Source organism: Buteo buteo, chromosome 4 (genome assembly GCF_964188355.1).
Source record: "Buteo buteo chromosome 4, bButBut1.hap1.1, whole genome shotgun sequence".
Classification (NCBI taxonomy): Eukaryota; Metazoa; Chordata; class Aves; order Accipitriformes; family Accipitridae; genus Buteo; species Buteo buteo.
The window spans coordinates 68111900-68183988 of NC_134174.1; positions in this window are offsets into that span (position 1 = coordinate 68111900).

Here is a 72089-nt window from a genome sequence, read left to right on the forward strand (position 1 = left end):
GACTCAGCACTCCATAAACAGAGCTCATCATCTGACTGGATTGAACCTCACATGAAATACACGGGCGCACACACACACACACTCCTAATGGGGTTCAAGGCTGCTCTCTCGCCTTTTTTAGGGGAAAGAATGGAAACTGCCTTGCAGGAAGCACTTGAAGTTCACCATGGCAGGTGCCCACGGGAACTTCTCCAGCCTCTCCAGTAAAGCTGTTCCCCTTCCCACCAACGCCCAGTAAAGCATCACCCAAACCCATTCTCAGCACCACAGATGAGCGCTTCCACTGCTAAACAACCAAGTAAAAGGGAAAAGGGGAGGACAGGAGAATTGAGCCATAATAGTTCTTAAGTGCGTGATAGGAAGACAAGGTCTCAACCCGACGATGTCTTAAACGAGGCGGGGTGAAACGCAGGGTGAGGAGGGCAGGTTTGTGGAGCACGTCGGCACCCGGCTGGCACGGGGGCCATGGGCAGGCAGTCACATACCTCCCAGATAAGCAGGCTTGGAGGACCCGTATGTATTTAGGTACCCAATGTCACAACTGAAGCCTTTTGTGACCCTAACCCAAGAAACTCAGTTAACAGTATCAGTAGGAAAACATCTTACAGACAGCAGAGTCTGTGCATCTGCCACAGGTTAGAGTAAAGGTTGCTGTTACAACCCAGTTTCATCACTAAGGTTTTTTTCGCTTGACATGGTTGGGACAGATCCCCTAAGCATCCTACTCATTTATTTTTAAGTAACCTATGCTAAAATACTATTATCCTATTATTATGAGGCATCTCCATCACCTATTTTTTACAGTGGTTTATCCATTGCTGGGCAGGGGAATATAGCATTGCTGTCCTGGAACATGAGGGTCGTTCACTGCAGTGTCCTGTTCCTCCCGGTGTCCAGACATACCCCTTCAGAAGACTATAATTTTCCTGTTCTAGTGTCAGCATGGATGTTTGCATTATCTGCTGATCTGTGTCTCCCTGTGCAACGAAGTCCTTTCACTCACAATGAAATGAAACCACCCTTGGGAGCCATTTAAAAGGCCAGAATTACTTCAGAAATCAGTTTGGGATAAGGAAAAAAAATACTACATCCTATTAAAAGTGCACAAGCAACTTCAACAACCAGAATACAAGTGCCCACCCACGCTGGAATTTGGCCGGGACAGAGGTGGCACACCCACTGCTGCACCGAGTGCTGTAGGATCTCTGCAAGCACTGAGCGGGCCATGTCCCCACACCAGGGACCCCAACCGCTGCCAGTGCACATGGGTGCAGGAGACAGGAATCAACAGCAGCCTTCTCCTTGGTGCTTGGTTCAGAAAGGCACACCACAGCTCCAAACTAACCAAGTTTGTGGTCTCTAATGTCGATGTTGGCTCCCGGTGTGGTGAACGACGGCATCTCTCCAGGTAGGAGCATCTCTTTGTCTCACATCAGAAGCACTGGGCATATGCTGATTGCGTGGCAGAGGAAAGAGGTTGCCTTTATTCACCCCGTCTACACTCAGAAGTTTTTATTTTACAAACAAAATCACTGGAAAAGTTATAGAAGGAGACTGAAAACTTTGAATTTCCACTTAGTTGCATGAAGTTTAGTCTTGGACATGGGGAAAAAGCTTAGCCTATGATAAAGTTAATGAGCCCTGTCTGCATGCCACAGTGTCCATGGAAAGTTTTTCTGCACTAGTTAGAAATTTAAATAATTTTCTGGCAATACATTTTTGATACATAACTCCATGTTACAACAACTGCCAATGGTAAAGTTGTTTCAGTCTGTTTATCTTTATTTAATTATTTTTATGCACCCATCACTGTAGCATCTGGATTCATTACAAAGATTAAAAGTAACAATGCATTAAATTAAACTGTCTATAGTGGAAAATACAAACTGTTACCATCCCCACAACACCCAGCCAGTCCAACAACAACAACAGCAGCAGCAACAATAAACCCCAAAATCTTTCAGCACGCAGAAGTCCAATGGCCAGAGATGTGGACAAAGCCAAGAAGATGCATTTTACCGCATGCGTGAGATGAGTGCATTTGGAATCTGGTACCAAACGAAAGGTGTTTGAAGTATGAAGGACCCTACGAGGCCTCTCTTGCAGAGCAGCCTGCCTCCAAGCCTGCATTTTTGTTTGAGCTAAGAAGCTGCAGAGATGATGAATGCATGAAGCAATACAGCTGGGATGGTGTTTAGAAAACCAGGTCTATAAATATTTTGCACCATTCAGTAGTCCGGAGTGGTGGGCAACCTAACAACAGTTAAAAGAGGTAAATTTTATTCCTCTTTGCATATGACTCTATCGATTTCACATCCTACACTTTAAGAAAGTGCTGAGATCATTATGTATCTTTTAATAGATTTTGACTCCGGAGACAAACATGTTGAGAGCTGTCATCATCAAGATGCCTGCTGTCATTGTGCCATCTTCTTAACCTAACGTAAGAAAATTCATATTTAGTGAACAAGGAAATTACTTTGGGTATGTATCATTCAAATCCTTAAGGATTATTGGCTAATTAGGAGCACAGTAATGTAAATTTGCCTTGTGTCAGGTTTTCAGGAACAGTAAAATAACATAATTAAGCAGTGAACAAAGTAGATCATTTAAGCTACTCTTCACTGACAAATGTATATGATGTCTAAATATACCATGGGCTTCTAAACTAGTAACTAATGAGAACTGACTGCATTCGCTGGAAAGTCTAAAACAATGGTTTAAAAGAGTAATCAAGTATGTTAGTCTAGAGTAAATAGCTATAAGTCATACTTAGTGCTGCTAAGGAGAAGGAGGGTGATGTTTTCAAAGTCTCTCTGGGTGCAAGCCTGCGTCCCTGGCTGGTGGGCACAGGTGAGGTTCGAGCAGCTGCACGGGCAGAGGCAGCTGGGACACCTTCCTCCTCCGTTTCACCAGAAACTAGGGAATACGTGGAGCTGCAGCAAAGCCGCATGGAAATTCAGCACAAACCCATGCAAGGTCTTTGCATATGCAATTGCATGTGTGGTTTGGGTTTTTATAACACGCTACCAGAGCGTTGCGTTACTCGGCACGCGACCCCCGTTTCACATCTCGTTCGAGCAGCCCTGTCTGAAGGCAGGATCCGTGAGGTGCTCCGTTACATCAGGAAAGCGGCACGGATCGGAGAACGAAGCCACACGAGCCGGCGGCAGAGAGCAGCCACCTGCGGAGGACGCTCGCTTCTCCGTCCAGCCCCCAGCGCTCCCACAACTCACAGAAAATTATTAACGCAAACTCCACGGCCAAATTCTCCCCATCCACTCCACGGGAACGTTATGGGTTTTTAACTGCAGATGTTTCAGTTTAACATCTGGACCTCAGCACCGCAGCAGAGGATGGGTGGGTGCCTCACGCCGGGGTAGGGACATTTTCAGCGCTCCACCCAGAGGCACATACCGAATTTTATTCTCGTTCGTCCTGGAGTGCCTGAACGAGCGGTTCCCCAAACCAGGCACGGGCAGAGGATCTCCGCTAAAAGCCCTCGAATGAGAAAGTCTGCTTTCTGCTCAACATCACCTGATTTATTTCTGTTGCTCCTGGGCGTGACGGTGCGCCCAGCCAGGGCTGATGCCAGCATCACCGTGTCACTCGGAGCGGGAACGTTTGACATCGGGAGCGCTGGCGCGTCGCTTCTTGCTCGGCGTTTCGGGTGGTTGCTGCCTGCAAACAGCCATCGCAAACAGCTCATGGAAAAACCCCGCTCGGTGCTTGCCCTTAGTGGCAACAGTTGATGGGTGGAGGTTTCCATTTTACAAATAAAGGGTTTCCAGTCCCTCTGTTTTTCCCACTCACAGGTAATCTGTCTGCTCATTCACTCTTACCCTTTCCTTCTTTCTCATACCAACATTAATATTTCTGACTTCTGCAAATTACCATGATTATAATATCCAGCTGCATCCATAGCATGAAGCAATCATCTCCAACGTCTAGTTTATTGTGAACATTTTCACAATGCAAATACCGGGAATAGTCTTCAAGATGCAGAAAGCCATTATTGTCAGAGTCCCAGCTTGGTGTAAGGCACAAAAAAGGCACGAGGTGGGGACGAGGTGGCAGAGACACCCTACGCCCTTATCTACTCAACAGCACCAGGCTTGAAAATACATTAGAAGATGAGAGAGAGTTGATTCCCCTTCTAGCAGACATTAAGAAAACTGCAGAAGTGCTGGCATGGGTTACGGCACACTTTGCTAACAGCGTTGTCCTAATTCAAGTCTGATGGGCACCAACACTCAAAGGTCCAAGAAAAGTCTCATTCCTAAACGTTGCACCTCTGCTAAATTCAGAAAACTCTTACAATTAAAAGTGTTCAAACTTACCGTTCCTCTGACTGCAAAGGCATATAATTTACTTTTGGTTTCTATACCGGAGTTTGCAATTACATTGAGTAAGTCATTTACAACCGTCTTCTAATCAAAGAGATAATACATAGAATAAGTGTTTCAGAGCAATTAAATCTTTTTTCTACCATTAACTAAAAAACGTTATTTTGCAGCCTCTTTGTGCTGAAATGTAACAGCACAAATATAGTGCTTTGTTATCAGTTTAAAAATTGAAACCCCTGTGCATCTTTTTTCCTTCTGGATTCAAGTTAAGTAAAATTGCCTTTCATGAGAATGCTTGCAAATTATCAAAGACTTCTTTTTAAACAAGCTGAGAGAGTATGGTAGCAAATGTGTTCCTTTCAAAGTAATTGGAATTTCTATCTAAATTATTTTTGGACAAATTAAAAGTGCGAAATATAAGTCAATTTTTATTGGAAAGAATTCTATTATAGTTTGTAATAAAGGAAAACTAAAAAACATGCCACAAAATCCTTGGAAAAGTGGAAAGTATTTTAGGAGGAAGATCGAGAGCTCTCAGCCTTCTGTGATGCTTATTAAAAACTACTTTCAATGAGGTGATTAGGAAGAAAATTGTCAAGTAAACAGAGAAAAATATTACTTCTCAGACTAATCAGTACATCACAGAATTAGTTCTTTCTTCCTTTCACAGTAACATCCAACTGATGGACTGGTCACCATGGATAAAGGCTATTTTGATTTTATACGCACTAGCTTTTAAATATTAACTTTCATGCAAAAGGAAAATTATTTTGTAGCTAAAAGCTCCACCCTCCTTCCTGGCTCCTAATTCAAGCACAGAGAAGTGCAGTTGTCACCCCAAAATGAAGTCATTTTTAGCCCTCTGTGTCTAATCGCGGTGAGAGCCAGTAAAATAAATCAGCAAGGAGTAAAAGTAAAATTTGCAATAACCCGATACTACTGCCTCATCCTCCCACATCTCAGGACATAAAACTTACTGTCAGAAGAACTCACAGCATGAGAATTAATCAAGGAACTCTTAAAATACTCCAAGCACCTTCCTTCTGATGACTAATTTGCCTTTCCTATTGCAAACTACTAATTTTTTATCTCAATCGATATGTACAAATATACCTCCCCATCAATCACCCGGGGCAAGGACAAACTTCCACTATTTATGTAATACTGACTACAAGATGAAACAAAAATTGACTACAGCTAACCTGGGCTGGCCGCAACAGCACAGGAGGGAGGGAGGGAAGGGGAAAGGCGGGATGGGAGCGGACGCAATGGGAACCCTGGGGAGGAATGGGAGGCCAGTGGGAGCAGAAAGCTTCACCAGGCACCACATGTGAAACAGAGGTGCGGGAAAATTGAGGGGGGGGGCAGGGAAGAGCAATGGAGACAGCCAAAAAGAATCGCTTAGAAATGACCAAAAACCAGCTGAAGTCCCAGAGGGAGAAGTTCAGAATAGGCAGGGAAAGTGGAACAGTAGAAAAATGTCTGAAATGTAAGAAAAGTGCCCAGAATCGCTCTGTGGAGCGGGAAGAGGCCAGAAGAAGTATGGGTACTGCTCAGATTAAATCAGAGTGACCCCGGCTGAACCCAGGAGGCTTCGGGGATGTAAAAATCCAGGAGATTTTCTCTATCCAGTTGATTGTGTTAATAATCAAGGAGGATTGAGGAGGAAATCCATGGAGGTATTTGAAGATGGACCGAAACAGCACTCGTATGTGATATGCACACAAGCACATGCACATCCAACCCACACGTATCCTACACATCTGCAGACAGCTGCCAGACATTTCCAAAATTTGTGAGCATGCCTGCAAGCCCGGTGCCTCGGGCTGCCTCCAGATCTGCCCAGACCTGCTCTAGGGATGAACATGGCAGGATTTCAAACCTGCAAATCTTGGCTTATAAGCTGAATGTGCACACTCCTGCACAACACACACAAACCCCTGTTTTCTTATTATGGTTGTATCACATAAGGATGTGGAAACTGAACTCAAAAGATGTTTCGTGCTAAGTAGCTGGAAAGAAGACACATATTGGAAAGAAGCAGAAGTGGTCAGTGTGTCTCAGCCTCCACTCCCTTGACACAGTCCCCTAAGGAAACCTTCCCTGGAAAAATAGAGAGCCAACAAGCAGAAGTATTTAAAGAGGGCTTAAAGAAAGATGGGGACAGACTTTTCAGTAGGGCCTGTTGCAATAGGACAAGGGGTAATGGTTTTAAACTAAAAGAGGGTAGATTCAGACTAGATATAAGGAAGACTTTGTTACAATGAGGATGGTGAAACTCTGGCACAGGTTGTCCAGGAAGGTTGTAGATGCCCCATCCCTGGAAACATTCCAGGTCAGGTTGGATGGAGCTCTGAGCAACCTGGTCTCATTGAAGGTGTCCCTGCTGATGGCACGGGGTTGCACTAGATGACCTTCCAATGTCCCTTCCAACCCAAACCCTGCCGTGATTCTATGATTTCAAGACTTATGGTGCTCTTGCAGGAGCACCAGGTCTGGGCTCTCCCACTTTCAACCTAGAAAATTCCCTCTGCTTGGGCTGGGCTTTCTCTGGAGCACAAAGATCTGCCACCTCTTCCTTACCAAGAAATAAGATCACAGCAGCCATGGAGTCCAACATTTCAGGAGATTAAGCACAGCAGAGAAAGGAATCAGAGAAGAAAACAGCAGGACAAAGCACTGGTAACACATCACGTGAATTCCCAAGCACTGACTCAGAACAGAAGAATGTTGAAACTTGGGTCTGCTATTTTTCTTGGGCAGGATCTGTATTTTGCTGACAAACATAGACCAGTGGCTTAATCACCAATATAAAGCCACTTTTGGCATAAACTCCTCCACTAATCATTTCAAATCAACATACATACTGGCACTGTTAAGACAAAATAGCACAGTAGACATTAAAGGACTGCCCATAGCCCAAACTAAGGAGATACAGGTGGCAAGGATCTGCTTTGGCTAAGTGCTTTGGATGTGCTTAGTTCTGAAGACAAAGTTAGGCTGATGGACTTTAGTAGGTCTGCACCTGTGAGAAAGTCACATTATTAAGGTTATAGATGTGCTTAATTACCTCAATGAAATATGGTCCAATTTGTTAATTTAAGTGAGCAAAGTAGTAAATCACGTTAAATACTATGGCACTGTGGTACTGCTTCTGAGCAAACTTGATTTTATGTAAAATGAAAAATTTAATTTCAGAGTTGAGGACTCTTACTCTCTCCCTTCTGCGGCACTTACACACATTTTTCTCCCCTACAAAAAGCACATGCAGGACAATACAAAAGACTTTTACGGGTATAAATATTAGCCTCCATGAGACAAGGCAGAGACAGAGGTACATAGATCTACGCTTGTTTCAAAACTAGAAAATGTATTTCCCTAATCCTTTTGATGCTAATCAATCCAGTTCATTAAACCCTGGCTAAGAATTTAAAATCATCGATATGTTTTCACATATTATTAAAACAAAACAAAACAAGAGAAAATCCCAAACCCACACAACCAAGAAAACTCTCCCCACTGCATCTCTTTTCCTCTCTATCACAAAAAGGCCCGAGAGACTCTAAATTTGACTCTTGGTACTACTAGTCAGATCGGTTTTATTAATTAAGACAAGGGACTTATTGGAATTTACCTTGAAAGACCACACAAGGTACATTATTAGAATAATCTCCTTATAAAGAACAGAAACAAGAAGAGACGAGACGTGTAATTGCAATTCATGCTATGTCAGTGTCAGAATAGGTTATTACACCCACCCTGCTAACCTACCACATACCTCTAGCAAAACAAAGCACCCCTGTCTAGTCTTTGCAAGTTAAGGAATTTAATAAATAGAACAAAGAAAACAACAACATAATAACTACTTCCAAGTTGGAATTATTGGAATGATTCTGAATGCAGAACATTTCAGATCAGATCATACCTGCTAACAGCAAACCAGACGAGTAGCTTTATAAGAGAATGACCGATGCTATGGTCAAAAGGATTTTTTAATTAATTTATATTCACAGGGCATCTTAAATTCCCCCTTTCTTTCTATGAAGGGGGGCTACAACATTTAAAATAAGCTCAGCGGGAAGAGGTGAAAGCTGAAAGCGACACCCCATGTTTACAGGACCCTTTGCCAACATTCCCGTTTCCCTTTGTTTGCACCCCAGCCCCTTGCCCATCGCTGGCGTACATCATACCTGGTCAGAACACGCACTGCACCGAGAGCAGAAGGAGGACATATGGCAGGAAAGGAGTGCCTTTGGTCTAGAGGGTATTGCGCAGCAGTTTGGGACTTTTTTGTATTTGAAATCAGTCTGGCTAGAATTTGCAGATGGCTGTTTCTTGCCACAGCTCTCAAAGTGCTGTAAATTTTGTTGTTACATCTGCTGTATCGTCCTCGATATGCTCAAACAGCAACTAAGAGCCTCAATCAGAAAGCAAAAGGAAAAAAAGAGAGAAACAGCAAAGCTAAACTAGCCTAAGACTTGGAAAACCTGAGGAAGACCGATAAATTGAACCCTTGTCCACTAATTTCATATCCCAGTGAAAACCTGATCCCCTTTGAAATGCTCAGAAGGTGTAAAATTATTTTCAAAGGAAATCTTGCTACTTTCGAAAGTAGTACTCTACTCAGTCTCATCTGTAAGTGCCCCGCTCAAATTCTCATTCATATACACAATATCAGAGAGCATTGTGTCTTAAGATTATTAGGCTATGCTGAATATTAATTTAGCTCTGTGCTTACAAAATGACTAAGTCAATCAGTGAATTTATTGGAGACTTATTTAAGAAGGGGTATTTATGGATTAGGCACAGATTTTAGAAATGAAATGGGAGACAATCTAACAAATCTATCAGGAATAAGATCAACAACTTAAAGTTTAAACCAATCATCTTGAGTATATATTTGAACTTGGATATGCAGATGTGGTGCATAAGTCCCAACGGTTCAGCAATACACTCAAAGGATCAACAGCCCTATAGACAGCTAAATTACTTGGAAAGCCAGGGAATTTATCAAACATGAATTTCAAAGTGGATTCTAGCCTGCAGGAAAAAATGGAAGTGCCCATTAATGTACATACAAAATAAATGTTGTCTGCAAGCTCATTCAACTATTTATTTTTGACACAGAACTGGCTAAAGATTTTTAATTTACATAAAAAGGTACAAAGACTGTAACCCCTTTGATGGAAGAGATGGGAATAAATATCATGCAAAAGAGGTTTTGTTTGTTTTTTAAAGAAGCACTAACAACCTCACAGGTACAACACAAAGGAATCATTTACGCTCTTTCACATCTATTAGTGCATTATTTATAACTAACTCCAATTTGAGAATGTTAGCATTAAATATGTTTCTCACATGTAGAGGAAATTCTTACAAACTGATCATATATTATGGATGAAAATTGTAACAGCTACACTGAAACTAGTTAAAGCAGACATGTCTGAATTGAATGAACGCTGAAGTATACTGGAGCCCTTGCTAAGTTAGGTACTGCCTAAGTAAGTATTTATTTTACTGACCAAACCAAAAAAAAGAAGTTAAATTCATGTATTGTTGACAGATCATTTATCAAAAAAAAATTGGTTTTAATAATGAAATTTTTCACAGCCAAGATTAAAAAAAAATAAAAATCATTGAAGCATCCACAGGCCTTTCAGAACCAAGACTCTGCTTCTTCTATACAGAGGGAGGGGCTGAGCATCATTTAAATCAGAATAAATTACACATAAATTATATATTGTAAACTTATAATTACATATTTTTAAATAAAATATATATTTCCCCCCAAATGAAATAATCTTAAATCCTCCTAACAATTTTAAGATGTGGCCTATTGCCCAGCACAAACTTGGCAGAATTGGCATACAGAAGAACATATCCCTCTTTCAAAAGAAACTCATTAACTATGTCGTAATTCATGGGATTTATACCTTCGGTCTTGTGACTCAGGGAGTTTTTTTAAAGCCTCAGACTGCTTGAACCAAGTCACTTTGTCTGTCTCTCAGCTTTTAATAAGGTTTAAATTAAGTCCTTAACTCTTTTCAGAACCAAAAAACAGATTAAGAGTACTTACTATTCTTAATAATATCAGATTTCACTCTTCATTTTTAAAGACTTGTGACTGACAATACTGTGTTTCACAAAAACCGAATGACACATAAGCTTTTTTTATTCACACCAGAAATACTCCTTCCATTCAAAATAGGACCCATTGGCAGAAATCTGCTTGAAGACCCTGCCATTGCATTCACTAACCTGAAGCTCACACATGCGAACAAAGACTGACATAAGACTTCACAAAACAGTATTTCAGCATTACCAAGTTGTTGAAATACTTCATTATTTTGAATAATTTGGCCATAACACAAATGCTGTTGCAGATTAAAGCATGCCTACACGGCACAACGGGGCAAGGTATGGACAAACTCAAGGGCGAGGGGGCTGAGGGCAGCGAGCCCACGTCGGCACATCCCTTGTCATGGACAGATGAGACTTCTGACACTAACTACAGAGGAAGGCATAGATGAGAAACACTTCACTTTTTTTCAGTTCGAAATTTAAACACCAAGTAATTCCAATTCTGCAACACGTGTATCGCTAAACAGTAGCCCTGTTCTCCAACTGCGCTGAAACTGAATAAAAGTGGAAGCAAGGAGATGAATTATAGCAGCAGTCCTGCAAAACTACCTGCATGTGAAAACCCATATGGTGTGTGCAGGCCACTCTGCTAGACATTACAAACTGCAACCACCTCAATGCGAGGGGTATTATATCTGAATTTAAAAAAGAAGAAAAAAATCACACAGGGGACCCTCGTGATTTATTCACTTTCTTTATAAACAAGAGGATGTTTGCTTGCATGTTAAAGTTTTCAACATACTGGAAGACATTTGTATATAGGACCTGAGATGGAGGAAAAGTGCTTTACTGCTTTATAATACATCACACATAATAAATATTTGTTTAACAAAGCCTGCACGAACTTCATGCATTAATCAAAATTGAATGTGGCATGACTTGTATGATTAACTCAAAAGTCATATTCCAAATGATAAATAAACTAATATTAACCTTGTGTGTTCATTAATAATGCAAGTTCTCAATAGTTCACAAACACAACTGATACAGTTAATTGAAGGACCACATTTTTAAAATATTCATAATTAGAGTTTCAATATTCCATTCATTCAGGATCCAAACTGATAAAAAGCACATGCCGGGTGCTCTCCAAATTTAAGCCCATCACTTCTCTTCCCTAGCCTCTTGATGTGCTTGCAGAAACACTGAAGACAAATGTGATGTTTAACGTGGAAATAAACGTCATTACCTGTTCTTAAAGGAGGACTGCTTTACTTCAGAAGAAGTTCCATCTCAGCAAAGATTCCACCTTTGGTAACCAACTTCTGAGACAATCTGGTAGTCCATAGCCTTAAAACTAACACGATTTTTACCTAAGAAGCATCACAGAATCAAACTGCAAAGCAGTATGAATATCATCCTATATTACCTTTGCACGTGACCAATATAATACATGTCCTAAGACTTCAGAAATATATCCTCCTTTTAAAAACAAAACAAAACAAAACAAAACCCCACAAAACAAACAAAAAAAATCCTATAGCTCTTACAACACATAAATGCGTTGGGAAGAGAAGCAGCAGAGCATTTCTGCCCATCAAGGGGCCACGAGCCAGACTGGCCGGAGGGGCACCCGTGGGCAGCGTGGTCCATGAGCAGGGCAAGGGCTGGCTGGCAGTCGGGAAGGTGCTTTTGCTTTTTTTACCTCTATAAGCCAGCATTTATCCAGTTAGGAGAATGAACACCACCACTAACTCCTTTGGGACTAGGTAATAAACTGGTATCAGTACTGAAGTGGGCCAGGCTCAAGAGAAGTGATTTTAAACGTATTGTATCACCAAACTGGGGAGACGACCGGTGTTTCAGGGTGAGGGGACTCTCTGGGTTTTCACTGCCAATATTCACCTACACACCACACAAAAACTTGCCTGCCTGCTCCTCACTGAAGTATGACTTGGTAAATAATGTCAGTGAACAATTTTGACAAAAATGATTGCTTTTGAGCCATACTCTGTGGTTATTCTGTTCTCAGAAGCCAAGTATGTAGCTGGTTATGAAAACCTATATGCAACCTATCATGAACCAGTGCCTTTGTGCTTGTAAGCAAAGGGTAAGCTAATCACAACTACAAATTCAAACATTCAGCATTCACTCTCCACAAAAGAAACTGAATATTTGCTTTGAATTTGTTGTTTTTTCCAACAAATATTCCTGACAATAAACTCTTTCATTAGAACACTGGTTTAAAAAAAAAGAAAAGTTATTATAAAGTGAGCAAGCATGTTGCCAAAACAAATGTGTTCTAAAATCTGAGTAAATACTGATGGGAAGTGCTTGGGTGTCAGATGCTGCCCAAGTTTTTGTCTACACACAGTTGGTGTATGCACATATATACATATCCATGGCATTTTTTGCATCTGCTGTCTTTAATGCATTAGCTGTATGAAAGTTATCATACCCATCAGTATCCAGAATAGAGGCAGAAACACAAGTAAATGACATCCTTACTACACTATATTTTATGCCTTGTTTTTATTTCCTTTACTTGCCTTTCAGTGTAAACAGTAGATGTTGTTATAAGAGGTCAGTTTTATATGCTGGTGCACCACTGAACTGTTTAGGTTTAAAATGACACTACTGTTTAAGACCCAGTAATTTTCAGAACATATGATTTACTGCTCTGGCACTCTATAAGCCTCATTTCATACCTCCAAGAATGAACTAGTCAAAGTGTTAAATAAACATGAAGTATAAGGCTTGTTTTCTTTCCAAAAGTGCAAGCACTGTGTTACTCTAATGATTAAATATTGTTTAAATATACAACTGAGTGACTAGTTTCACAGTCGATTCTTTCCCTGTATTTCATTTTATGTATTAATTATTTTGTGTTCAGACAAAGACTTTAATTAAGAAGCATAAAGAATTTCTGAAGAATGAAGAAGTAATGGTTTCATCTGCATTAAACTGATTATAAACAGTTACATTCCTGAAGAAAAAAAGGCATCAGGGAAAAAAAAAAAAAAAGAAGAAAAAAAAATCCTAACTAAACCTGAATCCGTTAGAGGTGGAAGGACCTGATCCCGTCCCACACTCCAGCACACACCTCCAAAGGGCCCAGAGCAAAGCAACCCCATTCCTGACACCCAGCAGCCGTGCCCCGAGCCAAAGGCTCGAGCGCTGCCCCAAAATCTTCGCAATGCAGAAGCTGAGCTGCTACCGGGGGTGTGCGGCGGCTCCCTGCTCATCCCTGCCCTCCAGGGATTTCATAGCCAACAGCCTTCCGATGACTTTTAAAACTCAGTATATTTAGCAAAGTATCATCAGCCATGATGCTCCCAAGATAAAGAAGAAATACTGTTACCTCACCGCCGTTCTGTGAATCTTAAAAAAAAAAATCACCTATGGGAACAGAGTACTAAACTAAGACCCTTGCTCCAACAGATTTTTAAAAGCAATTTTAAGCAGGAGATTAGTAAAACTTTTTAATGCAAAGTAATACAGATCATTAAATCCTCAGAAAGGTCTGTGCCATAGCAACAACCTCTCACAAATATTAGCACAATTGGCAAGAGGAAAACCCCAAGAGGGAAAGGTGCCCACATGACATCTTCAGTGAAACACATCCTCTAGCAAAAGGGTTCAAGGCTTGTGCTTTCCATGTTTTTAAACATAGGATTTTGAGAATATTTTTTTTTTTTATGGCCGTGTCAAAAAAAATAAAGAAGAAAAAAAACACTAGGGGAGGAAGAAAAAGAGTGCTGAAAAGTCAAAAAGAAGTTATCTTTAATTTTAAGTGCAAGAAAACATGTTCAATCTGGGTTTTGTCATTGCAGGCCTCATATCAAACTTACTCAAGTTTGTTGGAAGTCGTTCCACTGACTATAAAGCACTTGGCATCAAAGCCTGTTTCTGGAAATTAAAATTATGCATGTAAAGTCATAGTATATTACAGACCGATGTTAACAGTGACTTAAATTCCCTCATCTACAACCCCGTTCCCAGATGCTTATAAATTTGCCAAACCTCATCTCAGACTGAAAAACCTCCTTTCTGGACGATGCCTTTGACAGGCTGAATTTATTGGAGGTTTTGCCTTTTGCATCGATCGGTGGAGTTTCCAATCAGGACGGTTCCCTCTTTGCCAGGAACCGGCACCGCCGGCCTCCCTCTGCCACCCCCCAGCACCAGCCGTCTCTGAACCGGGAGGACGCCGAAGCTGTTCACTGAAAAAGCTTCCAGAGTGGAAAGTAGGGCTTGAAATTTGGCAGAAAAATGGCCTTTCTGTCAGTGAGTTGAATTTGGGCAGATTTACGCAGGAACAGTCCCGAGGGGAAAGGAGGAGAATGAGGTTTTGGTTGTTTGATAAACTTTGGCGTGCATCCCACGGTAACTCCTGCCGAGCATCTTTGCAAACTTTGTGCCTGCTCAGCCCTCGCCTAACGAGAGGCGGGCTGTAGCAGAAAGCCTCGCCGTTTGCACGACAGACGAATTACTGGTGATTCGTCACCTGCGTCGCATCGCCCCGAGGTGTGCACGCAAATCCTGCGCGCTGGACCAAAGGTGGACGCGGCACCTGCACACGCGGGACCCCAATATCTACAGAGGTTCTTCTTCCTTAGTTTTCTGCCTCGGTGGTCTTAAATCAGACCCTTAACATCGTTTGAATGTAGGGGGGCTTCTGCAGTTTAATATAACTATACCTTTTACTAACAGTCACATCCTCCAGCCCTGACACGACTGAAGATAGAAGATCTGTAGGGAAATGTAGAATCAAGAGCCATAAGACACTGGGTTACAGTTCATGAGAATTTGCAATTTAAGTATATGATGACTGAAAAAGATGTAGATGCGTTGTGAAATGTATCTTTTATCCAATCCACCTGCAGGCTGGTTAATTAAAGCCACCAACATTCTGCCAAAAAAGAGTATAAAACACAACAATCAAGTGAGTGCTTCCTTATGTTAATGCAATTTGTAACCCACACCATTCTCCAACCGTTAAAAAGAAATGAATGAACAAATAAATAAATAAATAAGAAAAAGGGGAGCCTCTTATTTTTGCCATAGCATGGGCTCATGGCCTGAATCCTCCCTCTGATAAAGCCCTGGGCTGTCAGCCCGAGGTGGTGGGATCTGCAGGGGTGCAAAATACTTCTCCATGTAAAAGCACAGATAATTATACATGAGAAAAATGGAAAAAAATCATATCGGTAAGTTATTCACTGTTTTTCATTATGTTGAGATCTTTGTATAAAAACATCAGGAAAAAAGACAAAGAGTATTCCCATTAAACCTTCCTTTTTCAGGAAGCAGCATCTGAAAAATGTATAGGAGAAAACTGCATCATAGGATGCACAGAGTGCTAGAGATGTTATCCTGTGCTGGAAAAATATTGGTGGGAAGTTTTAAGTGCCCTACCTGATGCAATAAAAATACCAATACAGTATGTCCTAAACTTTGTATTCTTCATTTAACAAAAGACACTGCCACAGATAAATATCAGAACAGATTTGTTAATGCTGCACTATTGGCAGCTAAAAACAGATCACTGTAGACTGGAAGACTGAACAACTGCCAACTAGTAATAAATGGATGGCTCAGCCTAAGGATTTACTGCCAATGGGGGGAAAAAGGAGAGCTATGTGAACAGAAATAAACTGAAAGAATTGAAGAAAACACAAAATTTCTTGCAGGCTTCCTTCCAAATACAAATTGGTTGGCAACAGCCAGGGGAAAGAAGGAGAAGCCCCTAATAATCTGAAGAAAGCTGCTGGGCTCCTCCTCTGCCCAGACCCCCACACTGCAGCAATACTCATAGGCAAGGTTTCCCAAATAATAATAAAAATTTTAAAAAATTATTTTTCAAATAACATTTGTTTAAACTGTACACGTCCAAGCAGAGACACAGCTCTTCTGTCTTAATCAGCACAGGCAGAGATAAAACAAGTATCTCACACAGGCGTGCAAGAGGACGGGCCAACTCGGTGAGACACCGACACACGCTGCTGGGCACGGGCTTTGCACTCCTCCATGCCCATCGGGCCATGCGGTGCAAGGCTTTAATTGGATTTAAGGACTTTCTCAACTCTTCAAAATGCTCACGTTGTTTGTTGGCACTGAAAGAGATCCTTGGGATACACTGAGATCCTCCCGTTGCATGACAGCATCTTTAAAAAGGGAGTTGAGAATTTAGTATAGAAATACTGCTGGTCTTGCCTTGGCCGCTTTTGCCATTTCATGGCTTATTACTTTTTCTTAATATAAAGATATGAATATATATACACATCTAATATACATATGTGCATATAATTAAGCACATATGACGACAATACACATCAAGTGGTGACGGCCACGGAGCTGCCCTGCCTGAGGAGTGCCTCTCCTGTAATGAACACTAAAACACAGATGTATCATAGTAAGTTTTAAAAATATTAATCACTGAAGCAGCTTCTCAAGATGAACTTCTGAGGTTCTGAGCTGTTCCTCCACCGTTGCCAGGACCGTGCCTCACTGGAGCGACGGTTTGCTCACACGGCTCTGCAGGACAGATCCAGGGATTTGTCCCCAGCAGAGATGCCACTTGGTGCTGTTCGTATTGCGAGCTAGATTTGTGGCCATATGCCAATGTGTTTTTCAATATTATTTTAGAAAAAAATCTAAATGGTCTGGAGAAAGGACACCGCAGACCTGGACCCAATTCTCCACTCACATACACAGGGCCGTAATCAATAGAGCAACACCAGCATACAATTGATATAAGGTGTCTTATTTTCCTAGAGCATTAACCAGACCTACCAGGTATGAATTTCTGTGTGGCATGTTATTGATCTTCGCACACCAAATATTAATAATTTCAGGACAAGACAGATAGCTGTAGAGCAGTCTGTTGTGGTTAAAGGTACCAACCTGAGCTGAAGTCCCAGCGAAGAGGACCAGTCTTTACAGGGGGTCTGGAGCAGCACTAACAAGCCCTGCTAACTGTATTTAGAAAAAAAAGAAAAAAAAATCGTCAAAAGGAAGAAAAAGTTACCCAGCAAACTGAAAGATATGAACTTAATAATTACTTGGAACCAAATTAATATCAGGATAGCTGCCATTATTCTCTGAGGACAACCATTTCATCTATTGTGCAGGTGTACTCTCCAAGAGTGGATCACACTGATGAAAGACTGCAAGAATTTCAATGACACCTTGAGGGATCTTATGAATAAAATATCAAAAATGGACATCTCCTTTGTATAGGAAGATTTTAATGCAAAAACTGTAACAGGTTTGTAAGTTACACCAAGAAAATAAGGAAGGTTTATTCTATCTTTGCCTGAATATAGACAGATATTGTCAAGTCAAAGTTTTTTTGTAACCACAAGAGACTCCTTTCAAAAGCTCGTTACCTCTGTGCTGGACTCTTATCTAAGCAGATTACACACTCATAAACCAACAAAACTAAGAAGTGACCCTTTCTCCTCCAAGGCCTGAAAATCAGAAAACTTGCACGAGCAGGTTTGGGTGCAGCATCAATCAGATCTCCACTCTTTCGCTGGGCACTTTACAGAAACAGGCAACAGAGAGCAAAGCCCAGCAAAAGTAGATTTAATAACAAATAAGGGATAATAGCCTTTTTCTAAAAGAAGGAGAAAAGAGTGATCAAGGGGAACAAACTTAGAAAAATCCGCACCCAAATGAACATTAAAGCCATTAACCTGGCTGAAAGACCTTTTTCATGCCCTACGTTCCATCTGCGTATCGTGCCAAAGTGATGCGCATCCCTTTGGAAACGCCTGATTGTTCGGGCAGCGAGCACCTGCGGACACCCACCCTTTCCATTCAGGAAGGGAGGCTAAAACGGAGGGGTGATCTGGCGGCTGATGGGGAGCAGGACAGAGCAGGTAAAGCTGGAGAGTGAGGGGTGGCCAGGAAGGTGACTTCAGGGATATTTTGGGTTGGTGGGGAAAGTGCAGCTGGGCTGGAGAGGATGGCTCCGCAGCCGCCAGGGCAGGCCAGGAGCGGGGTAGGGAAGGATGCTAACTGCAGACGGAGGAGAACAGTACGTGAAGCCACGTGGAAGACAAAACTCACCCCTGTTGAGAAGAGTGGAGATGTTCACCCATAAACCTCAAGGAGCCCTGAGGTGCAATTCTCACGATACCTGTGAAATTATCATCTGCCACCACTTGCCATAAACTTTTAAGCACTGCCACTTTAGGTTTTAATCTCTGTCACTTTGAGGTCTGGGGGGAACGAGAAGATAGGAAGGGTTGGGTCAAGAGCAGAGGAATTCCCGCGAAGCATCCCATCCCAGCACGGCCAGTGCTACCAGAGCAGGACGTGCTGGGAGAGGCAGCGCTTCAAGGGAGCGCTCCAGAAGCAACCACAGTTCATACGGCTGCTGCCAGGGCTCTTCGACGTCGTCTCAGAAAACGCGCGGCAGGCGCCCGGGATGACGGCAGGGAAAGGGAGAGGATGTCTCTGGCAGGGATGGAGAGAGAAGCGGAAAGCCAGCGGCGTGACGTGCCCCCCCAGCCGCTCAGAAAGCAGATAGGAAAGGGGAAACGCTGTCATTACCGCCGATTGATTTTAATTTTTCTTTTCGTGGCTAAGATCACCTTTCCTCCATCCCTGCCACTACGCCACTAAAATCCCAGGTGCCGCGCAAGGGGCTGCGCCTCCCGCTACGCGTTCCTGCGGCGAGGAGACTCTCGCAGACATTCTGCGGCACGGCAGCACGCTGCTGGGACCGGCAGCGTTGCAAATGTATATGTTTGCCTGCTAATCTGCATCGCGGCAGTTTACGTTGTGTAAGCTGTTTAGGTTCAAGGGTGTTTCACTAGCACAGCTTATTGGGGACTGCATTTTCTCCAGGGTACAAGCCAAGCTCTACATCAAAGCCTGATTGAGCAGAAAATATGTGCTAATGTTCACAGCAGTACTCTATTATAGTATAAGTATGCTTGTAAATATTCACTACATGTTATTACGCCATTTGAACCAAGAATATTGCAGGGTTAAAGGTCGGCCCTAATGCTCTCTCAGGAGGCAGCAGTTTTGAATATAACCAAATGGGATAATGGTCAGGAATACCCAGAGGGGGCAATGTAGCACATCGTAAAGAATTGTGCTGCGAGTTTTAAGTTTTCAGGACAACAAAGATGCCAACGAGATGGCTCATAAGCAGTCATTATTAATGGAATGACAAGGGTAATGTTAAGCAGGATGTCTTTACTATAATAAATCTTGTCCCTGCGCCATTAGTAGTCCTTACAACTGCAAATAGCAGTTAGGTTATAACCTAACATGGCAGAATTTTATCCTCTCAATCTCTAATGTATTTTATAATGCTGTTAAAGTCAGGAATAGCAACTGTTTAAGCTCACTTAATCTGTGAGAAGTTTAAACACGAATTTTAAATGCGAAATCTGCTTTGATAGTAGTTTCTCTTAATTAAATAGATGAAGTAGCTCTTTCTAAGCATACACTGGGCTGTACTAGAGGGTCTGGGGAACACTGTTGAATTTAAAACATTAAATATTTTCCTTCAGATGTAACTCTTACATTCTAAAAAAGAGACAGTTTTTATTTTAATTTTGAAAGCTATTTCTACATTCATTTATGGAATTTTTCTGTTGTTACAATACTGTGATTTTCCAGTCTGGAAAAAAAATACTATTTTCTTTTTTCCTTGAAACAAACTCTTTGGGGCAAATGAGAGTTTCTTTTCTTTTCTTTTCTTGACCAAATTCAGTTCTCAACACAGCAAAGTAAATCAACAACTCTTTTCATAAAAATGGCATTATTCTAGATTGACATTTTATGATCATTCAGAGTTTGATCCAAGGACAATATATTAGTTTCAAAATCTTTCTTCAAGTCATAAGGAAAGTGGTAATACAATTTTAAAGAATAAATAAATAAATAAATAAAATGGTATTACAGAGGAGCAATTATTCATCTAAATGTATCAAATTTGGGTATGTTAAATGGATTCTGAATCTTAGCTAACTGTTTTATAAATATTTAAACAGCTTCACTGCTAGCTATCCATTTCACCTGCTTTGTTTTTCTTCTACTGATCTTCCAGAAATAGCTATGGAAATCACCAGTTCAATCAACTCTGTGTAATACTGTGGCAGACCCATCATTGCATCATGATGGATTGAACCCAGAGTATTAATCAGGAGTCAGCAGAGTATTAGCTGATATGATCAGGACCATCTCCAACCATTCTGGTGTTCAACATCCTACTTGACAGCCTTTCTTTTCTGAAAGGTGTCAGAAAGCCCACTGGACTTCTAAGTGAAATCTGAAAATTAGCAAAATGAAGGAATCATGATGATCCTGCATATCCTTTCAAAAAACCCCCCAATATTCAGAATGTATTTTACCTGGTTAAAAACATCTGCAAAAATAAATAAAACTAAATTGTCTGCTCCTTGCCTTGTTCAGATGGTTATTCTACCCATCCAGCCCACCAGATCCCGCTTCCCAAAACTGTCTTCGCTGTGAACGCTCAAGACCCATACCTCCACCTGGCAATGGTGATATCTTTCTGTGCAGATGAGCAATTGAATTTGGCTCTAATCCTTCAAAAACACTGACGCCAACTTTACCACAGATGAATATTCCCAAGAATTCTTCTAGGGACTGTTTGAGTTTGAAGTATTGGACTATTGTATATTTTGAATAGAGGAGGTTTATGTTCTACTATTTCAATTTAATTTACTTTTTTATTTTAGCGATTCTAAATTCAAGATAGCTATCATACTCCCCCAAATTAAAGCCAATAATAGTTCCCTTTAATTTTCACATAGGACATGTAAGTATCAAGTCTTACGGCATCTTATAGATCCATTTTCTCAATGGGAAAATGAGTTGCAGATCGTAGGTGACTTACCCTGCACCATTCAATGGTGATAATGAAACCGGACCGCCAGAACACAAACCCACTGCTTTATTCATTGGGGCACCCTGCCAAATCACACTTTGGGCTTTTGGGAATGAAACCACCTCTCCTTGCTGCAGTTAGGGTTTGGGGGGTATATCTGAAGACATGTCCCTAAACCAGGCTGATCCAAATTGGCCACCTGTGCTTTAAAGATACACCAATCCACTAAGACTAGATACCTAATGGAGATCATTTGCTTCTCTTTGACATTTTAGTGCGGTTCTCTTGTCTTCCCCTTCTATGAATAGCAGCAGCAAAACACATAAGAAAGTTACTGGAAGAGAACATAATTTTGAGGCTGTTTTGAACCCTCGGGTATTGGATACACCCGCATGCTCTGAAGTCCACTTTGCAGCCCACTGCATACAGCTGACCGCGGACTCCAGAGTTGGTGCTGGAGAACCGTAGCTAGCTGCCTGCTCTGAGCATGCAATTTTGCAATCTCTTCCAGAACAAGATAGTTTTATTGCTCTGTTTAGGACACTCCTTTGCAAATCCATTCATACTCAGAGTGGACCTAAATGAACCTCTTAAATAAACAGAGCAACTTAAGTGGGCAGATGTCCTGGTGTTACCAGAGGATGGGGACTTACAGTGCCTTTAGTCTACTCAAGCTCAGCTTTCGCTCTTTGAAAAGACTGTGCAGAGAATGTCACTCTATTGCCTCTCTGGAGTCAGAGACACACACTCAGAGAGACTTTCCTCAAACACAAGAACATTTTTTAACAAAATTTTAAATATAAGCCTCAGGTGTTGGGGTCAGTGTAACAGGTTTTTCTTGCCATCTAGAATCTGTAGCTGACAACTGGGTCTGCTCTACCTTAAACAAGCTGCATACTTCTTCTGTCCCATAGATACACTCCCATCACCTACCTTTAACACAAAAGAGTGGAGTATAAACATTGGCAACCTTTGCATATGTGAAGGGCATCACACAGGGAAGAGGAAATCATTGCCACCATTTTCCCTGAAGCGGAAGCCAAGGCTCAGCCATTCACATATGTCGTAAATTCAGTACCTGAGAAAAGCCCTGGTCCCACAGCACTTATTAAATGTTTTGGCATGCAAAGGATTTAAGTTGCCAAGTGCAATGCATGAAAGCAGTCACATGGGTAAAGAACTAACTTAAACTAGAGGGTTTGATAGCCCTAATGTCTGAGAGGATCTCCTTTCCTCAGTGATCACTGTGTCAGGATTTCTTAGTACCTTCCACTGTAAGAGGTCTTCGTTCTGATCTTTATTTTTAGAAACTCAAAGAGCAGTGAGCTGTTAACAGCCCAGCTCTTCACCCAGCTCTTGGCCACTTCATGGGGCAGCTCTTCACCCAGCTCTTGGGCAACTGGGATGGCAGACTGGGACCTCAACCCCAAGTGAGTGAGCAGGACCTAGCAGAGCCTCAGGAGCTGGTCCAGGCTCAGGTGTGTGAGCTGCTGCCCTCCCTCCTCAGCCAGGACCCAAACACTTAAGACACTGGTGCCAGGAGACCTCCCCCAGGTGATAACACACTCTTTCTTTCACAGCAAGAGAAGGCCAAGTCATTATTCTCAAAGCTTTGCGTTCAAACCCCAACAATATGTCAGGGCATTTACAAGATGTAATTTGTTGGGGTTTTTTTCTTTTTTAAAGAAGGATGCATACAAATACCAGCAGTTCAAAACCATTCTTGAGATGCCAAAGTCGAGCCCTTACAAGCAATTTTCACTTCGTGGACATACTACAAAAAACAGATCAGAAGTTTGATGAAAGCAGTGAATAAAGGAATCCAGCCACCTCAGAAGCGATTTCCAGAAGACCCCAGTCTTTCCCGGGGTTTCTCTTGGCTGTCACCCTGCCCAGCACCTCTCCAACATTGTTATTGCCCCCCTTCCACGCCGTGGAGCCGACAGCACATGTTGCACAGCAGGAGCGGGCAGACCAGCCGGGAGAGGCAGGCAGGAGCCGGAGAGGCACCGCAGATCCGTTTTTCCCACCCAAATGCAAAGCAGAGCGCTGAGTGCTCGAGAGGTCTGCTCTCTGGTGAGGTTCAACATTAAGATGTGACAAGCTCCTTATATACAAGAGGATAAATGATATGCAAAGTCCATACTCTTTGTTCTGACAAGTGTCCAGAGGGAAAATTCTTGAGATAAAGCTGTAGCTTTCTAAGGCACAAGGGTAGGGTGGGCAGAATGAAGATTTTATCAAAGAAGTTGAGCATTGAAACACTAAAAAACACCACATTGCCTTCTCTCTGCACCTTGCCATCCCCCTCAGTATCCTGCCCTTACCTCCCACCTAGCCATCTGGCATTACTGAGCATCACCCTAGCTCATTGGGAGGTTTTTTTTCTTCTTTTTTAAAATAGCTAAACATACATAGGAAGAGATCACCACATAAAAAGTCTTTTTTTTTCCCCTCTGAAGAAAGACTCAAGAGCTGGTATTATACCTGCCTGGCCCTGGTCTCACCTGGAAAGACCAGTCTGTGTTTCTGAGTGACCGGTGATGGGGCAGACACCTCTCTGAAATCCCCGTGATGAGACATGGAGCTCGCTGGACACTCACCTTTCCTCTCTATTTCAAGCGAGACACAGAGCGAGAGGGGAAAAAATAACAGACAATTTCAGGAAAGTGGCTAAATAGAGACTGGAGATGTCCATCTGGGTGTGCAGGCTTGGATAACCCTAATGCTCATCCAGAAAAGAAACTGGTGCAGCTTTTTACCCTGCTCTGTTTTAGCACCATGACCCCGTTATACATAGTCTTGCCCCACCGACGACAAGTCCGAAGAAGCCTTTCCACGTGTGCTGTGAAGGCTGCAAGTCCCCACTGCCAAACTCTGGTAGCACTTACGGCACACTAAAAGGAGGCAGTTATCTTATTGAAGCAAATTTGGGCATTTTTTAATTAAACCTGGAGATCTGTAAGACTTTCATTGCATTTAGTATGAAAGATTTTTGTAGCAGGCAACAGATAAATCCAGACATAAAAGAAACAAACTGTTGATTAAAAGCTCAGTGTGGTTCTTATGTAAATACAACGTAAGCATTAAAATTCACCCTTAACTATGTTTACCTCAAAACTGTAGAGCTCATCAATTATTAGACATTGTTTTAATGCACACAGTATGCCCCCATAATATGGCAATAAGTCCCAAAGACTTATGTAAAATATCTCTTTTTTAATCATGTCTAGTTTCATAGACAAAAGTAATCACTAAAAAGCCAGTGGCTACAAAAACTGCAAACAAAATGAACCTTTAAAAGCTAATGACTTAAGGGTGATTTTACAGACATATAAAGTATGTTAGGGGCTTACACTATTTGTCATTAACACATATTTTGAAAGCTTGGCTAATATAATGTGACACAAAATTAGTCAAACACAATTCATGCAATATTGTTTAATTTTACTCCTCATTTAACTTGGTTTTAAGCAAAATCATTATGTCACATGATAACATTCACTTGAACAAGAAATATTTTATAATGGTGTCTGCGTTTAGAAATGAGTTATTATGAGCTACATGCTGAACACATTCTTAACTATGAAAACTATAAAGCTAATAGCTTCATCATATTTTGACAACATCTACATAGTTTATGCATTATTTACAAGAAAGATATAAAATGAAACTACTGAATATCTTGCACCATACTTCACAGTCATAGTTAACTGGTTAAAAATATAACACATTTATCTTCCGGTGGCTTTAGATTTGCATAGGAATATTTGCATACCATGTTGCAATGTGCTCTTAATGTAAAATTTAACCTTTGTACTTTCTTTCTGATGTGCAAGGTATACTCATTAAGGTAAAAATAATGGTAAAAATAAGTCTGCTGGTGATATACATTCTATGAATTATTCCCTTGAGCGGTGAGGAAAGGTAAAATGTGGGTGGGAAACTGTTTAATTGAATTAACTCCTCATTTCCTATATTTTTATTTCAAATTTCACTGGCAGAGCAATTTGAGTGGTATTTGTCAACCATGCAGACTGCACAAACTTTTACCTTCAGCGCTGAGGCTCTCAGCGCCCTTTAATACTATGTGAAAAAACTCATTTCTGGGTGCAGACGGAGGTCTAAACACCCGACATCTTTTAATTGCACGGCCGTTCGCGGAGCATCGGGACTCAACAAGGAGCACGTGTGTCGGGCCGGCGGCGGGGGAAGGGGTTGCTGTGGTTGAACCTTCGGACAGAGTTCATAGCCCTCAAATTTGCTCCAGTTTTCTACAGCTCGGAAGCCCATAATGCCACTTTTTCGCCCCTCCAAACAGGGCTAAGTTCTAAATAACTCCAAAAAGAAACAACCTTATTTTTGGCCGCTCCTCATTTAGGTGATGCTTTTAAAGTAAAGACATCATCTTTCTGTACGCAGAGCGTATTAACATCACAGATCAGAAGGGCATATGATCCACCAGAGCTTTGTTTCATACTCTGAGAAAACACGGATGAATCTGCTGAACGCTACATAGGAGTTTTGCAGCTTAACGGCTCCCAAGCAATTAACGGCGGCACCTTCTATTTTCCTTTCCAAAAAATTCATGCAAGTACCTCCCTGCAACGCTACTTCTGTTACCGGCTGCTGGCTCCTTCTCTATTCCAAAAAAAACCCCCTTTGTGTGAAGAAATTCTGCATGACTTGCTTACGCGCGGTAATTGGACCATTATTTTTTTCTTTTTTAGGGCAGATCTCGTGTTGGCGTTTCTCTGCGCTGACCCACCGACGACCTCCGCCGTTGACCTCAAAGGACTACTTTCTCTTTTGGTAAGAGATAATTCAGTCTCCCTGGTATGCCTCCTGGGCACAGTCAAAATTATGTCTGGTGATTCCGCGGCGTGGACTACTGTCTGCTAAGGACTGAGCTAATACCGCGACGTTCAATTAATTCAGGACCTCGGGATGGCCTTGAACTGCCCTCCCCGACGGGGAACGGCTCCCGCCACGCAGCCGCCCCGTCCCCGCGGAGCCCTCACCTCTAATAAACACCGCTCTTTAAACACGGGCAGGAGCGTTTGGAGGATATGTAAATGCATTAATTTTTCATAAAGCCAGTTAGTTAGCGCCCGGTACCCGCCGTCGGCTCTGCGGCAAGGGGAGACGCCTGGACGCCGGGTAGCGATGCTTTGCCGTCGCCACGAGGAGGATTGTACAGCCCCGGAAAGTTTTAAATAAATAGCAATAGGCTCAATTTTCAGCAAAGAGCCGGGGCAGGAATTCAGTGTTGGACTTTTACTTATTTACTGCCTCATCCGGACCTGCTGGTGATGGTTCTTGTAAAGATCCTCAGCGAGGTAAATAAAAGCGCGGAGCCCCAGCAACTGGCTGTTATTACAGCACCGAGCGGAGGTGTACAGAGCGGGAAATAACTCTCCCAGGGATAAATTACATGTGATGAGGGCCAAAAGAATACAGCTCCTATTTCAGGAAGTCTTCCAGGCAAAAGCAGAGATTTGGCAGTTTTAGCGTTCCTTTCAAGACAATACACGTACACCAAAAACATTACTCTTCACAGAGTACCCCAGAGGCCTTTCCAATCATCTGGATGCTCGCAGTTATTCCATTCCCTCAAATTCAACACAGATCTTCTTTATTAATTTTAATTTGTCATCAATAACCTGACAGGCTCTCTTTCGGCAAGAAATACTGTATTAACTGTTTCACTCACTGTGGCAGCTATTAAAAATGTGATAATGATTAGCAGTAATGAGGTCAAATAGAATAATGTGAGTATAAGTTGCTACCAGCGAAATATATAACACAAGAGGATTTATTATGTTCACTTGCTGAAATGTAATTTAAAAACAGGATATTACCACCTGCTATGCTGGCTCATAGGGTTATCCAGATCATTTAAGCATTTCCTGCTAATATGTTTATTTGCTTCTGGCAGATATTACCACTACTGTATTTCAAATAACTACACTTAAAACAAAGTTAATTGTTCCTATCTACTTAATATAAATATGATTATGTAAAGCAATGATTAGATGACTAGCTGGTAAACAAAATTATTTGAGCATCAGTATCATTTAGGAAAAAAATGATGCAATAACATTGAGAGTTGTGGGCAATAAATCAGGTATGCGAAAAGCAGATCTCCAGTGAAGAAACTTTTTGTGGGTACTAAGGGGAGATGGGTGAGCGCTGTAAGAGCAGTGCTGCTGACATACGGCTCCTCAAGAAGAGAGAGCTGACAGATTTTAAATATCAGGGCAAACTAAGTGAAGCATTGAACTTGATCAATACGAGAAACTGATAGATAATTTCATTACTCACCTGTATTCTTCTAAAAAATATTCAGATTTTGACATCCTCATATTACTTTTCAATTTGTTGATCTAAATAGATTAATCCTTGGTTTTCACTGCAGTGACACAAAGCAATTTGATAGGCACCTGGATGAAACTGCAGGTATGCTTGATCTAGAAAAGCTTTGTCAGATTGGGAAGATAAGAGTTTAATACAGAAAAAGAAAAAGCTCCTTCTCATCTCTTTGAGCTTTAATTTTGAGCAAAGATTACGGAGTTAGACCAAATTCTGCTGCTGCTTACACTGTTTTAAATCCCCCGAACTAAGCCAGAGTTCAACACTAAACCTGTGCAATGTAAAGTACGATTTAGCCATCAGCACTGAGACTCTTGCACCCTGGGAAGACAGGCTGGCAGAACTCAAATCCTGCTAGAGAAAGGAGCTGGCAAGAGGATTACTTCTTTTGGGATGTAAGTGATAGCCACACGGTCTCCCCAGCTAATCCCTCCATGACCGGGTTGGAGGGACTTGATTTTTGGAAAATATTAGTCAGCAATTTTACACTATGCTTTCATTGTCTTTCTTGCATTTGGTTTTTCAATAGAATTTGTCATATAAATAATAAAATAGTGACAAATGAGCAAAAGCAGAGTATAAGGGATCTGTACAAGAAGAATGGATGTTGCAAGTCAAGCCAAAATACAAGTCACAAATAGACATTTTAGAAACAAAAAACAATACTCATGTATACTTATTTGTCCTATTTAAACAGGCTTTTTATCTGCCGTATGTTTTTTCATGTTATCTTACATATACCTGTTGAACAAATCCATATATAAAGTGAGATTTCCTGAGATTTACATAACCTTTATGTTTTAGAAAGCTAGCTTCAATGATGGCGCTTTACTCCTAGCAAAGAAAGAGCAGGCTGGAGTGGGAAGGCAACTATGAACACGAAGCCCTGAGCTGTAATTAATTATAAGGTAAAGACTTTCTCCACCCGCCTCTTTCCAAACACCACCAATAGTGTCTTCATTGAAAAAACAAGACATGTAAAGATTGCGAAGAAGAGACACTGTATTTTTATATTGATAAAATGGCAGCATGTTACACGCAAAAGAGGTGGAATAGGAATATGGGGATAAAGTTCCTCCCGCCACAGAGGATGGGAGCTTTGTCTGCCTTTTTCAGCACCTTCTTTCCAACACCGGCAATGATAGCACGAGGGTCCTGAGCTTCAGTGACACTGAGACTGCGGGAAGCCCTAGAAACCATCATTTCTGTTCCTAGCAGGATCGCTTCCATGCAGTGACGCCAAACTCCCCCAACATGCGATTCCTGCCCTGTGACTAATGCAGAGGGCAAGGCTCAGTCCAGAGACCCTCAGCTGGTGTGCAGCGCTAATTATTGGCTGGAGCAATTGAGCTGCTGGAAGACTTTCCCCATGCAAAGTCAGCATTAAGAGATTAGCGCCGAGCTCGCACCACCTCTTTCCCGCGTTCGGTTTTGCGCTTCTCAGGAAAAGAAAGAAAGGGTGGGGAAATAATAAATAAATAAATAAATAAAAAGAGCGAGAGGGAGGGAGATAGATCAGGGTTGTTCAAAAGTCAAGTGATTGATAACACGGCATAGGGAAGGGCAGAGGGACAATTAGGCGGCCACTGCTACGCGCCCCGCGTGCCATATGTTGCGAGTGCAATTCCAGGAGCGTTGCTTTCTGGTGGCGAAACCAATCACGGATGCTGCGTCGCGGGGAGAAGTCATTAGGGGCCACCCGACTGGTGTAACCGTACCCAGGTACCCGTCAGCCCTCCGCATTTGTGCTGCTCATCTGATGTAACGCCACCGCTGACTTTACATATCAGCTAAATTTGAATTGATGATAGGTACAGTGTTTGTAATCCTACATCAAGCGGCGCTTGTGTCTGGCATTTATTTGTGCTATTGCTTTGGCAGCTTCTTCCAGAGCCTCCTCTCATCTGACATGTCAGGTCTACAATCAAAGAGGAATAGTGAATTCACTTTTACAGTTAGGCAAGCTGAATGCTATTACCCATGTATTTGTCACCAACCTGCAGATCCCAGCCTCTAATCTGCCATCTGGATGGATGCTACAAAGTTAAGAGCCAGGGACATGCATTTCTCAGTAACTACCTGCTGTCAGCTATTATTTTAAGGATCCTGTGATTTTCTTTTATTTTGACTAGAAAAAACAAGGCAGCTGCAGTAATAAAAAGGCATATCAACTAGTCACTTTCTGGCAGATTTGTCACTGGTGTGGATACAGTAGTGGTATTTTTTGTTAGCAAATGTATACAGCAGAATATAATATTGTAAATCTGTAGTGCGTTCTTCACAAAGAAAAAAAAATCCTTTTTAGAACCTTGTATACCAGTCAACAAAATAAAAAATGAAAACGTATTTGTTTTCACCTTATTGTACACATGTATTATATTTTTCTTTTACAATATTGTCCATTGTGTGCAACATACTTTGTAAATACTGTGTTTGGTTTTAAAAATTGCTACTGTCCTCTAATTTCAGTACAGTTCTGACTGCTGCATACTCAGTTACTGCCCGAGTCCCAGGCTGTAAATATTTGCTGAGAAGAACCAGAGGGTTTATGTTTGGAGAATCTGGAGAATATGATTAACTTTTCAATTAACAATTGAACAATTAACAATTTTCAAATTAATTTATTATAATAATGCTTTGAAAAAACACAGGCGAGAAATGCAATGATGGAAAACTATACTGGACCAAATTAATCCCTTGTGTGACTCTATTTCAGTCAACTTAGTTATATCAGGATAAAATGATAATTAATTGTCATTAATATGAATATGAAGCAACCGATGAGAACAGTATAAGAGTGCAAAAAATGTATACCCAGTTCAGTTTCAGTGATTGTACACAAGAACAAATTGTTCTACTTTCAAACCGCCACGTGTCATTTTAGATGATAAAGCAATTGTTAAAGTTCTTTAATAAAGATCCTGCTTGTAGTTCTCAGTCTACGGCTGGATTAAATAGTCAAAGAAGTTCTTGTGTGATGTCTCTAGGACATGGAAACCCAGTGCCAGGGGTCTGGGGTGCCCACGGCTGCTGGGACATCATCCCCACGGCTGCTGGGACATCCCCACGCCGCTGCGGACACGTGTAAGGCCAGCATCCCACCCACAGCCCCGCTACAACCCATCTCACCCAGAGCCTTGTGCAAGGACCGCATACTCTGGTTTTGCAGAGCAAAATGATGCTTTGGCCCTAAAAACCTGCAGCCCCCTCCCTTTGCCCTGAGCTCATCCTGGTGCCCGTGCTGGGGCTGATGGAGACCATGAACCGTGCACACATCTACCTCCCAGACCCCCCAACGCCCCGTGGTCCATGGGGCCACCACAGCCAGAGCCACGTTCAGCAACCAGCGCCACAGCTTGAGGTAGGATGCTGCAGGGGATTGTAGTGAGAAAGGGAAAATTGCAACTCAGTATTTAAAATCTTGTCGAAATATATAACGTGACAACTGACCCAGGCACAGACAATCCATTTTTTTCCCTATTCTGAGTTTCCCTGAAATGTTTTTTCATTCGATGAATATTAAGTTCCAGAGACTCCCAACAAGGGGAAGATGGGGACGTGGGAAGGGGACTCTCAGGGACCCTCATTTGTAGTTGCTGTGATCTCCAACAAGCTGGTGGTGGGTTCAGAACTTACTTCTGTGTTGGATACGGCCAATTTTCACTTCCTGCTGCTCTTTTTTCCTGCAGAAAGTCTTTTTGAAGAGCTCGAGTGGAGGAACTGATTTCTCGCTTACGGCTGATGAGTTCTCACTAATGATCAGAGAGTGCTGTGTACTTGGGGATTTGATTTTGGTAAACATGCCCAATTTAGATGTTTATTCAAAACATTCAAATCTCATCAGTCTCTGAGACAGTTATGACAGCTACAAAAAAGTGGACAAATTGTTGATGGTTGAGGAGCAATCAGGGTGTACAGCGTTTAATGAATTAAATTTTAATAGTACTTTGAGATGATTCAGAGCCATCCGGTTTAGATCTCAGCTAGCATATGGCATTATCTGATGGCTGTTACTCTTGTCCTCTTTGTCTTCTTCCATTTCACTTGCTTTGTCTAGTTTTCAATTAGACAGCAAGCTCTCGAGGGCTGGTACCATATCCTGTGTAATTCTGTGTAACTCCTTGTATCTCTGATGCAAATTAGTACAACTGAGCCCAAAAGAAGCAACTACTGGGAAGAACTGATGTTGTGGTTTTTAAAGTCTGAAATAGGAATATTGAAAGACTTTTTATGAGCTTCCTTGCACTCACATTTTCATAGCATAATCAATGAAAATAATTTGAAAATATTAAATGCAAATTCTTCTGTGAAAAATTACTATAAAAGTAACACCGTTACCATTCCATGTTCCTGGACTGCAGACCAAATCTGCTCCATTGACAAATTAATGGATTTTTATTCCTAAACATCAGCCCTGGAAAAGCCAAGCTCAGATCCGAAAACAGGGCTGGTGCTGGCTTGTGCAGCACGTGCCACCATCAGCAGTGAGGGAAGATCGTCTTTGCAAGGGACCAGCTATCGTTTGCTGTCCTCTGTATATGGATGGGCACATCTGGGCATGGGCTGAGGCTTACCCAAGATCACAGAATCGGTTTGCAGCAGACCCACAAGTAAACCCCAAATTTCTTCATTCCTGCTCCGCTGTCCTATTTCTGGACCATGCAGAGTCGTACACAAACTGCAACACAAAGTCAGACCTTGGAGAGTTTCAGTTGAAATGATGAAATGCAGATTCACTAGAAAGCCCAGAGGAAGGATTAACTTTACCATTTGTTTGTTTATTTATTTCTTCATGTATTGAAGAACGGGATCTTTAGTACGACATGGCAAATGGCAAACAATTGAAAGAAAATCTTCGAAAGGGTAATGTTGTCTGCAATGCTGATGCTGTGATGAGTGGTACCTGCCAGAATCTAATCTGGGCATCCAATTTTGGGAAGACTTATGCATCTCCAAGTTGTCATAAAACAGATTTTACAGGTAGAAATACAAGTTGCTCCCTGAAGATGTTTTCATTATGCTTAGTAAAATCTGTGAAGGTTCCTCTCCAGTTTTGGATGTACATGAACTGTTTTACTGAGATTTCAGTGCAGACAATTATTCCCTATGTCCATTATAACACTGTCCTTATTTGTTAAAGGATGCTTTTAGCAGCTCTTTGAAAACTCTTTCTACTGTTGCAGTAGTCCCAGCTGCAGATATTGGGACAGCTTCTCCAATCTGCTAAGGTAATTTGATGCTCATAATTAGCACCTATTGGTCTGAGTAGCATAGAGAGTCAGTGGCATCTCCTCTGTTGTGCTAGAACCTCCTGCCAACAGACAGTGGGCAGAAGCAGAGATGCAGCTTCTCGTACAGGTCCTTCCCCAGAAAAGGTGGGCTACAGGCTGCCAGGAAAATTCAGAGATGGTGGTAGCTGGAGCATAATGAAGCAAGGAGATGGTCGTCAACAGCAGGCTTAATATTCTTAATTCTTAGCTGCTGTAGCAGTCACTGGGGCTGGCCTCCAGGACCAAGGTAGCCACGACCAACCTCCCCACTGGTAATGCAGCCCAGACAGATTGGACAAGCAAATGTCAAAGCAAAATATATAACTAGGTCATTCCCACACCTTCATCCTACATCTCACCCATCCCTGTGGCCACTACAGGAGCAGCTGTAATTTACATAGAGAACATACACCTTGGCAACAAAAAAAGGAAAAGTCCCATTTCTTTCTCCTATGCTTATACAAGTCACAGGTGACTCTCCGACTGTATTTCAGCAACTAAATGAAAAATAAGGTTTAAACTGAATTCTGATAGCAATAGGATTACAGCTGAAACACCAAGAGAACTGTGTAAACATTACTGGTAGTATCTGTAAATCCGAGTGCTCTATAAGTCAATCTTCACTCAAATGCGCTCAGTTCAGTTGCAGTTAAGATGAACTCAACCTTGAAGTCTTGTCAGACATATAGACTGGATTTGTGTACGTGTAACAGAAGCCAAATGTTGGTCCCCCAGCATTTCTGAAGTGTGTGGGCATGCAATTGTCAACAGAGCTGGTCAAAGCCCTTCAAAAGGTGCCTTTGACAGAAAGCAACTATCCTATAGAAGAGAAATTTTCTCCCCTTTGCCTAAACACTTTTCACTGGGGGGGGGAAAAAGGCCTCTTCATATTTTAAAATTTCTTGGAAAAGCCTATATTGTTCTTGATTCATAGGATGTGGGGGGTTTTGGTTTGGGTTTTTTTTTCAGAAAAGTATATAATCAAAACATCTAAAACAACCATATATTATTAATTTAAAGATAATACCTATTTTCAATGCTTTGTTTGACTACCTAAGAGAGCAGAGCAGCTTAAGATCTCTTACTTCACGTGAACAGTACATGGAGCACCAGAGAGGCAGCTCATTTGCTCTTTGCTGAAAATATCAAGTCTGAGCAGAGAGGTTTTGGTAAAACATTGCAGTCGGCCAAGTTCTTGCTGGGTCATTTCACCTGAGTGATATTTAGGTGCACACGAGAGGATGCTTCAGGTGGCAGGAGAAGGTTAGCGCTGGATTCACCTTTCTGTTGTGGTCCATCCACCCTGAGAGGACGACAGCTATGGGCAGCACCCGCGTGCAGCGGCTGCCAAAACCAGCCGGTGGTTTGCCCAGAGGCTAAGCGGCAGCTTCAGTCCTGCCATTAGGCTGTCCAAATTGCAACGAGTTTATTCTGGGCAGGAGAAGAGCAATCTGCATGCTTTATTTATTCTTTTCAGAGCTGTCAGGAGATCATTCCTTTGGAGGGGGCATGAAGGTTCAAATCCTTGCATGGAAAGTTAATCTTCAATACGAAAGAAAATGTAGGATTAGTTAGTATGAAATTCTGCTAATAGATTAAAAGGCTCTCTCGCAACCTTTTAAGGTTATTTATTAGTAATTTATTAATACACTTAGAACAAAAACGACTGTTGTTTTCAGAATTCATTTTTCAGGCTGCAGACTTATACCAGATGACACTCGGGCTCCGGCTCTTTGGGAATACACATCAAACCCTGGTTCATAATTTATGTAATGACATATACTTGGACACTGATTAGCTACCTTATCAGCCCTGTAATAAAGGAAGCATAACCCCTAGTTTATCATTCATTTATCTGAAGTCATTTTGAATAATATCACAAGATTGTAATGTAATCATTATGCTGTACAGCATGTGTGGGCCAGTACACTACACTGTCAGTGTCAGAGGACTGTCATAGTTCATACTACTTAATTTGCTCACTTCTTACACATTTATGAAATTGGAGTCAACAGTCTGGTGGAGGAGTAATATTCCGGGCAAGAAACTCACACAAATTGTTAATAGGGTGTTCAACGGGAGTGTGAAGAAGCATGAGACAAGACGAAAACAGGTTTCGTGGTGGAATTGAACGGGTGGTCGAGAAGCAGGTTGAATTTCTCTCAACGTCCTCCGTCCAAAGTACCCACAGGCTTTGACGACACTTTCTCTGGGCGTGAGAATGAGGTTTCCCTTTAGACAGCTTAAAATCCTTCTGCAAGGCAATGGCATTTCTACATTGTCTGTAAGCTGGGAGATTTCCTGAATAAATCGTGGAGCTCATAGCGAGATCTATAGGTGGAATAAACACGGGCGCCTTGCATCTCGCTGGCTCTGGAGAGGGCAGAAGGCAAAGGGCGCACGAGGAGATCCTGCAGATTCAAGCACAGCCTCGTCCTTCTTCCCGGGGCTGCTCAGGGGTTTATAACCAGCTTTCCCAATATTTGATATTTTTATTTTGGAGTCTGAGATTTTGGGAATGGTGTTAATTCAGGGTTTCAGCTTGCACTTTAGGAAAAGGGGTCTAGCCTCCGTGGGCTAGGAAACAACTTTGGAAACGTGAGCTGGCAGCGTCTGAAAGAATTGGAAAAAAATCTCTGTATTTATATTTATTAACATACATTTATGCCAGTCTCATGGAATTCAGTGCCCAGCTTTCCATTTTTTGAGTATCTGAGGTGCACAGGAACTGGAAGGTTACAGCAAAACCTAGCAAGTCTCACCCAGAACAGGGGGCAGAAGTAAAACACCAGTCGAGATGGCTCAGTACCTGCTCGTCAGGCTGTACTCTACGTTTACGTCCTCTCAAGCCTTAATTTTACGGATCTGGCCCCATCCCTGCTGTCGGTGCCCCGCGGCAGGGTGTGAGGTGACGATATAGAGGAAGAGGAGAACAAACACCAGGTTAGCACCCAAGGGTGAGAAATTGAGGATTTGGGGGATTTTTACTGCAGCTGGCCAGGGGCAGGCGGAGGGGGGCCCGGCACTGCCCGATGGTGCCGTCGCGGACCCGCAGCCCTGACGGATGAGTGGGGCTGATGGATAGAAAAGCCGGTGACAAGTTGCACTGAGATAATGATTGCTGGGCAGCAGGAGCCATTAGGGTGTCATGGAAAAACCCCAAGATTAATGAACAGCGCAAGTTGGATAAGTAATGAAAAAAGGGAAGGAATGGAAAGAGTAGCATAATGTTTATTTTAAGATAGTTAATCAAAAGAAGTGAATAATTAAAGCTGCAGTTATTTCCTGACATCAGTTTAATGAAATTATAACTGCAAAAAATAAAGTAGAAATAAAACATAGCGCTGCGCATCAGTCTCCCAGTGGAAAGAGTGGAAGCGTCCCTCCAGCCAGCCCCAGCAGAGCTATCGATGGATGACGTGAGACATCTTTTCCTTCTGTGATTGCCAAACAGATCCGCATGCCGTCCTTTGGAGCACTACTGTTTATCCGTCAAATATAAATAATTATTTCATGAATAAAGATTAAATGTTTACTGTAAAAACAATTAAATTTGGTTTTAGTACTTTTTAATGTCAGACAGTAAAAGCAAATGATTTAATCATCAATCTTGCATCCAACAGTTATTCACTAGAAATGCAATTCTGTTTAAAATTTTATTTCTATTAGAATAAAAACATATTCCACAGCACCACATTTCTCCACAGATTCCTTGGCAATCAGAAACTCTTCAATAAATTTCGGCTCTCGAGTTCAAAGTTGATGTAAAAAGAAATGATACTCAGCACAGAGTGCAGCAAATTATCTTTGACTATGGAAGAGGGGATGGGGTCAGCGGGGGAGCGGTGGGATGACCAGGGCCTTGCAGGGCACTTCAACGCTGTAATTCCTGCGGCGATCACACTGTGAGCACTTACTCTGTTAATATCAGATGTGTGATGAAGATCAAATGGTATTAAAGGACCGTGATTGCATCAAACCTGGTCTGAAGCAGATGATGCAAAAAAATAAAAGGAGCGTGCGATGCCCTGCACAGCTGGAATAGCTACGTAACCACATGCAAAAATGGGAATAAACCTGAAATAGGGATCGTCAGCTGAGAACCACATGGTACATAAAACAAGCCAGGCCTCCTCTGAAAGACTGAAAAATTAAATATGAATGAAACTTATGAAATTCTGCTTCGTAAAAAAAAGTCTTAACATCGCAAGGAGCAATTCACACTTAAAACAAATTTTATTACATTCTGAAAATAACTAATGTGTCAAATAAAAATGAGCAAAAGACAAAGGCAGCAATATGTGCAAAGCTGTCATAATCCCATTCAAAATACTGCAAAACATCACTACAATTTACCAATGAAATACACCTAAACTGTAATGCAATCTGGGGGGGTTTGCAAATTTCAAAGCAGAAAGTGAAGCCAAAATTGGGATAAAAAATATTCCTTTCTCATTTGTGCAATGGTTTACAACATTGTAATGTTCTTCTTCCTAAGACAAAAAAGTCATTGACAATTCATGCTATAGAAATGAGTTAACAATACCTGGTACCACTCCTGTACTTCTGGTGTCACAACTACTTCACTTAAAATATTATATGAAGTGAACTTTTCACAACCTGCGACCAATCCAAGTGCTTAACAGAAGAAGAGTTCAGATTTCCTTCAAAGGGCATTTATTCCCTCAAGATATAAAAATAAAGCCGAAAAACATGTTCTGGATGGTTAAAAAGTTCAAAGGCCTGCTCAAACACAGTTAAATAAATTAGAAAATCTTTTGAATATTTCTGTATCAGACATTTTCATTATATCACTCTTGAAGCATTTAAATAACAACATCTTTTTTCTCTGGATACTTGCAAAAATTAATTTTTCAAGCATTTATCCATGACCATATTTGCTGTATTGCAAAATAAATAATGTAATATGTGATGTAACTGTGGAAAGATGCAGAATTTATAAGATGTGATCTAGGCAAGCACCAGATATTAGACCACATAGTTTCAACATTTTTTTCCAAAGGTCTTTGAAAATGTTGTCAATACTGTCTTCTTGAGAGATGTAAGGGCTACAAAGTACATCTGCCTGCAAATTGTACCTTCACCACCTTTACCAACAAAACGCAGGTAAAATTTGAGTAACGTGATGTAACGTCAAATAATAATCTATGTCGCACCTCCCATCTGCACATCTTACTCTGTGATAGATAGCAAATTATGTTATTACCTAACCTTGAGTGGAGAGCTGTTGGAAGAAATCACTGGATGCACTCAGGCACCTACATCACCTTCAGGTTGTGCCCAGCACCGTGCAGGACAGTCCCCCCGCCGGTTTCCCTCCCCAGTACAGCATTGCTTTTGCAAAAGGATCAGCACCTCCTAATCCTTTCTTGAGCGTAGTCCCTCCCTGGGCTCTGATTACTTTTCTTCTCCCTCGTGTATTCTATCATCTTTCAAATTTAATACTGAATTTTTATTTATAATTTTCACTGGGGTTGAGCACCTGTGTTTTCAAATGGAATATAAAACAGATGTGAAATAATTACGATACAGCATTCTTTCACAGGACTGAAGGCACACACATTCCTGGCACCTATTATTCTAATTTTGCTCCCTTCTGAGGTCATCTTTTAATTTCAGAGAATTCTGTTCTTTCTGAAATTGTGACAAACAGAGAAAAAAAATACGCTTGAAGTTTCTCCAGGATCTATTCATGTGCATATGGCACTCTGAGGGGAAGGAGGTAGGTATCTGCTTTACTAATGTACCAGTATGCAGCATAAAAGGTAACAAAACAATGTTAAAAGCACGGAGCAAATTGTGTTCATGGCGTGGAGAAGCCTGTGAGCCCCGGCCTGGCTGGGGAAAACACTTGCTGGTTTTCAAAAAGTAGGAAGGCGTAAATCACAGCCATTAAAAACATAGACTTTGCTTGCAATTAATCTTTACGGGGATGCTGTCAAGTCCTCGGGATTCTAATTACTGTAAAGTCAAATCTTCTTTTACTAAGCATTCCAGCTGTACTGTGTTTTGCTAAGAATAACACTCTTCAGCTCCTGCTAATTACAAAATGTACCAAATGTACCAAAACTTCCATCAAACTCCCAAATACCAATAAAGCCCCTTCTGCAACAGCAGCCTCCCCGTTACTTCCATTTACCTTTTTTGCCCAAAACTTTGCCAGGTTCCCTCCTCTTTGCCCCGTGGTCCGTCCGTCCCCCACCCCTGGTGCTGCCACAAGCCACCTCTGGCCTCCGCTGAGCCTTCGGTGACGTCCTGATGGAGAGACGGCTCCATCCCGACCCGGGGAAGCAACGCAGGTGGGATGGATTTGGGCGCCTGAGCTGGCGCAGCGTCCTCCAGCCAGCAGCCCATACGTGACACTGCGGTGGCTGCGGCACTTGCCCCTTGCTCCCCAAACTGGCTTCTGCCTGATCTTCTCAAGGGTCCAGCTTTGACGCTGTCTCTGAAAAGTGTCCCAAGAGCAGACCGGACACAAAGCCAAAGCTGGCGCTCGAAGCTTCAAAAGCACATTTACCCCTAACTTTGACAAAGTTGCACGCGTCAGAATCAGTCGCTCGGCTCCAGTGATGCTAGAAAAAGCCGTTGCCCAGTCCCAAACTACACAAATCTGTCTATGGCAGGGACAGTTCATCCATACAGTCCCCTGATGGTGCACTTTTTGCTGATAAACCTATTTTTGATAACATGATGAGACCTAGTTTCATTAAAAATAATTTTAAAAACCCCATTTGATAATATGATGAGGTCTATTTTCATTCTACAAATAGATCTCGTCATTTATGCTCACAGAAATTGCAATCTTCATAAGATTCTGATACTAAGTAATTGTTGGTCACCAGATATACCCATCTCTCCTAGTAGCTTTATTTTTCAGTAGGTGTTCAAGTGGTAAAAAAAAAAAAAACAACCAAATAGCCTTACTCTGTTGACTTTAATTTACAATTGCTCATTTACTTTAAGTGACATCCGTAATGCTTCTCACAAGTGAGCTTGATGTGCTCTTACTTAACGTGGTGAAAGCCGGGAATAGGTTTTAGAAGTGGACATGGTAGCACTGCAGTAAAGCTAATAATTAAGGTTAGAACCAGAACCAGTTAGTTATTTACTATTAGTGATTTTAACACATGATCTCTACACCCACACCCAGAACAGAGCCTGATGACGACAGCACCCTTTTAGCTAAGTGTGTACTTACTTACCTGGCAGTGCTCTTTTAAAACAGAAATCTTTCTCCAAAAACAAAAGATGATCACAGTTATTCTGCAGCCTGAATTACAGACAACTTTATTCTATCTGCACTAGAACAATGTGAAAAACACTTACATTGTGCTACATCTATCACATAATTAATCCCAATATTACTACATGAAATCTCACGTGTGATAATATTTTCCAGAAACGTTATGTTACAAAAAGGTCAAATATATAATTTTTCTGCTGGATCCTCCTTCGAGCCATGTTTACCCTAAGATATTAGGTTCCAGGAGGTAAAAGGAACGAGAGCATTTGATAGTGCGGTGAATACGGGTTGATGAAATGACACACACACACCTGCCGAGCAGCTGCAGCTCCTGCTTTCGGAGGTGGCACAGGTTGGAGGAGACTCGGATTAGTGCCGGCACAGCCAGGCGTGCTCCTGCAGCCGAGGGGGTTGTGTCAAAAAGTCTTCCCCCCCGGAGAAGAGCAGCACTGGAGCCCCAGCGTCCCACCAAACTCAGCCTCTTTGCTAATATCTCCGCTGTTCCAGGGAGCTTCGCATCCGTTCGGAGCTGTGGTTGCTCTACTAGGCATGTGGGCTTACTAAAAGGGGGTTCTAAACGTACGTGTTAAACCCGAATGTTTGCACGTTATGGACACAATAGTCTTTTGCCTCTGCTGTGGTGTGTAGATATATATATATGAGAGCTACCTCCCAGCAGGTCAAGCCATTTTGGTTTGGGATTTGCATTTCCAAGAAGAGGCTCGGCACTGGACTATCAGAGGAGGAAAATATGCTTGAGAGATGTCACTCTGTGCTTCTTATATCTAATCCAATAGTGAAAACTAATAGACCAGGCTGCATAGTGCTTGGATTTTTTTTCCTGTTCAAAAAAAACCCCAAACCCTGTTTCCCGGAGATCCTTTCCAAGTAAAAGCCAAAGTCAAGAAGGGATGACAAGGAACCATATCTAAATTACTCCCTTTCCCCCTCTCACCAACCTGTTCTTCTCATGAGAACAGAGGTGCAGAGTAATTCCTTTCGCTGGGAACCTTCCAACGACAGGCTTGATCAACCATCCCCATTCACTCCTCTGTAAAAACAATAAATAAAGCATGCTGAACCAGAACCATCACCTAAATGTCCTGATGCTACACCTCCATGACTTCACCTGTGGATTTATATGTTATTAAGAGGACCTGCTGTATTATTTGTGAGTATTATATCTCATTCATAGGAAAGCTAAGGCTTGCAGCAGGTTAGGCAGCAATTCCTGCCTCCATCCCAGGCAGGAAAACACATCGTGAAACGCAGCCGTGGATGGACCTGAAAGCCACTGCAGCTACTTCAGGCTGCCCACTGGCATGGTCCCTCCTCGGGGAAGAGGGATCCTTCGTCGTCCTCCCGAGTGTTGTGCTCTGCAAAGCAAATTGAGCAAAGTAAGGTCCCTTTTTATTTTAATTTATTTTACGGATCTGGTCCAAACCCACCAGAAGCACAGGGAGCGTACTGAATTCTTGTGGCCTTTCGCCCGGGTGCTGCAAGTCAGCGACAGGCAGGATCTAAAATAAAACTCTACTTTGCTTATGTGTAAAGATGAAAGTATTGTCGAACCATGAGAAAATGTCCCTTTCATTTCAGTATTGATTAGTCTTTATTGAACATACACAGTTCTTCTAACTCTGGCTTTGGTGGGGGTTTTTTGTTTTGTTTAGTTTTTACTTCTTTCATGATTTCAAGTGCCTTTGACAGTAATTTTCACTTTGCTTAACTCAATGAGCTATTGATAAAATCCAAACTGAGATGCTGAGTCTTTAAAAAGAACCTGTGTTTTTTCTATTCTTTAAAAAGTACTACTGCCCATATTTACTCTGAACCATCTGTTACGCGTCTAATTAAAATATATTTGTAATGAGCTTATTAGTGCACAGAATATGTCCTGAACAGGATGTCAGTCAAGAACCGATTGTCTTGGTAGATAAGATACCTTAAACTCCTATTAGTTTAACAAAATAATGCACTGGTATTTTCATCCTGTATAAAAGCAAATTCAGAGAGGGCAGGCATTCACATACTTTTTGTAATAATTTCCTCTTCAAATATGTTGCTGTTCCTTTCTAATATAGAGTCAGATGGCCTCTTATAATTGCAGTATCAAATCTTTGCCTCAGTTTTCAACTGCAGGTGATTTCAAATGATTAAAGATGCACAACAGGGAATAAACAAAAATGCTTACATGCAATTATTTTTAATTAGTATTTGGCTATAAAGTGTGTGCCTTCATAAAAAAGTCTGTTATTCACATAAACATCTGTTACCATACACACAAGGAAACACACTGTAAGTCTGTCATCACATCACCAAAACAGAAAATACTAAGGAAGGCTGGACAGGAAAGCCAACACTTTGAGTTTTTAAACAAAAGATATAAGCATAACTGCCAAAACAGACACTGTACCACACCTTTCAATTAGCGTAGTTCACAATCAAAGGAAGAGCTATTACCAATGGAATTATACTTGAAAATGTTAAAATAGATGGAATTATTCTTTGAAAACAATGGAATCTGTAAGCACAAGACGATTTCAAACTCTTTACTAATTTTGCACCAGCGAACATAATCAAAACGCTTCCTGTTTGCACAGTATCTCTGCGTACTCTTCTGACAACTTTTTTAAATCTTATTTTTGTTCATTATTTAAGCCCTCTCAAAAAAAAAAAAAAAAAAAAGAAAAAACCCTCTGCTGTGGTGTTAGCACATAAATAAACCTGCAATGCTCAGTTCTGGCCTCATTTTACAGAAACCGACTCAGGGACGTTGACATATTTTAAGTAAGCATGCGACAAACAGCAAAGTAAGAGAGATATACAGAGTGATATAAATTAATACCACAATAATTGATAGGTGGAGATAAGGTTGCTCTGCGGAATACTGAGAATAAAATGAAGAGGAGGTGTGAGAGTACCTTGCACATGAATTACTGAATCGGTGGGAATTGCTGAGCTCTGCTGCGAGGAAGCTCTTGGAAATGCCGTGCTGCCGTAACACTTCCAGCAACCAAACTTAACACGTTACTTCCACCAACAGAGAAATCTGCAGCATTAACCACGCAATTTAAGAGCCCAAATAACACAGCTCAATTTGCATGAAAAGAAAATCAATTGTTTAATTAAAAAGCACACATGACAGTATCTGCCAGTTGTGCCTCGGCGTTATCTATAGTCAGATCTGAGGTGGAAAAAATCACTGCACCTCAATTGTGGCTCTGCTGGGACCAATAACTAATCATTACAGCAAAGCCAACCTGGGGGTGCTGATCATCAGAAACATGGATGGAGACACCACATGTAATCCTGACCCAGCACCTTGACCCATTAATTGTGCGCACAAATCTTTCTGCATATCCTGAGAGAGCTCATGTGTCTTAAAATCCTTCCTTCACGAGCTGTTAATGAATGTCCTCTGGGTCTGGCTTCCTATTCAAACCAGTACGTCTTGGCCCACAGAGAAGTCAAAAGTACCCTCAGAGTTTATAATGGCAAAGATGACCCTCTGCTAGAAAGCAGATCCGAATCTTTTCCAGCTCCCTTTGATTTACAAGCCTTCTCTTGCATATCAGCATTTCATATATCTTCCAAAGTGTCAGAAATATGAAAGTCATACATTACATGCAAAGAATGGCCCAGTTCATTACTATCATTTTATTTATTTAACAAATACGGTATTTAATCAGAAGAAACTGACAGCTACAATTGTTTATTGCAATCATACAACACAACAATAAATAAACATTGCACATTAAGTAGTAGGTAGAAGGATAACTGAAAACATCCCATATAAAAAATCCTTCCTAGGAATTCCTCACTAACAGACAGTATTTGTAAATCTATTGACAAAGAGCTCCAAAAAGATGGAGCAGTAAATAAAACACGTGAGACCAGACAAGGTAGGTTTTGCATTCAGACAAGAAAATTAATTTCTGGGTTGACTCCAGAACAGAACTACGCTACTTCCAGTCAGCTTTGAACTAACACAATAACATATTACACGCTCACTCGTAAATAACAAAAGCCACATGAAAGTCTAAGCTGCCTTTTAGTGATAACCAATTTTCCATATCTTAAAATACAAATCACCACTTCTCGGTTCACATCCATGACATGGGGCAGGGTCCATTGCAACCAACCCTCGCCAACCTCCACTTCACCCGCTGGAGTAGGGTCCCCTCCCCGGAGAAGCTGGACCATGTTATGGCCTCCAGTCCTCCACTTTTTTTTTTTTTTCTTCTCTTTTCCTTAAGTAACACACTGTTCTCAGCTTTCAGCATCCTGACTGAATTGCAAAAAAGCAAAGAAAATGTTTCTCCATTTCAAAAGCTTCACTTTTCACGTTTGCACCCCCTGCTTTCTGCAAGCACAAGGCAAGCAGGTGTAGCTTTAAGACACCTCTGCATTCCTAACTTCAGTGAGAGTTTTGCAAGAGTTAGGGGAGCAGGAATGTGTCTCAATAACTGTGACAGATAGCTGGGCCTGAGAGAAGAAATAACCATTTTCCTCCTGAAATTTGCTGCAATGCCATAGCAGGGAGATGCTACCCTTCACCGCATAGGACTCCCCAGGTTGAGAATAAAGTCAGCACTTTTCTTTATTTCTCTTCTCGTTCTCTCTTCCCTCCGGTTTAAACGCACCTATCATCCAGCTTTGAATGTTAACGTTGAGGGAAGAAGTTTTAACTCCTCGTCCCTTAAGACAAGGCAAACTCCAAAGGAAAAGGTAAACAGATCAATCCCGGCAGCGCCTGGCCGGGGGGGTTGCAGGACGTGTGCCAGCAAGCATCGCCTGGGGATGGCAGGGACCCACCACCAGCAGCCCACGGACCTGGGCAGCCTACCCACCCTCTGTCCCTCTCCAAGGACTGTGTTTATTTCTGAACATACAGGTCCTTGTCATCGCCGGCGTTACGCGAACAAGCCGAGGAGGTTAAGGGTCCTGCACCAAAGCCCGTCGTGTCCTCTGACACCTAACGCGGAGTGGGGCGACTTACGGCTCAAGAAAGGGCTGTTTCTATGTCTACTGCATATTCCTCAAATTTAAACTTTGCAAAAGAATCAGAAAGGAAGGAGGAAAAAACCAGATGAGCTGGCTATTTCAGCTCCAAGTGACTATCCCCCTTCCACATAAGAGCCAGATCCAGCGTCCCATTTCCAAATTCCCAGGAAATACAGCTCGGAGGTTTCAGTGGGTGTTAGAAGGGGAAATATTCATTGTAGGAGCAACCCAAGAGAATCCTATGCTGGATCCATAGGATAACCGAGGCTGGCAGGAACTCTAGAGGTCATCCCATCCAACCTCCCGCTCACAACAGGGCTGACTGCACAGCTAGGCTCAGCTTCCACAGACTTCTCAAGTCCAGGCGTGGAAATCCAGCACATTCCTCTGTGGGGCATCACCGCCATGCTGAGGCAATCTCGGCCATCCCCAATCTCAGCCCCAAACCCTCCCTCTCCTGTGCTGAACGGCGCGATGTCAGCACGGACCCTGCCTGGTCCCACCACCGGGAATGGGACCCCAGCTGCGAGCAGGTCCCTTCCACAAATTATCGTCTTGGACCTAGAAATACCTGCCAGGGAAAGATATAGGTCAGGGACAGACCAAATCATGTCCACAGCATTCAACACGTCAAAGGCGAAGAGCCATCAGTGTTTTAGGGACCACAAAATAAATTGACCAGAAGGCACCAGGCAAATTCTGGCTCCTGGCACCGACCAGAGGCAGACAGCCCATCCCGTGTGCGTTCAGACAGTGCTCCCCTGGGGTCAATCGACCGGACAGAGAACAACCACCACATCAGGAAATCCCTGGAAAAGAGGCATTAATTTTGTTAAACTTCAGTAAAAGATTAATTATTACAATCAGAATTCAGGTAAGACTCTCTCTGAGCACATTTAAATACAGCCCCTGTTCCAAACCCTGCAAATAACGTGCAGCAACCTTGGAGTACACTGGGATAGTAAGGATGTCCTAATGCATATATTTCATCTGTGGCCACAGCCTTTAAACTGAAATCCCTTAAGGTGTGAACGAACACATCTCAGTCTGAATTTACAGATAAGGAAAAATAAACCGAATTGCAATTTAAAGAGTAAAGGGACAAAGGAGCCACAGGTGACAGTGAACGAAAAGCGACTGCCTCCTCCTCCTCGACAAGTGGAAAATGCAGCAATTCCTCAAACAGCTTTGGTGGCTCCAGATATTTTAGTTTCAAGAGGCATGAATACCAAAATGAAAATGCTAAAGCTCTTTAATTATTTATGTTGCTTAATTGTGAAGTTTTGTTTACTCACTCACCTTTTGGTTTTTTTCCCAAAAGAAGTTGATGGTAGTGACAAAAATATTAAAGCAATGTGTCCAAGAAGGTTAGAACTCCAGTACAGTCTGCCTGAAGGAGGTAAGTTGTAGCTCATTGCACTCAGTAGGAACTCAATGCCTTCTATGAATGAGATGCTTCAAAAGCATTTATAAGCACTAATTAATGCAAGTCCTCGAGATAAACAAAGCAGTGAGTACCAATTGTGCCTGCAACAATGTGAGCTTATTGTGAGGACTTCAAGTGAGTGTCACATCTTTGAAGGAGGAATTTTAGTTCTTCACTTTATAAATTAATCTGTCTCCAGAAGCCTATTATTCCTTTAACTTACAACTTAAAACCAGGATGTATTTGGGACTTTCCCATTGAGGGAAACATGAAATAATGCTACAATACTTGGAATCTAGTATTGTGCCAAAAAAATCTCATGTATCTTTGTGAAGTTTAACTCAGAACCAGCTGATTCCTTGAGACTCTCAAATGCCACTTCAATAACAAGTACTACCTAATTTCCACAACCATAGAGAAAAATGACAACCCCAAAGCAGCCTCGCAGCCCAGAAGGCAAATGCAAAGAATGCAAGTTTATGTGTTTGTTGTTATTTCTTTTTTAAATCTCATGATTACAAAGCAGCTGGCTCGATGGGTCGGAGAGGGGAGCCTTTATCAACCACTTTGTTAATCATATGCATCACTTGGTTTTATTTTAAACTTTGTCCAAAGCTTTGCATTGGGCTACCCCAGGTGCTAGCAAATGTAAATGCTCAAAAGCAGTACATACACTGGGGAAAGAATAATAAGAGTACACATTTTATTTGCTTTGGGAATACTTTGGAAGGACAATCAATTTCTGGAGGAATCATGAGGAAACACCGTAAATATCCTCCTGGAAAAATAAGGAATATTGACATGCGGCGTCCAGGCCACTGGTAGTATTTCAGAAATCTTATACATGACAGCTGCTTTCCTTTTTTGCTGTTATTTTAACCAGTCAGAGCAACAAATGTCCTGGTTGCAGAACACACTCTGATTCTTTCAAATGTCAGAGGTTTCACAGTTTTCTTAGAACTGGGGGAATCTCAAAGAATGACACTTTCTGTCCCATTTTTCTGATTATCTGCCTTAACATTTCCCAGAATTAGGTAGAACCTCCAGTACATTTTGTAGACAGCATGAGATGGAGGATTTCTTCCTCTTCCAGCACAGGGCTGTCACATCGGAATCTCTAAGAACAGTTTTATTTAAACGTTTCAGCAAGAAGACTTGTCGAGCCTATTTTTTTCCTGCAGCGTCTATCTCCGAGTCCCCTGATTTCCCGTTTCCTTCTGCTGGCTGGGATCCACCAGGAGATGACATCTCATCACTGCTGCACTAACACCACAGAGCTGTAAAATCATTCCCTGCCTGCTCGTACGCACCTCGGTGTGTGTCTTGCAATACGAAATGGTGACATCCGTAATATTTTACAAACTCCTTCTTTATGCATGTTTTGTATTTTTCTGCTAATCCCTAATTAGCCGGAGTAGCTGGCCAAGCCACGCTCCTTTGCACAAGCAAGCTGGATCGTTTGCAGGGGTAGGGACTGGTCCTTGGTTTTCTTTGAAGAGTTCAGGCTAATTTACTAGGAAAACCACTAAATTATCACTGTGCTGAGAATAATAAATCATTAACAGCCAAAATCTCCGCTTCGTTCTGGCAAACAGAAATATTTATATGGATGCCTAAGTAGTACAGGAACCATCTGCACCCCAGGGGGGTATGTTTGCTCCATCTCAGACAGAACGGGGTTGGGAAATGTTTGGTGATTTCCTTAGTCTGCTGTTACACACTACATTCACATGCATCTGCTAGACGCATAGTAAAATGAGTGTTTACAATTTTACTTGTGCAATTTTTTTTGCTATTTTTAATCTTTTTCTGTGTCATTTTCAACACAAAACAGAGTAGGACATGGGTCTCAGGTTAAAAAATTCCCCTTCATGTTTTCTTTTAAGGCTTCCAGGTTCGCTGTTGTCAGGTTTCACATAACCCTATTATAGCTGTGAATATTTTCTCTGCAAAGCTGAGAAGAATGTGGTGGAAAGTACTCCATGGCTACTGAGGAGCTTCTTCTTATGCAGAAGAGATCCATGAACTTCACTCCTCTCTATCGTCACAGACTAGAAATAAATATGCTTTTAGCCATCCCATTTGTGCCTCAACCTTTCAGCACCCTTGCCACTTATCACGTTTTTCAAGGTCACCCACTAACACTGTCTCCCCAGTTGCCAAATCGATACAAGCAACATCACACTTCCCATAAAAACAGTTCTGCTTAAATTCAAGCCCCATAGAAAAAAACTTACCCTGCAACAACTTGGATGTCTCTTCAGTAAGAGCCAAAGAACCCAGGTCATATTCCTTCAAAAACCAGTGGGTTTAGACCATTAACTTTGAGTGAGCACCAGAACAGGCATTCAGGACATCCCTTTGCAACCCAATTAAGTAAATTGGTTACTTTTAAGCAGGGTTAGTAAGCCTGTGCCGTAAGTTAAGCACACGGTCAAGCACTCTGATGACTCTGGATTTAGTGCTGCTCGGCAGATTAGGCAAATCGAAGCTGCCACTGAAGGCGCAGAGGCTTTGTTTAGGCAGGGACAGTGTGATTTAGTTCCAGGAAAAGTAAATACCTACATTGTAATTTAAATCATTTTCAATATTTTCTCAACATAAGACTAATACCCACTAGTGTTTGCAAAAGCCTTTATATAGAATATTTCTTATTAGATTTAACTACCACAGATAAACTCTAGATCCTCCTCAGGCTTCCCAAACACACGCAAATGTGAGTCCTTCACTGCTGTGCGACGTGGACTCCAACGTCCTGACCGCCCACAACCTTCACCCCGCGTTTCCATTTGGATGCCGCAGAATTTTGGTCCTCGGTTTACGATACAGGACCAGCCCACTGCAGGGAACATCTAAATGTAGGATGGTACATTTCTTTGTGGGATAAGTCCATGAACAATTCTGTGTCTGTCCAATGCAATCTTCAATGGCTCCAAGGGATTATTTACTACTTCCTAGCTGTGCGGGGAGATGTCTTTTACCTGTGAATGTAGCACGATTTAGAGAGGGAAAAAAATATTCCCATTGTGGTATTTTCGAGTCCCATATTGCCGTTTGTATTATGTTTCAGCTGTGTATTTGTGCCACAGAGTGGGCAGCTCCCACTCTCTGTCCCCCTTCCAATATTCCCTTCCCATGCAACGGGTCCCAGAACCAGAAGGACTCTCTGAAAGTGATTCAGAACTAAATCAAATGTTATTTACATATAATAAACTTCTCCTGAATGTCAGCTTGCCAAAATGGATTATTTACTGAAGTCTTGTTGTTATATCGCATGGTTATACTGCGTGCTGTTATAAGAACCATGATGACTGCAATCCATTAGTAACTGTCACAATATAACTCCTGCTGCAAAGGAAGGAGACAGGAAAAAATACCTACTGCCTAGAAACTGGAAATTGGATTCAGGAGACATATTTATTCTGAATTCTGAGCCTGGTTCACTGCGTGGTCTGCGGCAACCCACTTACCTGGTCTGTTCCATGCCTTCCACTTCCAAGACATTAAACGAATAGTGTTTTTTCACCTCGGTAAACGTCATTTATATTATCAGATGGAAATGGCCAAGTGCAAAATTATGGCCGTTAACCTTTCCTACGGAATAATCCCAGGATCCACCCGAGGAGCTGTTCACCTGCCAGTGACACTTGGATATCCTCAGGCGATGGAAGGCAGCAGCCTTCCGTGCCAGAAAATAAAGCCTTTAAGTAGGAGCTAAGATTAACTTCACCGGCCAGAAACGGCAGTGGGAATGCTGGGAGCAACAGGGATAACAGCACAAGGAGAAATTCCAATAATGTTATATCTGGACCACTCGAGTCTGCGTCTTTCGAAGAGGCCAGACTGCCGCTCAACATGAGCTCTCCTCAAAAACACCAAACTATTATCTCCTACTCTGTATGGGAGCAGCTTTCAGCTCAGGGATTGCAACCATTCTCGCTGCCACGAGGACATCTCGTGCTCTGCACAGCACACAGAAATCTGTGGATGTTCGTCTTTTTAATTGTGCTGATATTCTCAACTTTGTAAAATAGTTCTGTACAGTAAAATTATGTTCCTGCAAAATTCAGATCCCCTCTTGCGGGTAGCAGCTGTTGAAATAACTGCTTTACAATGTAATCCCCTTGTTCAATAATTCTTTGCCTTCCAACGTTGCAATTTACATTTTTGCCAAGGAACCAAACTGGCACTTAAGTATGAGAATAACTGAGGATCTTGCCTTTGTCTCCAGCCAACTGATATCCTAAGCCCTGCTATGACATTATATAAATATTCAAAAAATGCTTGTGAATACCATAATTTCTCTAGGCCTCACAAATGAGGAATTATCCAAGTAATGGATTATGAATGGAGTAGCAACGTATGGAAACATTACCCACCCAAAACGTATTAGAGCTCCCAAAGACTCAACATGAAACAAAATGTGTTAGAGATTTAACAAAATAAAGCTGTCTCCTGAGATTCAGCCTCGCTAATTCCCATAAAAGATTCCAGAAAGGTGAAAATACATATAGATACTGTTTATTTATAAATATTATCAGAAGCTGAAAAGTGCACTCAGGAAGAACTAACATACAAAAGACCCGCTAATCCAACTATAAGCTTTGCAAGTTTAAACTGATATCTTGAAGCTTGATAGTCCAAGCTTTCAAATATTAGGTGCATTTAACAAGGTGTGCCTTTCTCTGCACCAACTCCATGATCCACAATCACGTTTATACTTTGCCTCTACAAACTTGATAAAGTTTAAAAATATGTTAATACAGTTAATATGGCTATTTTTTGCAGGAAAGTGTTTGAGCAAAATGAAAGGCACTGACTGGTTGCCTCCTAAGCCCAGGGTCATGCTGTGCCCACGCCTAAAATCTCTGTGAAGGAAATTCATGCAAAGTTTATAGACATGCTGACAGTCAGTTTTAAAAGTCATTGCTCAATTCATTCCTCCGCTGTTGTCAGCATGCCAGACCCTTCAACCATTTCTTACTTAAGTATCCCTTACTCATGTGAGTGGGACATAAGTAAAGATTACTCATCTGAGAAGGAGTTGCAAAACTGCATTTTAAGGTTGCTGCTCCGGAGCCAGCCATTGTATCGGGGCTGGGTGCGTAATGACTAACTGCAGTGAGAAGCCAGCCTATCTTCTGGGAAAGAAAGTTCTAAGAATTATTTTTTAAACTAATTTTAAAAGTTATAGTTCTCCGCCTTTTTCTTTTCTTTCTTTCTTTTTTTTTTTTTTAAGTTGCAAAGGGTGGAACAACAATGGGTTTTCTTTTTTGTAGCAGATCTTTAAACTATAGGAAACTTGCCTCTTGGCCAAACTGGGCTGGCTCGGAGCCAGAATGGATGTCTTCATTCTTATCCTTTCCCGTATTCTTTCAATGAGCAAAATAAAAATGTTTGTTTGTTTTTTTTTTTAAAGTGAAGAAAAGCAGAGGCTCAGATGGATGGATTCCTAATTGCATTGCTCCTGATGGGCCTCCTTCACAAACAAAAGTTTACAAAACCCGTGGAAACAAACAGAAAGGCTCTCATTGTCTTCAACTGGCCTCAGTTTGGGGTCTTAAACTTAGATCAATTAGGAATGTTCTTGGTATTATATTTTCTTTGACTTTATTAAAACTTGTTAGTTTGCAAGATCAAGGGTCATTCAGTGTCAGTGGGAAGATAGAAAGAGGGTTGATGAAACTACCATGTGAAGAAAAACGTGTTCTGGATGCTTACAAAATACTGTGATCACATAACATAAAGAAAAAAAAAATAAAAAGGAGGTGTTATTCTCCAACTAGAATCTTATTAAGCAAATATTTCCTGGATGACTGAGGCACAGAATTACTCTATTTCTGCAGCAGGTCACACGGCAGCTTTTTGGTAAAACTCTGCACGTCTGCTGTTGAGTTCAGATAATTTCATCTTTCTGAATGAGCTCGAGGAGGCCAGGCTTTGTGACGGACCTGCAGAACCGCGGCGCTGGGACCCGCGCCGTGCAGGGTGGGATGGATGGGGCGCTGGGAGGGACCCTCCTGCCCCAGGAGCTTGTGCAGGAACGTGCACCACGTTTTCCCCTAATGTCTTGAATCGGAAGGTAAGTACCTGTGCATTGCCCAACATTGCGTGGATTTAGAGCAGACCATTCTCCTGCATTTAAACCAAAAAAAAAAGTCAAAGAAGTCTCTACACCCTAAATCTAACCATAGACTTATTGCTACAAAATACACTGGGCTCGCGCGAACGTATGTAGAAACGAGAACCGCAGCCGTGGTCGAAAGCCAACTCACGAAGAAGACACAAGCCATTGTTTTTATACCCCAGGATCACGTCAGCGGGGGGCGCGGGGCTGCCCCAGCATCCGACCACCCCGGTGACCCCAGAGCAAACCTGCGGCCCCGTGTGGGACACGCTCCGCTCCCCACCGCGCTCCAAGCAAGTATCGGGGCCCCCAAACCTGTGCCAAAGTTTGCCTGAGGTTTGCAACTGCCTTTAATAGGAACAAGGCTTGGTCCTTTAAATAGGTGCTATATTTATGGAGCAATGACTGGCCAAAACGTGGGGAAAAATGCAGCCAACTCCTTTGCTATTTTTGATGACACAACGAAGTCTGATTTTCATTAACTTTTGCACGTATGTATCAGGGGTCCTCCTAGGGACTAGGGAATGAATGCACTTTGTTTGAACTCTATAGCTATTATATACTACTTTTTATTGATTTTTTTTTTTGCCTGTAATGCCAATATAGTTCTATTGTGTTCATGGAAAAATATTTATTTTTAGTCCCGCAATTTTCCAATATACTTGTTTTCATCATAATTTTTTTCCTTCTATTACAAATGCTGTGTGATTACCAGTGACATCTTCCCAGTTTTCTAAAAAAAATTACAAAAATATAGCATGTAAGATTAATTATTTTAGTCATCTCGAAAAGGCAAAATGAAAACAAAGCATGGGTAAGTGTATGAAGCATGTTCTCAGATGTACATTTATAGTTTCCAGTGGTGCCCTGCCCACATTTTTGGAAGGAAAACTTGCCTATGAAGTAAATATACAACCTCAAGAAAAGTTAGCCTTTCTGTTTCGAAGTGTTTGCACTAGAAAAATAAATTAGGAGACCAGCTTGTTACCTGAAAACATCACTTAACTCTTTACCAGAGTGTGGTCCCAGCAGCTTCAACAGGTTTATTCCCAAGAGTAAGGCAGGCAGGGATAAGGGCTGGCACCAGCAGACCCAGCAGCGGGGTCCCGGCTCCCCCAGCCGGGCATATCCCAGGACTGGGACCTTCAGCTGGCACTGGGGAAGGGAAAACCTGGCACTGCCCTCACGCTGGGGTGTAAAACCTCGGGCATCCTTCTGCTCCCAACTAAAACGCTGTTTCACCAGAGTTTTGGTACGAGCCCCCCAAGGCTGCAACACCGCAGCTAAGCCAGGATTTTGCAGATCCTCTGGCACAGGCTGGTCTCAGGAGGAGTCCTCCGGCCACCCTGGGCTCCCGATAAATCTCCTCCCGACCTTGCTCGGCTCCGCTCCAGCCGAATCTTTTGGCTGTTTGGGGAAAGACTTGAGCGAGCGAGCGCGGCGCCGGAGGAAGGCTGGAGGTGCGAGTGGCCGGCGGAATGCACGAGGGAGTTGCAGCAGGGATGAAAAGCTGTAGCTGGTACCAGGAAGAGTGCAGGGCCATCAGGGAGCCATCTGGGAAAAATCATTTTATTTATAACTTAAGTAATAGCACAAGCCACACAGCAAATCGATTTGCTTTTGGATTCTAGCTATTGTCTGATTGCCCAGACAAACAGCATCCAGTTTAAGTGGAGTCCACAGCAGTAATAACAAAGAAGGAACACAAATTTTAATTATGTTTCTAGAAGTCTGTATAAGTATTGAAGAACCACATAAAAATGATTTTTTTTTACTAACTTGCAGTTGAAAATGTGTCATTAAAAGCTATGAGTCTGATTTTCTGCTCTGCTGGTCAGGATATTAACCAAAATGATAAAGTATTCACTCTTTGAGGGGCAAAAAAGTAGAGGGAAATAAATGCTGAAGGTTTCACGCTGAAGATATTATGAGAATCATACTAAAATAAGAAACTTCATGGCCCTTCACTTGTTGGTCCTGCTATGCTACAAGCAACCGCTGGAGTAAAAAGAAGGCAGACAGCAGAGTGAAGAGGGCAACAAAAATAATCAAGAAAGGAAAAAACGTGGTCAGTACGTTGGAAGCACAACTGCCACTTTGTTTTCAGGCTTTTTGGCCGTGACTTTGGCAGGAGCGGTATGTCAGCCTGCAACACTGCGTACGGTACGTGCGTTTGACAAGAAATGTCAGGACGTGGTCTCTCATATCACCAATGATTCAAATTAATTTCTGCTCTCCTCCGCTTGCGTCTTCCCTAATTCTGCAAGCTTGACTTCATACCCACTGCAACTTACATTTATTTGTAATCTCGCTGCTTACACTCCACTGAACAATAAAAGAACAATAAACTTAATAAAAAGCCCAAGTGATTGGAAATAGCTCTGGGAATGGCAGTCCAGTATGAAAGCTATAAATTTACTTGTATACTCATGACATTGTCAGCTAATTTTTATGAAAAGCCCATCACAGAACATTGCACCAAAACACTGTGATCACTCGTATGTCACCCATCATACTTCCCCTGATAACAAAACAGAAAATGCATCATAAAATGATACTTCAAACTACAAATTCGTCTTGAAATGCTCGCTGTATACAGTAACAATTCTTTCCTGACCTTGCCTTGCACCTGAACCTTAAATTAATCATTCTTCTTCTATAACATTAAAGAATACTCAATGGTACATTTTAGTGAATTTAAAAGCTAAAACTCCAACTAATAATATCATTATTGTTTTGGCTAATATTTCCCTATTCAAATCTACGTAGAGTTCAAGAAGTTGTGCAGTGAAAAGTAAGTAATAAGGGGTTTGGAAATACGATTTAAAAATATTTTTTTGTACTCAGATCAGAAAGTATTGACTCATATTTAGAGGCTGAACCAAAGCCCACTGAAGTCAAAGGAAAACACCTATTGATTTTAAATGTTTTTGGATCAAGCCCTTAAGACCTAATCCTGAAAAATGCTGAGTATACTAAAGCTACAAAGGAGCTACGGATATCAAGAATTCACAGGACTAAATCCTATTAAATACATAGTGTTATCCTGACTTAGACTAAGATACTCAATTGGATTAATTAGGAAAGATCTTCCAAGAGACGGCCAATGCTATCACATTATGCTGTTGATGTAAGGAACGGGACACTGGTACAGAGCTATGGTAGATATATATTTTAAGCACCCATTTACAACCACCAAGGAGTTTTTGACGAAGCAGATCTTTTCCAGTGAAATACTCATTAGTTTTTCAGACAGAGAGTTTCGTGATTTCAGCAATGGCCCCGCAGCACTTCTTGAACACCTACAGGAAGGTCCTCTGGCACCCGAGGACGCCTCTGTGGATAAAGAGGCAGGAGAGCTCTCACCCGACATTGGGGCTGCTCTGCCGGCCGTAATTCAGTCTTCACTTCTTAATCTTTCTGCTAACAGTTACAAAAACCTAAGTCCCCCGCCTTTCTTCCTTCCCCCGTCCGCCAGCAGAAGCTTGGCCCCTCGGTGCAGCCACCCGGGTGCAGGTAGCGGCTGCTCAGCCCCCAAATCCCCTTCTGACCCCCGGGAGCATCGCTCGGAGCGGCGCTTCTCATGTCGCTGAAAGTTAGAAGTACAGCTTCAGTAGGAACGTGAACGTCTTGTCTTTGAGCAACGGCAACTAGGTTTGATTAGAGCTGCGTAAAAATCAGCGTGTTTAATTGTCACCACTTTAGGAGAAACGTGACACAGCCTTTGTGTGGGGCTATTGCAGAGAGTACGGCAGCTACCAGGAATAATGGCGCAGGAAATGTGAGTTCGGGTTGTCAGCCTTCCAGTTCAATTCCTCTTCTGTCCTTGCCAAAACAAGGAAGGATGAAGTAGTAAAGCCTCCACCCTATTACTGAATGCCTCAGCTCTGGTCGGTCACACCCAGACGGCCCCATCCCTCCTGAGCGACGACCAAAAGCCCCCAGTTTTTATTATCTAGCTTTCCCAGACTAACTTTTGCATGGAATTCTGCAGCGAAAACCTCTGGTGCGAATGGGGATCACGCACAGGCCAAAATAATGAGAACTCAACCAAACTGAAACACACAATTCATGGCTGGAGAGGACTTTGGGGGAGGGAAGAGAGCGAGGAGGAAAGGGCTTCTCAGAATGGCACAACATTCAGCATCTCGTACTAGCCATTGAACAGCCGCTTTTCTTAGGGTGAAATTCAAGTATTTTGTGCCAAACAGGTCACAGAAGATCATCCTTGCTGGAAAGGCTCAAGACAGACCCTCACATTTCTCAGAGGACCTCTCCCTGTGTCTTCTGAGAAGAGCCCTGGCTGTGAAGATCTGCAGGGTCAGACCCTGCGGGTGGGACCAACTCATCCCCCCCGAGAAGGCACCAGTTTAAGGCCCTTTCAGCAAGGTTTTCCTGCTCAGCCATCACACCACGCACCTTCCTTTTCCAGAAACGTGGCAAAAGACATCTCCGGAGATGCCCGTGTCTCCTCACTGCCTGCAGAGGGAACGTCCTGCAACCAGCTTGGACTTGGTGTCTCACTTTGACATGACTGCAGAGAGATGAGATGAATTCGAGTCAAATCTTGCCGCTTTTAGTTACCTTATGACTGACGTAAAACTCAGGTAGGTCAGTGAGATGATTTCCAGTGGCCTCCATCAGCTCTGGAGCAGGCTGTTGGAGGGACAGTGACAAACTCAAAGAGAAGTCTGGATTAAAAATACCAAGCTGTTTACAAAAGGCAGTACCCAAAGTGAGAAAAGGTGACGGAATTTGACTCTGAATTAATAAGCACCATTTATGTATCAGAAAATATCCCATCTGACAGAGCTGCCAAAGACAAGTGCAAGTCAATTTTGTAAGAGTAGGTTTTATTGTGCTGGTAGCAGAGGAGAAAAAACAATGTTTTACAAAGAAAAGAAACTTAACATGGTATTGAGGATGTTTATTTCTTTTATCATATTATGTATGAATCTTTTATAAGTTTTCAGTGAACTATATTAATTAAAAATTAGTTCTGGGAATATTTTGCTTGTAGCCTAATAAGCTATTACGTCAATACAGATTTTCATAGACTATTTTAAATTTGAAATAAAGGGGTCTCCTGAGTATGCGCAACAGAACAAAAATGTAACAAAAAAAAAGTAGAATGCTTAATACTTTTTCCTTGTACAAGTTAAGGGTAAGAGTGCAGGTCTTACTAGTCTTCCTAAGTAATTTTTATGAGTTCCCTCCAAAACTTTTAGTTATTACCGGAAGTTTTCTGGGCTTAGACCCTGTAATGAACGTGATTATTTTTATTATGAAATTTTTCATCTTGGCCTTTCTTGCGATCCATCCCAAAGCTACGACAAGACTTTTCCACCAGCGGACCTTTGGACACCACGCTCCACACGGCGAGGAGAGCACTGCAGTTACTCTACCCCCAGATGCTCCCACCCATCGAAAAGTACAGAGAAGGCAATAAAATAGGTGCAACGACGGCTCCTGCCTGTTCGTGATTACGCAGATTTATTGCCTCTGGTGTTAAACCAGTACAGCAGCCTTCCCTCCCCAGCATCTCCCAGGGAACCGCAGCTGACGTGTGTTTGTGGGTCACGGTTTGTGTCTGGAGCATCTCCCGGGCAGCACAGCTCCACGCTGGGCTTGAAGCAGGGGTGAGAATGAATTCATCGCAGACCTCTGCAGCTCCCACTAGGATGGCAGGTCCTTCACAGCGCAAAAGAAACAGGAAAAGCTCAAATTCTCGGCCGGCGATCAGCCAATTGATTTTCTGGGATTCCCAGTATTGAGTACAGTTCCCATTTCAGGAGACCCACCAAGGCAGACCCAGATCGTAAAATGTAAGGCTAGCAAAAACACCCCACTATAAGTAACTCCAGAAAGAATGACCAAAAAATGTTGTGTCAATCACATTTTTACACAAACGAATATCTTCCTTTGACTTTTTGTGACTACAGTGAAATGGGCACATTGAAATTAAAAAAAAAACAACACATTTTTTGTGGTTTTTTTTTCATCAGGCTGCCTGTATGTGTTTTCCAACACACGGGCAGACCTCAATGTCATCGGGGAGCTGTGCACATGTGGCACCAGCAGCTGAGCTCCCTCAAACCATGGAGCGGGACAGCTCAGGGCTGAACACTCACCTTGGAGGGCTTGTGGAGGAGGAATCTGCCTGGGCTACTGAATTAAGCATGCATTACAGGACTATAGCAATACAATTGATCATATATCACTGCAGGATCAAGTCCTGAATTTCTGGTGGTTTTCAGGTATAACATTTATTTTAACTTTTGTATGTGAAACCTCCCATTCTTCAAAAAACCTCAGACATAAACTTCACCAGAAGGTTTTAAGACAATCCCTATACCTACTTGTGAATTTAAAATGATCATAAGGAAGCTTTGCTGATGAATAAGGGGCAAATAAACAAACATAATTCAAGTTACTGGAGGCACCAGTCCTTCAAACAATGCCTGCAATTCACAGGTGAGTGTTAGTTTTGTGGCCAGAGAGTGAAACCACAAAAGGGACTCTGTCTTCTGGAAAACTAACCCTAATTTGATAATGCGGGCAAGTTAATGTTCCTTTGAGGGCCATAAATATGGTCCTTCCTGGCTGTTTGCTGTCTAATTCTTCAATTCCTGTTTTAAGGGGTTTTGCTCATTTAGCTTCTTTTTTCATGTAGCGACTTACTGGAAATGCATCAAGCAGCAACCTAAGCTGCACAATGCTTCGCCCACAGGAAAGTCTCTTTGGTTGAACACCTCGAAGGGAACCAAGGGACCGAGGACGTCCCTTTTTGTCCCATCTACGGGCAGAAACGTCGCAAAACCCAACCGCTGTGGCCGTGCTTGCTCTGGAGTCGTAAGCAATACAACCACACCAGGAGGATGAAGCATTTCGACCAGCCCAGGCGAGGGGGAGTCTCCGGCACACCGAGGCAGCTGCCAACCTTCCCGAATCCAAACCCTGGACCGCCACTCCAGCGCTGCCCACCACTCCAGGCAGTCCGTGATGTTCATCTAAACCGGTATAATTAATTATAACTACTTAGCCTCACAATAAGTAAAGTATTACACTGTTCGTTGATTTAACCCGATTCAGTAACCAAAGTAAACAGCAGTTAATTGATTTGCTGAGGTTCACATCAGAAGCATACGACACTGAGTGGAATGAGAAACACGGTCTCCTGATTCGCACTTCAGTGTTTTATCCCCAGACCCCAGCTATTTCTACTGCATTAGTTCATATTTTTAAAAAGCAAAGATCTACCAAAGGAAAATAAACATCACGCATCTTTGTGTTATTTAATTTGCAGGTTGAAACATGCTCTTCATATTCATATTAATGAGCTGCTTCTCATGAGGCAACCCATTAAATTTAATAGGAGAGCTAACACAAGCCTCACATGAAATGAAATAGTTGCAGTTACGTTTACATTTCCTTGAACGGTATACTTTGCATTCCTGCGTTATGAACAAGCTTGTACATTTTATTTAATGATAAACAGGTTTAATGACTCTCTTTAGCTTTTTTTTGCTACCTTTGTCTTCTCTCCTAGTTGAACAACAGAATAACATCCTTCACTGGGCACCGGCCACAGAATGTCTTTCATGTGAAAAGTAACTGAATATGCTAAAGAATTTTTTTATCATTATTGTACTTTTTCAACACTTTTTACAAAATCCATTATTAATTGATGGAATTTCTAGTTTGGACAGGTATGAACAAAGATTCCTTTCAAAATGTTTGTGTTAGTGTTTGTTTGGGGTTGGTTTGGGGGCTAAGGCACCATTGCTTTTCCTCTTCCAGAAGGACTCCAGTGTTGTTTCAAAACACATTATAAAATCCAAGCTCTTTGGCAGAAAGATGATTTCCTCCCTGCTTGGTTCTGCAAAAACTGCATTTTTGTCAACTGTATTTCATTACTATTAAATTATTATTATGCTTTTTAAATTTCAAGCAAGATCACCTATAGCCAGATTGGTTTTTCAAGTAAAATTTAGCACTATGCACAGTGCACGTATGCTCCAAATGAAATCCTCAGGTCATCTAAAAGGCATAACTGGCAGCAAAACTCTTCCCAGACTCCTTATAACACAAATTAGAGCAATATTAAGTTTGGAAATACTAGAGCAGATAAACCATTTGAATTGACTCCTGACCTGCAGACTCCCTATACTGTGTTCAGTCGTAAGACTGTCCTCGCTGCCTTTACTGCTGCTGGCTATTGGGATCATATAACTAATTTTGTAGCTCCACCACTACAGTACCTGAACATAAATCTAACAGTAAATGTAGCTGCCATCATGTCATGCCCCCAAAACAAGAAAGTCTGTGATAAAGACAGAAGTAAGCATAAGTCTCCAGGGTTCTCAATACTTTTGCCATAAAATCTGCTTCTTCCTCTGATCTCCAATTCTTTCTCCAATTCTTAGGTACCCAACAAGAAGACTGCCACCGTTAGCGATGATACCCAAACCTTCTGACACTCCCAAACTCAACGTCAGGGTAGCTCGTTAGGCCAAGCAATGCTGACCCAGTTGGTTAACCACCACCACCTCTGGACCACGCTCGCTGCAGAGGGTGAACATCATTGTGTGCAATAGGCCAACAAAAACATTATGGCAGTGAAGGTTGTATAATGAGGGCAAACGGGAGCTTAAGTCATGTGGCTTTCCTCCAAACGCTAGAAATTAAAATAAATGTTTGGTTGAACAGGAAAAAAGCTATACCTAGGAAGCCACTGCATTACTCGTTTTTTAATTTTCCTGTAGTCATTAGAGAGACATTGTTTCACAGTTGTTTTATTTTTCCTGCCGCAGGGTCACATCTCTATCAGCCCATATAATTCTGATTCTTCTGACCAATCTCCTTTTAATCTTTTGGTTCAGCAGGGCTGGAGTCCGTGGTCCTGCCACAGTGCCCTTTCCTTCCAGCTGTGCACACCAGAAATCCTTGCAAGGAAAATAAAAAAAGAATCTTCATTTTTTACATATTTTCATCTATTTGCTCCTTGTATATGCTTACTTAGTCATATTAATATTTTCATAACTTACTGTAAAAATGTCTAATTCAGAGAAGCAAGGGAACGCAAATCAGAGTTTAGAAAAACAAAATCACTGACAAGCCCATATAGACCATAAACACGAAGGAGTCGTTGGCTATCCAAGAGCCATCGGTGCAGATGTCCTGGGAAGACCACCATGGAGCGGGCTGCTGGACCTGCCCTAGCAGTCGTAAGACGTTATGTGTGTGCCTGGCTGCGGATCACGGCTCTCGGGCTGATAAAGTAGCCAAGAGGGAAAAAAGAGGTAAGAAGAGGGAGAGAGGCATGGGGAGAGGAGGGCAGGACCTGCGGGAGCCTCCGGCCGAGCACGCACAGCCCTGGCGCGCTCCTCGCCCTGCACCGCCTTCGGGTCCAGCTATTCGGGGGCAAAGAGCTGTCATGATGCTGTAAGCCTAAACCCCGTAAGAAAAATAGGAAAGAACTAAGAGAGGAGGAGAGTAGCTTGCTCCTTCAAAAAACACAAGAGGAAATCATTGTGTCAAAGAGTTGCAGCATATTTTTTAGAAACATTTGAGCGCTACTTACATCAAAACATCCTGGTGTTCAGAACAGGTGGCTTACCAAACCTTTTTTCTCTGTAATTTCCTTATGAAAGCTGCCTTATTTATCTTTCAAATTCATGTGAAAATTACAAAAAGAAAACAAAACAAGTAGGAAAAGTGTTTATTGGAAGAGTTACAGTCTTGAGGAATACTCTCCAAGGGAAATGGATGTTTAATTAAACACACAAGGCAGCGCTCACCCAATGGAGAGATGCCTCTGAAGTCCTAACGGCTGTTTCCTGGCATACATTACTTCTGAATATTTGTAAGTGACTTGTTTATTTTGGATAACACACGCTTCCACAGGCACACCGGTGAGTTAACGGCAGTCAGAGAGGTGAGGTAATAGTTAAAGTAATGCAATAAGCACTACCGTAATATAACTTCCATTTGGGTAATATCTTTCAGTTTCTCGTTGAAGACAGGAATAAATTAAATCAGATTGCACAGAGATGCTTTATCTGCATTCACCGATACTACTGTTGATGCTGATCATCTGGAAAACTTAGGATTTAATTTTTTTTTCCCAGGGTTGTCTGTGAATGTGCGTACCAGAAACAATGAGATAAATGCCGAATGCTTTTGTAAACTGAAGAAAGGAATTAGCAAATTTGTTAATGAAAACTTATTTGGGTAAAGAATTGTTCCCTTTGGAACGGGTGCTCTTTATTCAACCTTTCAATGTCAGTTATCATTTTTAAAACAGCTTGACCTGGAAGCATACAGTTAAAATTGTGGTGACTGTTAATGACAGTTTTATTGGACACTATGCTTATAGTTCACATTTTGAGGTCTGTATGTAATTGATCTTTCTACCCTACATGAGAAACACTGCAATAAGTTGGTTGCAGCACCACATTATAGATATAGAGAAATAATAATGATGTCACCTTGAGATTCAAAGATCGTGGAATAGTAATAGTCTCCTAGCTCATTCTCCCAACTGTGATGACCTCTCCAGTACTAAATCTTAACAGTCTCAGCATTATTTTTGAATTATTCATGCTAGCCTTTTCCCTCACTACAAAATCAAGGAAAATGAATGCATCATGCTCTGTCAGCTCCACAGGTATTTTGGTAAAAATATAAAATGTTATTTGGTTTCAAAAAATCTGTGCAGCAATACAGGTCACTTGCTAGTCTGAACAAAAACAGAAATTCATATGCAGAAGACACGGGACACATTCATTGTAAGTCTGACTGAGGCATTTTGAATCCCTGGAAGTTCCGAAACCTGCGTTTTGATTAATTGCATCTTCATCTGTAGAAATAAAATGAGAATTAAACAAGCATCAATACACACAAACCATTTTTCACTAACTTCGACAGTGCAACATTGCCATCATTTCAGGGATTGAGCATGATGACAAAACACGGAGAATTATAGATTAGGAACAGAGAGCCACTTTTTAACATTATATTTACAGCTGAAATTAGTGGTGATGCTCAGGTCAAGCAGTAAAGAAAGCAGACATTTCTTGAACCACACCACACTGAATTGCAGCGGCACGGCGATGCGCTGAAGACAACTCATCTGTTCTTAAAGGCAGCAGGTTGATAACTCTTCTAGACTATCAAACCTGGATAATAAGAGAGAGCTACAGTTTTATTCCAGTGATGGATCTCATAAAAAGTGCACATGGGAATAAAATAAAATGCATGTAAATGTAAACTCAAGCAGGTATCCTGATTCATCTGTAGCTGGTGACCTTTAAGTTCATTATGAAAAACAAATGTCAAGCTTTCAAAAGACAGGAGTATCCCTGGCTTTGCTGGGGATTTTGTATGCTATCACACAGACTGTATTAATTTAGTCTGGCATCAATAACCTTGAAATCAGGATTTTGCACTAAAAATCTAGTTTTATGTTTATTCAGAAAGCAAAGATAAAAGGCGACTTTATTTTAAGGGACCCTCCAGTGGCTACAGGGCAAACGTAATGTAACATTACTGATTTTGCCTACCTTGCTATTCAATGCTAGCTCCCATGGCAACAGATTTTATATGAATACAAAGAGTGTGATGAAGATCTCCCTTTATTTTGCACAGAGTTTAATTATGGAAAAGTCTCCTGTCTGCAGAGTTATTCAGCATCCCTGAAATGGCAAACGCTCCTGGAAAGCCTTGGTCAAAACGAGCCGCAGGTCCCCAAGGCTGACCAGAGAAGGAGAGAAGGACCTCATTTATCTACTTTTGAAAACAGCAGAGACATTGCATTTTTACACTGACACAAAAATTTTAAACAGACTAACAGGGGAATATCACATAATTGCTAAAGAAACAACATATGATCAATTAATTACGTCTCTAACTCTAACAAAAAATGCTTTTATGCTACTATTCTCCCCTCAATTAGTTGGTAAGCTGAAAGACAGTCAGTCTGAAGGTTTCACCTAAACACAGAAAGGAGACTAAAGCATTTAAATTGTTTTTTCTCCTTTTTTGCCTTTTTTGGGGGGCTGTAGTTACACTAAAAGACTTACCTGCTTTCTCTATGTCCTCTTTGTTCCAGCTTATAAAGGGACACTCTTACTGTGATGAATCTCATGCCATATTTTTAAAGAAACAAAAACCCACCCACATGTCAAAAAGAACAACAAAAGCATTTAAAAAAAATCACTGGTTTTAATCTAATTGAACATCAGCCAGGACTGTCCCTACCGCAATTGTGGTGCTGTTAACATGCATAGCAAAGTGTCCCAGCAGGGGAAAAAAAAAATATTACAGACCGCTGGGTAGTCACAGTTAAATCTAGCCACAGCAAGAAATTGAAGACAATTAGGATGCACACCTTCCCTCCATGCAGCAACTTTGTCACTGCAAACTAAGTCAATTACAATTACAAATAACCCAGGTTTTCTCTTTGCTTGTAATTCATGCCTATTGAAATCAAAGGGATCTTTGCCGCTGACTTCAGTGAGAGAAGGATTATCCCCTTAGTTTGGCTATTTGTATTAATTTTATACCAAAAGTATGGATTTTTGATCACTTTATAACTATATTTCTGCCTTTCATTCTGCGCAAAACGGTTCCATATTTAAGCGTTATGCCAAAAATATATTCTGTATTTCAAACACTTTTGTATTCACGTGGTGCTTCGCTGAAGACGGACAGACTAAGGGCTCTCCACCGAGGGCATGAGCCATGACTCTCTGTTGTCGCCGTTACAGTTCTTTGATGCACAGACACGCAATATCTTTTGAAACTGTGCAGGGTCGTCCAGTAACAATGGTGGAGTCATTCCACCAGCGTGTTGGGTTTTCCTTTTCTGATGGCTCATGGACATGAAAGAGAACTTTATCTGCCTGCGAGAGCAAACACCGAGCCTGGATCCAAAGAGAGCTGCCCAAAGATACCACCGTGGCTCCCTTCGGACAAGGGCTGTCACCACGGCGAGAGCCGGCTCCATCCATGGAGCGCTGGCAGGGAGATGGGCTGGATGACCTAAGAGCACTTTTCATCTCTGACGTCTGTTTCTACGATAGCCAGAGTTGATGGCCTCGGCGATCAGAGGGTATTTCAAAGCAGAATGTGCAGTCTCTTACTGAACGGTGACAAATGACATTTAACTTGGAAAAATGCAACCTTGTATATCTAGGGAAAAATAATCTTAAACAAAGGTACTCGATGGTGAAAGGAAAGCTGACCAGAAGCAAAAGCAAAAGGAACGTACGAGTGATAATAGCAGATTACATATGAGTAACCAAAAGTTTTCAGAATTGCTTGAGGACTTCTGACGACGCACACGCTGACGTGCCACCTCAGAGGAGAAGACAGGGCAGGAGGATTCACCCGTCACCGACCAGAGCGTACCAAAGTATGCTGCATGCAAACCTCAGCGCCTTTCCTCACGCTCATTGCTACTCAGCTAATTCCTAGCATCAAGTTCTCACTACTAGGAGGAACGTGCGTCTCAAACGTCAGAGAAATTCAGCTCCTCATTCTTGGCCATTAATCTGAAAAGCATCATCTCAGAGAGTTTAATCAGCTCTTTTAAAAGTCCTTTCCTCTTAATTCCATAAGTACGCATCTATTTTAGGCTCTTGATATAAACGCCACCAAATATTTATGGGTAATTCCTGTACTTCTGCTTAGTCTTGTAAGCCCAGAGGAAAATACAGCAGTAGACCTAGATCCCAGTCTTAGCCTCCAGTTTCTATTTTGACACTGAACTTCCACTGAGTTGTTAAAAAAAAAGGCATATAAGCGCCTTTGTGGAGAGCAACTCTGTTGGTTAAATCTCCCTTTAATCTTTCTTAACAAGTTTATCTCTCCCAAGATGTGATTGTTTTCATTGTTCTTTTTTCAAGGGTGCATATATATCTTCGTGCACACGGGATGCCTAAAAAATTTTAAAATCACTTCATTCAGATTAAAAAGGATCACAGTAAATTGCATTTAGGGAGGTCTATCAAGCCGCCTTCTTTGAAAAAAAAAATAAAAAGAAAAAAGCAGGGTAAATTCTTGGTCCCAATGAAGTTAATGTTAAGCCACCCCACCGCATGTCATCCAAACCTTCTCAAGACTGCAATATTTCGTGTCATTACACAAACTTTGACTGCATTTTGCTTCTACACTGTATTTGTCCTTACTGCTTTTCTTACTAATTTCCTTGCTATTTAGGTCTTCTAAATGAAACATATTGTTGCAGAATATTCCATTCAGAAAACTGAATATTTTCAAGTGAAATTTCATTTTGTTTTTCTCTGCCTGCACTTTTAAAGTGAGTAGAGCCTGGGATTTTTCTTAATGCAAAATATATATATATATTACGTTATATGAGGCACAGTGATGATTTTATTCCAGCATAAATGTCATTCCCACATAGTAATTTCATTTGGACTAGTAGAAGTGACTTTTTTTAGGTGTTTGCACCTAATATTAATGTTACAATTTCAAGTATTTCATGGAAGGATAATGACAGAACCAATTAACCGGCAGAGCAGTATTTACTGGTTTCCATTGGAAATACTGGGACCTTCCTACTCTTGCCACGCTGCTAGCTAACATTTTAGAAGAAAATCAAGATTTTTATTTAATTTGGAAACATCTAGAAATATGCACGTGAAAGTGAACAAACATGCCCATTTCCCCTTAACTATTTACCTACGAGCGTTGCCAGACAAATGCCACTCAGTATCTGAGGTCAGCTTAGGTTTGAATAGCGCTCCACATTCCTGAACTCCTTCCCAAATCTCGGGAAGGCAAAGAGAGGAAAACAAATAGCAGATGTGGGAATTGGGAAAAGGAAACGGTCATTTTTCCAGCGTGGGTCATGGAGAATAGATTAGTAAGTCCAGGATAGTTTAAACATGCTGGCACAAGCAAGAGAAGCTGGCCTTTGCCCAGGACAAACAGTGCCAAATTCGTGAGAGGAGGGAGCTTTGTGCACGCGGCCGGCCGCCGGCTGCCAATTCCGCGTGGTTATCCACATGCCATGTAAATGCCCTTGGCTCGCCTCCGCCCGACTTCAACGTCTCCCCATCGCACCTCGGGGCTGCCGCAGCGGCCGGTGGGGAGGAACGGCTCCCGTCGAGGACGGGAGGAGGCGAAGAAAGCCAAGCCCGCGCGCCCGGCTGCAGGCGCACCTCCTGCACCCTGCGGAGCAAAGAGGTCGCGCTTCGAGCGTACGCGTAAGGCTCAACGTCAGGATCGCAGCCCCAACCTTCATCTCGGTAATTACAGGCGCCGCTGGTTACGGACCGATGGCATGGAACCTGGCTTGGGAGAGCAAGGGCACGCTGGAAAGCAGCGGGTGAATTCTGGGTAGAGACCTGATTTCATTTTTTATGTTTTATTGATATAGTAGCATGTGATGCCACTTTAGGTCGTGATAAATCTAGGGGACAGTAATTTAGTTCGGTAACTCTGAACCGAACAGGAATAGTAATTACTCCCCAGCACCTTCTTAGACTCGTCCAATGTTTGAGCCATGCTCCTACCGAGGGCAGACACGGCCGGACTAAGGCTGTGAAAGTGAAAATACAGCTCTGGAGGCGTGAAAAGTGGCCGAGCTCCAGTGGACGCAGAGACCACCCAGCCACCGTACGACGAATGAGATGTCATCCATTGCATCCCATAGCTCAGGATGTTGTTCTTGTGCAGTCCGCAATCAATTATGTCTGTACAAAATGACTACACTCACTTTTTTTGGGTCTCCGGGAAATCTTTGTTCAAATTGAAGATGGTTTTCTAACAGGCTCCGCTCTTTACCCAATTTTCCAGCTGAGTTGACTGAGGCACAGGCAGGTCAAAAGGCTTACCCAAGGTCAGGGAGCGAATCAATGAGTTGGGTCAGATTAGATCTCAGCCTGTTCTTTGCTTTTCATCCTCTACTGTTACTGCTAGATCACCATTAGAACCAGGTTAACAAAAATGTCATGGATGTGCTTTAAAAAATATGTATTTTTAAACTTGTTATCCCAATAAGAATTAAGTTCTTTAGATAGCACGCTATATAAGATTAGGTTTCAAGAGGTTAGACCTTTACTGCAAGGAATTCAATATCCAGCACAATGTAAAATCACCAGCAGGAGAAATATTTTTACTACTGTAGAAAAATAATAAAAATGCAGAAAAGTAAAATTCACAGATCAAATCCTGAAGTGCTCACTCAGGTCAAGTTCTGCCTGGCTTTAATTGTATTTTGCCTTGGGAAAAGGCTTCAGATCTGGCCATAAATTAGTATGCTGATCCCATGGCATGAATGGTGTTTTATTTACTTATTCCCTGAAATATGCTGTAGAATTCAAGCAGCAGTTAAACTAAAAAGAACCGCTCATCCGAATCTGAAGGAACTATGGTATTTTTGAGAATAATGTTGGGCTACCTCTTCCAACCAACCACTATGTAATTTGATATGAATTGACCAAAAAAGCCCATTTCCCCTCAAGGGACATGTGTTTTCCTGAGCTTAGGCACTGAGAGGCACCCAAAGCACTGGATTTTCAGAAAAACGTCCTCCCCAGGAGGGCAGAGGAGCCGAGGGACGGGCTCCCCGGGGAGGCTGTGCCGTCCCCATCCTCGGAGGTTTCAAGACTCGACGGAGAAAGCCCTGAGCAGCCGGGTCTGACCTTGGAGCCGGCTCTGCCTGGGGCAGAGGGGTGGCCTGGAGACCTCCTCCAATCCAGCCCGGAGTGTCTTAGGGTCCTACAGCATCGCTGTGTATTGTCCTTTTCAGGACAACTCTTAAGACCACTTCAGGGGCAATTTGTGTAGCCCCCAGCCATCCCTCTTCTGCGAGCTCCTCCCTTGCCAGCTCCCTTGATACATGAAGATGTGGTACAGAGAAAGAGGAATATGACTTTTTTCACAGCTCTTACTACATAAATAAAACAAAGAACATGTTAATCAAACTGTGTTCCTTTTTTCTTCGCTCATTTTTATGCTACTAAAACACAGACACCTTGTTCTGGGCTTTTTGCTTTAAAGACAATGGGAAGAGATTGCTTTGGAAAGTCTCATCAGGAGTTTTATTGTCCCAATTTTAGGATTCTGACAAGCTTGATCGTAGACACACTCAAAACTCTTGGCAAAGTACAACAATGAGGAAGCTGCATCTCATCAGTTCTCATCTGCAGATCAAAGCAATTCACTGGCAACATGAAAAGACTGTATTTAAAAACTGACAGGATACCCTTAAAAAAATTAAAAGAACAAGATTAAAAATTCTGGGAAGAATGCATTTTGAGTTTCAAGCAAAATAAAACAACATCTAAAAAGGAGCATTAAAAATATCCTTAGACTCAAGAGAAACATTTGTATTTGTCCAGTGTTGAAACAATATACTAATCAAAATGATCTCTACTCCATGTTCCAGTTCAGTATAAAACTATTCCACCATTATGCTGGGTTAAACTATGCTGATTTTCCTCTTGCACTTCTATAAAGACCAGTTAAAGCTAAAAACAGGCAAGGGATAACAGTGATTTGAAGGAGGCATCCTGAGAGCAGAACAAAAGTTAGGAACTTTTTAAACAAGATTTGCAAATACAGGAGACAGAGCAGTTGTTCATTGGCTCCTTCTGAGTCCTGGTACCTTACAGCATTATGAGAAATATAAATGTTACCTCTCTTTTGACTAGCACACCTCTTTTCTTATTCCTCAGGCTTGCTCTGGAGTTGTCTTTGCCTACATCTCGTTTTTGTCAGAAGTGGGAGCACAAGGAGGTTTCAGCAGATGCCTGACCTTTTCAGGGTGTGCATTTTTACTTTTACCATCTAGGGACTTGCTTATGCTTAAAATCTGCTGTAGGTTAACTTGAATTATTTCATGTTAAGGTGCTTAATGTCACAAACAATTTTTTTTTTCTCCTGTTGCAGGTCAGTTGGCATTTTAATGTGTATTATTAAACCGACTTAGAAAGCTGAACATGGAATAGATTTGCCTACATCGATGTACACGTGGGAACAGACCCACTCCAGCTGCGCATCTGTCACCAGCACCACACATGGATTTGCTGGACTACTGCCCCAGGACCATTTTGGAGGGATATCACCTCCCAGCAGGCGCGGGAACACAGCCAGGTCCAGTGCACCCCGGCCGGGGGACTTCCCAGCCCTGCTCCATCACAGCCCCGGTTACCCCGCGTGCTCCTCTGCTCTCATCCCGGACATCAGCACCTTCTGAGAACAGGCATGGATACAGGCCAGAGTGAATTTTACCCATTTTTATATTTATAAAACGCTGTTATATATTTATAGAATTTATATATTATATACTTAGGCTGCTGTTTGAATGGGGATCTGAACCCAGACCCAAGCCAAGACCACTGTGACAGACAGGAACCCTGGGTATGCCCTAGCACTACTGTGAGACAATTCATGCTATATGGGTACTTAAAAGGAAAAAGAAGATGAACATTTTCACACCCCTTTAGATTACTGCAGAATTCTACTTACCTCACAGTGTACATTGTATTTTTATACAAATGTTAATAAAAGACACAAGAAGTAAAGACAGTGTCCCAATTTAGCACTGAAGTTGCACATCAATGCAGTTGAACAGGGTTCCTGCTTCTATTTGGTAGTTCTACTTGGCAAGGAGCTGCACTTCTTCCTGCCTTTCCGTTTGCCTTTCTAATCCCTCAGAGAAACACCCTTTAAATATGCTTTCTTTAGAGAAGTACGTATAGAGCTACTAGTCTGTCTTTCCTAGCCTGTCCTACTACCAGCAGTTCATTTACATCCTCATCTAGAACATTACTAACCATTTCTCTGACTTGTCAAAACAGCAATTCCTTGTCTCTTTTCTTTCACTCCAAAACAAATAAAAAGACACATTTTATTATCACTAAAATGAATGCTGTGGTTGGACAATGAAGTTGTTTATTTTCTAGCTCCTTTTTCAACAGGATGATTATGAGCAGGACTGAACATTAAATGGAGACCTGCCCAAAATATGTTGGAGAAAAAGATGCTCAAAAACGATAGAAAACAAAGAAAAAGAAGGCAGTAAAGAGTGATCAGGGGAACAAAGAAAAAGACAGGGATAGAGTCTCACAAGCACAACTGATAAGAATGCTGCAGCAGCAAAGAGCTCTCCTGGAGAACATGCTGATGCTGGATGGCACCAGAGCTTTATACCACGTATTTCTGCAACAACTTCAAAGCAGTATTTCCCTGAAATGGGTAGTTTTGCCAATTCAGTGACACTAGACAACAAAGAAAATGAAGATCGTTCTCCTTTCTACCTCTCCTACAAAGGCCAATTTGTTC